This window comes from Sminthopsis crassicaudata, chromosome 1, assembly GCF_048593235.1.
Source record: "Sminthopsis crassicaudata isolate SCR6 chromosome 1, ASM4859323v1, whole genome shotgun sequence".
In the NCBI taxonomy this organism is placed as follows: domain Eukaryota; kingdom Metazoa; phylum Chordata; class Mammalia; order Dasyuromorphia; family Dasyuridae; genus Sminthopsis; species Sminthopsis crassicaudata.
Window position 1 is genome coordinate 396,615,390 of NC_133617.1, and position 72,089 is coordinate 396,687,478.

General features: G+C 37.5%; 1 protein-coding gene and 2 long non-coding RNA genes across 3 annotated transcripts; 2 read left to right on the plus strand and 1 right to left on the minus strand.

Moving 5' to 3' along the window:
• Positions 1-13,723: 13,723 nt before the first annotated feature.
• On the plus strand, positions 13,724-19,572 carry LOC141554512 (prostatic spermine-binding protein-like). The gene is made up of 4 exons (XM_074286484.1): positions 13,724-13,793; positions 14,315-14,372; positions 16,468-16,588; positions 18,828-19,572. The coding sequence occupies exons 2-4, from the start codon at positions 14,318-14,320 to the stop codon at positions 19,141-19,143; spliced, it is 492 nt and encodes a 163-aa protein (XP_074142585.1). The 5' UTR covers positions 13,724-13,793; positions 14,315-14,317; the 3' UTR covers positions 19,144-19,572.
• Positions 19,573-26,816: 7,244 nt separating this feature from the next.
• On the minus strand, positions 26,817-36,898 carry LOC141549868 (uncharacterized). The gene is made up of 3 exons (XR_012484455.1): positions 36,864-36,898; positions 30,674-30,902; positions 26,817-29,677 (listed from the first exon to the last, which is right to left on the minus strand). It is a non-coding gene; the product is annotated as an uncharacterized LOC141549868 (long non-coding RNA).
• Positions 36,899-46,212: 9,314 nt separating this feature from the next.
• On the plus strand, positions 46,213-52,059 carry LOC141554520 (uncharacterized). Its single transcript, XR_012485884.1, has 4 exons — positions 46,213-46,282; positions 46,804-46,861; positions 48,961-49,081; positions 51,319-52,059. It is a non-coding gene; the product is annotated as an uncharacterized LOC141554520 (long non-coding RNA).
• Positions 52,060-72,089: the final 20,030 nt, after the last annotated feature.

Below are 72,089 nucleotides of genomic sequence, written 5' to 3' on the forward strand. Positions count from 1 at the left end.
ACACCCAGCAAAAGAGCTCTGGGAGATGACTATGAACCACTACATAGAATTCCCAATCCCTCTAATTTTGTCTGCCTGCATTTTTTATTTCCTTCAAAGGCTAATTGTATACTATTTCAAAGTCTGATTCTTTTTGTACAGCAAAACAACTGTTTGGACATGTATACCTATATTGTATTTAATTTATACTTTAACATATTTAACATGTATTGGTCAGCCTGCCATCTGGGGGAGGGGAAGGAGGGGAAAAATTAGAACAAAAGGTTTGGCAATTGTCAAGGTTGTGGGGGGCAGCTAGGTGGCACAGTGGATAGATCACCAGCCTTGAATTCAGGAGTTCAAATCTGGTCTCAGACACTTAACACTTCCTAGCTGTGTGACCCTAGGCAAGTCACTTAACCCCAGCCTCAGGGGGGGGGGAAAAAACTGTCAAGGTTGTAAAATTACCCATGCATATATCTGGTAAATAAAAACTATTAAAAAAAATTTTAATTAATTAATTATTTAATTATTTAAAAAATCATTAAGGCTTTGGGAAGGAGAACAAAAGGCTTGCTCTTCTACTAGAAATATCTGAGTTGATCTCCTGGACCTTTACCTAACTACTTAAGACAAGACCAGGTCTATAAACTGGCTAATCTCTATTTGTTGATTGAGGAAGCCTGAGGTAAACTAAATCTCCTTGGTTATTCTAGTTTAATGGACTACTTACCTTTAAACCAATCTCCTTGTTGTGGGGGATTATATGTTTTCTTATAAAATTATTAACTAAGGTAGATTGAATTTATAACTTAGATTCAGTTTATCTGGGAATTTGGGGAAATGAAATAAGGTGCTCATACTAGCTCAAGTAAACAATTGTAAATCTTGTGAGACTGACCACCCTAAATCCATAAATTTAGGAAACTACACCTGCAAACAGTAAAACTGACCATATGGGTCTGACCAGAATTTGGCAAATTTGTGCCACTAAGTGGGAAAGTGAGAATTGATCGATAAGGGGAAGGAGATGTCATGGATTCTTGTGCTTATGACCATATAAGTCACTTAAGTCTCTGTGGAAATTAACCTCTCTCCACTGGTGGAACTCCAGTGGAAGATGTTCGCTTCTTGCAAGATTCTAAAATAAACACTTCTATTCTTCACTTGAGATATCTCTGAGTATTTGTAAATTGGATTTGCCATACCACCAGATAGCCTATAAAACTTCCTTTTTAGTCTGATAAAATTAAGAAAAATGTTTTTATCTATAGTAAGAGCCATTTTTGTATTTTCTATTAGAAAGGTGGCTTGATAGAAAACCCCAGAGATTCTAATAAAAAGTTATTAGAAATAATTCACAACTTTACCAAAGTTGCTGGATACAAAATAAATCCACATAAATCCTCAGCATTTTTATACATCACCAACAAAATGCAACAGCAAGAGATACAAAGAGAAATTCCATTCCAAACAAATGTTGAGAGTATAAAATATTTGGGAATCCATCTACCAAAGAAAAGTCGGAATTATATGAGCAAAATGACGAAACACTTGGCACAAAAATAAAGTCAGATTTAAATAATTGGAAAGACATTCAGTGCTCTTGGATAGGCCGAGAGAATATACTAAAGATGACAATACTCCCCAAACTAATCTATTTATTTAGTGCTATACCAATCAGACTCCCAAGAAACTATTTTAATGACCTAGAAAAAAATAACAACTAAATTCATATGGAAGAATAAAAGGTCGAGAATTGCAAGGGAACTAATGAAAAAAAAGTCAGATGAAGGTGGTCTAAGTGTACCTGATCTAAAGCTATATTATAAAGCAGCAGTCACCAAAACCATTTGGTATTGGCTAAGAAATAGACCGGTCGATCAGTGGAACAGATTAGGTACAAAGGACAAAAAAGGGTACATCTATAGTAATCTCGTGTTTGACAAACCCAAAGATACCAACATTTGGCATAAAAATTCATTATTTGAAAAAAAAACTGTTGGGAAAACTGGAAATTAGTATGGCAGAAATTAGATATGGATCCACACTTAACACCATATACCAAGATAAGATCAATATGGGTCCAAGATTTAGGCATAAAGAATGAGATCATAAATAGATTAGAGGAACAGAGGATAGTCTACCTCTCAGACCTGTGGAGGAGGAAGGAATTTGTGACCAGAAGAGAACTAGAGATCATTATTTCTGCATAAAAATTCACAATTTCTTTTTGTCCTTGAAAGAGCAAATTTAGGAGAACATAACCCCAATAATTAACATGGGCAGTCACTTCCATACCCTGGGACAGCTCAGGGCTCCTATGACAGCCCCCACATACTTGGACAGGCCCTGGCTATCCAGTATGGAGATGATATCTTGTATCTGCAGCCTTACCTGAGAGGCTTCTCTGGCTGCAGCCCCTCACCCCCCACCCAGGGCTTTGGAGTTTCTTTGTCTAAAGGCCCACATTGCCTGTCAGTCTGTTAATCACTCCCTGAACCATTGTGTACTTTCCTGGGCATGGCTGGCTTTTATGCCTTTATTGACAACCCCCTCAGTGATTCTATTTCAGGCCCTGACACAATTCCCCTGGAATGGGGCCCTGATCAGGCAGGGTTTTAAGACCCTGAAAGCTAAACTGACCTCTTGCCCCAGCCTTAGCCCTGCCTACAACTTTTTGCACTGTACATTGATGGAAGGTGGGGCCAGCTCCTAGAGGTCTCAACTCAGTCTCTGGAAGCCTATTGCAGACCCCTTGCTTCTTCTCAAAGAAACTGGGTGTCTTTGGGGTGAACCTCCTGAATTAGAGCAATGGCTGCCACAGCCCTTCTAATTGAGGAAGCCTCTAAGCTCACCCTTGGCCAACCAGTGGGGGTTCTAACCCTCCACCACATGCAGAGCATTTTTGCCTTCACAGAGTTTTTGATCTGAGGAAAGGACCGCAGAAGGGAGATTCACTTCAGGCTATGGAAACAGGCTTGAAAATTCAGCTGCCCTCGCTGTTGCCCATTTGCCCCTGATCATAGCACCTTTAATTTCCCAGTTCCCTGACTCTTATACTCCTTCATATAGCTCTCAGCCCTAGCAGAGGAAAGGGGATACACCCTTTCTTCTCCGGGATGGTTTCAAACCCCCTCAGGACAGCTTCTACCTCCAGAGGCAAGTCAGCAAGAGCTTCTTTTTGTCCTGCCCAGCTCTTTGCAGAGTGACAATGGCCCGGCCTTCACTTCTCAAATAACTCAAAAGGAAGCTGAGGCACTTAAGATTACTGATGATCTCCACCTTGCCTGGGGACTCAGTCTTCTAAGGAAGTGGAAAAATGAATCACACCCTCAGGCCAGTCCTTAATAAACTATGGAGAATTGGGTGAAGAATCTCCCATTAGGAAGGACCATGTAAGGTCATTTTGACTACATTAGTCAAACTCGAAGGTTCCTGTAGTGTGCTTTAAAGCCCCCAAATTGGGATGCCAAAAATGTACTATGCTTTCTAGAGCCCCCATGCTGGGGTGTCAAAATATAGCATCTGGACTAGCTCTCTGGAGGACCTCAGGACCAGCCCTAGTCCTTGGTCTTAGTGGAGGAGTGAAGAAGGCTCATGAGGCTGGTCAAAGATGGAGTCCATTTATTTCAAGTCCTCTCAGCCCCTAAATACCTTAGTTCACTTAGCATGTGCTAACTATAAGCACCCTGCTATTGATATGTAAATGCATCTTTACTGTGAGAATCCCAGATATCCAAATAGAACACAGGTAGTCACCCGCCCCCCTCCACTTCTCAGAACAGGTGAGACACCCAAAGGGAAGATGAGAGCTGAACCAGACATTGTCAGCAGGTTCCCTCTGGGCTGAAGGGTCTTATACTTCACCCAGAGTTCCCCCACTGTCTGTGGCCCTCTACAGGTTCCCTCAGCTAGATTCACATTTCTAGAACTAAAAGTGCTCCCTCAGCCATTTCTGAATATTCCTGTGAACCCATAGAGGACCAGAAACGGCTCTTCAGAAGGCCTTCAGGAAACACTGGAAACACATTGAATAGAGAAGAGTGACATTGTCTGTGTCCTCTCCCTCACTCTAGCTTTTTTTTGCTCCTGTTATTTCCCCCTTTTTCCAGGTATGACTTTAACAACACGCTGAGGATGAGAGCTTTGTTCCTAGTATTTTCTCTCCAGCTCCCCTGGTGTCACTGTGTGGCCCCTGCCCGTGGGGAGATAACTCCTTAGTCCTCAGACACCCTAGGGAACTCTATGAGCAGCGGGGGCATTCAGGATTGTTGGGTGTGCCCTCAGCATCCTCAAGGTAGCCCATATATGGAACCTGATACATTTTTGCAAAGACCCCATTCCCAAATGACACCATCCCCACCCTGGATGGCTCTTCATTTGCACTAGCCACCCCCCGGGAAAATAACTTTAACCTGACTATGCCATTTTCTTGTCTAAAAGGATTTCTTACCCACATACCTCAACACATATATCACAGGAACAGCAAATCAATGCATAAATGAGTGAATAAGTGAGGATTTAGACAACACATATAAGTGAGCTGGAAAAGAAAAGGGAAGGCACTGTGGTGTGAAGATGGCCAGAAAAATAACTTACTTATCATAGTCTGGCATCTCAAGGACAGAGCTGGAGCTATAGAATGTAAAGTCTTTGAATAAATGAAAATCAAAAATGAACAGAAATTTAGTGACCATTTAAACATGAAAATGAAAGATTCGGTTCAGACCTTAAAACTTCAGATAAACTATACAAAGATAGTTAGTTCATAGATTTTATAAAACGTATATCTGGAAAGGACCAAGTTATATAGCTTATCAAAAAATGTATGATTCCTGTGTCTCCCTTCATAACAAATGGGGAAATAGATATTAGATAACTAATTCTTGAAACATTTTGATTAAGATTATGTATAGCAAGTGCCACTTTAAAGCATGAAAATAGTGCAGTTAACAAGGTCTTAGAATATATGGAATAGCATGAAAATATTAAATAGCTTATCCATATTGTATGTAAATAATGAATTTATTTTCAGGAAACCAGAGCACATATTATGAAATGAAAATACTGAAAATCAAAGTCAGTACTTAGAGATTCTAATGAAAATCACAATTGAATGTTTAATTGTGAGCACTGAAATCCCTGTGTGACACACAATTCCCTGAGACCAAAAATTGACTCATTGCTTATGATCTCACCCTGATCCTGATAAAAAGTACTTACACTGACAAATCAACAATTCATTATGAAAAGGAGGTTTTGTACCCGCAAATCTATGAAAAGGTCAATCTGTGACTTTTTCACTCAGTCTTTATAGAGAAATTAAAGGTTGACAATGTCCTTCCCCCAAATGCCTAATAGGAAAATTAGAAAGAAAATCAAAAGACTTGAGCTAGAAGGGACCACAAGGCAAGGTAGTGGAAGCCCTTATATTTTTTTTTGAAGAAAGATTATAATTGATATTAGTTACTTTTTATACAATCATAATTTTCCTTGTTGTCTGTCTACCATAGAGCCATTACACATAATAAAGACTGAGCTTTCAAATAAAGCCTTTAGAAAAAGAGGAAGCTCTGGATCTCCCTTACTCATTAGTTATTAATAATCATTTTTCTCAATAGCCTCAGAATTCTCTTCTCACTGATTGCCCAGTTCAAAGCCATTAATTCCAATTTGTGAATGGGTTAATAAATGTCATTATCATTAAATCCTCCACTACCAAATGTAAGTTTTCTGAAAGCTAAGATTCTTGTGGTACAACTACTCTCCAAATTTCCAAGTTAGCACCACAATTGGCTTGATTGCCATGATCCAGCATTTGGGCAAGCGTGAGGCGAATGACCAGATCTTTAAGTGTCTGTTCACACTTCTCATCCCAATACTTCAAATCATTTCAAAGGCCAGATAGAAAGAACTTTCTTGCTTTTCTGCTTCCAATTCTCCAACCTTCTGCCTGTGAGTGTGATCACTATTAGCTTATTGATAATAGCATAGTTCTTAAAAATGTTTATTAGAAGCCACCAAATATTTTCATTCCCAAAGATTCTTTGGGCATGGTCAACTGATGAATACATCCAATTTTTCTGAATTCACTGCTTATTGTGGCACCATGCCACCCACATACTTTTTAAAATTTGCTAACCAAAAAAAAGGATCATTTAAATTCACACAGCAGAACACCCAAAAAAATCCATATGAAACTGAATTTTTATTTCAAACTATTTCTTTTAAAGTATACTTTTGTTTGTTCTTTCTTCAGAACGTCTCTCCTATAAAGTTTTTTTTAATGCTAAAGTTGATTTTTTTTTTAGTTTTAGCTAACCTCTCCCCAATTCTTCTCAGTTAAAAACCAAGAGAGAGATTAAAACAAGTAAATTTTGTTATAACAAATGAGTTTAGTTATAACATAACTTTATATAAAATTATCTATGACAACATATATTACAATTTATAAATTTTATATATATATATGTATATATACAATATATATATACAATTATACTAAATGAACTTAAAGATAAATCCACACAATGACCATACCCAAAAAAGTATATCCCCTCCTTCTTCCTGATTCCCTCCCTCTCTGTCAGAAGGTGGGGAGTTTTCTTTATTATAGATTCTTTAGAGACAAAATGTCTATTAAGCTATTAAGATTTTCAAAATTATTTTTCTTTAATGTTGCTATACTTGCAGAGATCATCTCCTGATTCTGCTTAATGCATGCTGCATCATTTCATACTACTGAGATTCTCTACAATCTCTATAATCATTTCTTATAGAACAATAATACTACATTATATTCATATACTATGATTTGGTGAGCCATTCCCCAATTGTCTAAGAGGCAACCTAAAGTACTCCATTAAATTTTAGATTTCTATGTTTATTTTTTCTTCTATGTTTGAATAATTTTCTTCTCAAATACCCCAATTAAGACAAATAGTAAACTTAGCCCCTTCTGCATTTTTACTCCAGTAGACTCCATTTACTCTCTGCTCTTTCCCCTCTTCAAAACCATAAAATAGAACCAATCTATCTCTAGGACCTCTGTTTTTCATCTTTAACTTCTTAAATACCCCTTGAAGATGTTAAGGTTATAAAGAAACAACTTGTTTCTACTTTTCAACTACATCATTATATTTCTAATTGTTTAAATCAATTAACCTTTCGAGGTTGCTCTGGACTCTGTGTTTTATATTTTCTGATCTGTTCTTTCATTAATATATGTTGAAAAGTCCACTCTATTCTATTAAGATACCATCTTTCCCTTCTAGAATTGTTCAGCTTGGCAAGGTAAATTATTCTTAAGAATAAACTTTAGCAGTGTCAGGTCTAAAACTATATTATAAAGCAGTAGTCATCAAAACCATTTGATACTGGCTAAGAAATAGAGAGGTGGATCAGTGAAATAGATTAGATAACATGGCACAATAATCAAGGCCTATAGTGATCTAGTACTTGGTAAACCTCCAAATTCCAGGTTTTGAGATAAGAACTCACTATTTAACAAAAAAAAAATTGCTGGGAAAACATCAAAATAATATTTTAGAGACATATAGCATAGACCTATGTTTCATACTCCATACCAAAATAAAGTCAAAAAGGGTACATAATTTGGGCATAAAAAGTGATACCATAAACAAATTAGAAGAACACGGGATAATTTACCTATCAGATTTTTGGAGAAGGAAGAATTTATGACCAAAGAAGAACTAGAGAATATTATGAAAGGCAAAATAGATTTGATTACATTAAATTAAAAAAGATTTTGCACAAACAAAACCAACAGAAACAATATTAAAAGGGAAATATAAAGCTGGGAAAAATTCTTTATAGCTAATGTTTCTGATAAAGACCTCATTTCTAAACTATATAAAGAACTGTGTTAAATTTATAAGAATACAAGTCATTTCCTAATTGATAAATGCTCAAAGGATATGAACAATTTATGTTTTGCTGAGGCAATTGACTTGCCCAGGGTCACACACAGGAAGTATTAAGTGTCTGAAGACAGATTTGAACTCAGGTCCTTCTGACTTAAGGGCTCTATTCACTGCCCCACCTAGCTGCCCCTTAAAGAAATCATTTCCAGAAGATGAAATTAAAGCCATCTATAGTTATATGAAGAAATGCTCTAAATTATTATTGATTAGAGAAATGCAAAGTAAGACAACTCTGAGATACCACTATACACCTCTCAGATTGGCTAAGATGACAGGAAAAGACAATGATAAATGTTGGAGGGGGTGTGGAAAAACTGGTACACTGATACATTGTTGGTGGAGTTGTGAAATGATCCAACCATTCAAGGCAGGCAACTGGAAACTACACCAACAGAGCTATAAAACTGTTAGCTTACAGAACATCCTTTGACCCAGCAATGCCATTACTGGATCTGTATCCTAAGGAAATCATAAAAGTGGAAAAAAGATCTTATGTGCAAAAATGTTTGTACTAGCTTTTTTTGGCAGCAAAAAACTGGAAAACGAGTAGATGCTCATCGATTGGGGAGTGGCTGAACAAGTTGAGGTATATGAAGATGATGGAATATTATCATTCTATTAAAAAAGGGTCTCATGGAGTCCTTGATTTCCTTTTTTGGTATATATGTAACTTTCAGGAAATCTATTTTTGGATAAAATTTGCCACTTTCTCTTCTAGAGAAATTCATTTCTCTGGAGGTTTTATTTCATTTATTATCTCTTGCTTCTTGCAGGTATTTACAACAGAAGGAGAAGGAAAAGTAAATGGAGAAGGGAAGGAATGAGAGACTTACCAAACAGCAGAGCAGAACCTTGAGGATGAGGTTTACCATGGTGGGAACACAAGTAATGAGGAGGAAGAAAAAACATCTAACAGAATGAGTCACAAAATGCCTTAAGTTCCTTTTAAGTAGTCAGCAATTTTCTAAGATGAACTTGTTGAAATGGATATTATCCATTCTCCTTGGTTGACAAAGGCAAGGGAAGAATTAAGAATTATGGAACTCCTCCTCACTCTTTGCTTTCCCACCTGGAGAAACCTCCTTCTTTTTTTTTTTTTTTTAAATTCACTTTTCCAAATTATCCCCTCCCTCCCTCCACTCCCTCCCCCCGATGGCAGGCAATCCCATACATTTTACATGTGTTACAATATAACCTAGATACAATATATGTGTGTAAATACCATTTTCTTGTTGCACATTAATTATTAGCTTCCGAAGGTATAAGTAACCTGGGTAGATTTGACAGTAGTGCTAACAATTTACATTCACTTCCCAGTGTTCCTTCTCTGGGTGCAGTTATTTCTGTCCATCATTGATCAACTGGAAGTGAGTTGGATCTTCTTTATGTTGAAGATTTCCACTTCCATCAGAATACATCTTCATACAGCATTGTTGTTGAAGTGTACAGTGATCTTCTGGTTCTGCTCATTTCACTCAGCACCAGTTCATGTAAGTCTCTCCAAACCTCTCTGTATTCCTCCTGCTGGTCATTTCTTACAGAGTAATAACATTCCATAACCTTCATATACCACAATTTACCCAACCATTCTCCAATTGATGGACATCCATTCAACTTCCAGTTTCTAGCTACAACAAAAAGAGCTGCCACAAACATTTTGGCACATACAGGTCCCTTTCCCCTCTTTAGTATTTCTTTGGGATATAATCCCAATAACAGCAATGCTGGGTCAAAGGGTATGCACAGTTTGACAACTTTTTGGGCATAGTTCCAAATTGCTCTCCAGAATGGCCGGATTCTTTCATAATTCCACCAACAAGGCATTAGTGTCCCAGTTTCCCCACATCCCCTCCAACATTCATCATTATTTGTTCCTGTCATCTTAGCCAATCTGACAGGTGTGTAGAGGTATCTCAGAGTGGTCTTAATTTGCATTTCTCTGATCAGTAGTGATTTGGAACACTCTTTCATATGAGTGGATATAGTTTCAATTTTATTATCTGAGAATTGTCTGTTCATATCCTTTGACCATTTATCAATTGGAGAATGGTTTGGTTTCCTATAAATCAGGGTAAGTTCTCTATATATTTTGGAAATGAGACCTTTGTCAGAACCTTTACTTTAAAAAATATTTTCCCAATTTGTTACTTCCCTTCTAATCTTGTTTGCATTAGTATTGTTTGTACAGAAACTTTTTAGTTTGATGTAATCAAAATCTTCTCTTTTGTGATCAATAATGATCTCTAGTTCTCCTCTGGTCATAAATTCCTTCCTCCTCCACAGGTCTGAGAGATAGACTATCCTCTGTTCCTCTAATCTATTTATGATCTCATTCTTTATGCCTAAATCATGGACCTATTCCATGAGTTCAAACTCATTCCATGAGTTCAAATCTGGTCTCAGACATTTAACACTTCCTGGCTATATGACCCTGGGCAAATCACTTCACCCCAATTGCCTCAGGGGAAAAAAAGAAGAAGAAAAAGAAAAAAGAAAAGAAAAGAAAAAGAAAACAAAACAAAACAAAATTATATGTTGAGGTTTTAAAATAGCTGAGAAGAAAGACAGAGAAAGGAAAAGAAAAAAGGGAAAGATATAATCAAATGAATACAGAATTCAAAAGAATAACAATGAAACATAAAAGTTTTCTTAAATGAGATTTGCAAAGAAAATTTTAAAAAGCAATAGAAAGAGAAATGCAAGAGATCTCTTCAAGAAAATGAGAAGTGTCAAGAGAATGTTTGATGCCAAAATGTGTACGATAAAAGACAAAAAATAATAGGGATTTAATAGCAGAAGACATTAAAGAGTAACGAGCATATACAGAATAGCTATACAAGGAAGATCTTAACATCACTGATAATCACAATGGTGGGATTACTGGTCAAAAGACAACATCCTGAAGAATGAAATCAAGTGGGCCTTATGAAGGACAGTTAACAGTAAGGCTAGAGGAGGTGACAGAATGCCAGCTGAGCTATTTAAAACCCTAGGGAATGATGATATTAAAGTCCTGGTGTCAGTATTCCAGCAAATCTGAAAAATTCTGCAGTAGCCACTGGATTCAAAAAGAGCAAAAAAGAGACAGAAAAACAAAATAAGAGAGACAGAGAAGAAGTGTGAGAGAGAGAAAGAAAAAGGATAGCATCAAGACTGAGATACAGATGTGGCTTATGACAGATGGAATGGAAAATGATCACAATGGCTGGTCAAATTCAACATCATGTCAGCTTTATGCAACTATCCCAACCAGAGGGAATTAAATAACTGTCAGAAGGGCAGGAAGTACTGATGGAAAGAAGGGGATGAAGGTTTGAGAGGGCTCAAGGACTCACTCACACAGGACAGGGTAATTTATTTTGTATATATGTATATGGACACATACATGAATAAATATCTATACCCCTATAACTATGCATACATACATATGTGTATAGGCACACACTTATGTATATGTGTAGATATATCCCCACATACATTTTCTACCCTCCCTGAGGAAAGGCAAAATGTCGTCATGGACAGAATATATATATATAAAATGGGTCTGATCCCATACTTTTGCATCAGAGTTAAATTAAGCTCATTCAATGGACTCATTTTCAGTTGAACTGACAGTGTCATCTTGCAGTTTCAGGGATAGGTACTGCACAGAGAGTGAAAAACAACAAACTAAAAAGAATTGGGCAGTTGATATAATGGAAGTCCTTGAACCCAGAATATCACTGTTGAAAGAGGAGAAAACAGAATCCAGAGCTGTTACATTCTTAGATTATAGACCAGAGTATTGAACTATTAAAGACAGAATAGAAATCATCAGTACTCTAAGAAATCTTAAATGAGAACACAAAACATTCAGAGGTGAAGATCTTATAGCACAGAATTCTAAAACTGAAAAATTCTTTAGCGATTAACCTTTCCTTGTATAGCTGGCCAGCGGTCTTCGGAGTGTAAATGACTTCCTTAAGGTCATAGGGTAAGTCAGTGTCCAAACTGCAGGCTGGAACCCTGATCCACATACTTCCCAACCAACCTTCTTTCACCTGCAGTCTAATTCAGAAGTCAGGTCAGAGTATGCAGGTTGGCAAATGAAAATAAAATGAAGGTGAAAACAGAGAAAAGTCCATAAAGACAAAAGGACTTTTCTTATTAGTTGGGAAAAGGAAGAGCAGGAAGAATAATTAAACAAGGAGAAGACTGTAGGTACTTCTGGTTTTTCCCAAGCCCTTCCCCAACACATATACACTAACCAAATAGACTTATGAAATTACACAATTCCTCTTCAATAATGTTTTCACAAGGATAGATGTGGCCCATCAGTAAATTTGTGTGACATCCCGTACATCACTTTTATGGAAGAATGGGAGTAGAGAAAAAGAAGTTCATTGTATGAGCAGTTTCCAAGACATTTTACCTTAAGCCTCTCCACAACCTGCCCCACCCCAGGAGACTGACAGAAATCTAACAAAAGGGTCAAAAACAGTTCTCTTGGGGAAGTACTCATGATTTGGATCTATTTGCTTTATTTCCTTGAACTAAAATTCAAGACTCTGAGCAACAGAGCGGCATTGTTTGCCAGCTAAAGGTCAGGAAAAGGAGAGAAAAGAAGAAATCTGGGGGTAATAAAAAGAGGGGTAACAGTTGGATGCCAGTGATATGACATTGCCTGAGCAGACCTGAAGGGTCTCACCACCTTCCTTTGCTCTCCAGGCCCAGAGACTCATAAGATTCATAGACTGTTAAAAGAGGAAGGGGCCCGAAATATCATCAACTCCAACCTGCTCATTATACAGAAGACAAATTAAGACCCTAAAATGAGAAATAATTTGGTCATGCAAGGTCAAACACATATGAACCCAGTATCCTGACTCGAAATCTAGGCTGAATTCATTACTTATACTATAAAACCTAGAAACTACTTCCCAATGTCTGGGAATAATCTATCAGGACCCAGAATAGGGATCTTAGCAGGGGAAGAAGGAATGAGCTTAATTCTTTATTGCCCCTATACCTTCTCTTCCATACAGTGAAGGTGTGGATGTAAGTATTATTACACAACCAGGAACATTTTTTAGTTGACTTCAGATAATCCCTATGTAAAAGTCATCCTTTGACTAAGGGGAAACTTTAGAGGTTTCAGGAAGCTGAGCTAGGATGTGAAAGGGCCAGATGTCACAGGGAGGAACTTATACAACATCTAAGAAAACAATAGGTGAGTATAAATGGGTGAGTAGAGACTAGCGAAGCACTTCCAGCCCAGGACAGGTAAGAAAGAGATGGGGAAGGCCATGAGCCCTAGAATCATCTCTGAGCCCAGAATCTGGGGGGCTGGTGAATGGGGACGGTACTTCTAGACCAGCTCTAAAGGTATCAGAGCTTTCAAAGATCAGAAGAGGGAGATAAGAAGCTGTGATCTAAAGGGGTTCAGAAGCATGAGATAGAATAGGAGCAAGGAATATGAGTCCCTTGAAATGCTAAGGGGTGCAATGGATAGTACTCTGGCATTAGAGTGAAAAATTACCTGGGTTCAAATTGCTCTAATCACTTACTATCTACTGAGCAGACCTGAAGGGTCTCACCACCTTCCCTTGCTCTCCAGGCCCAGAGACTCATAAGATTCATAGACTGTTAAAAGAGGAAGGGGCCCAAAATATCATCAACTCCAACCTTTACAGCTTCAGCTTCCTCATCTGTAAAATGAAGTTAGAGATTTATGGTCTCTAAGGTCTCTTTCTAAATCTATAAGTCTATGATCATCATGTTATCCTTACTCTCCACAATTATTTCTCTTCCTTTGTCTCCAGGCCAAACCTCTGGAGGACCAGAGTTGGAATCCTAGCTTTCTGCAGCTTGCTACCTGTGTGATAATAGGTGATTGACTTTCACTCTTTTGAGTAATTCAAGGTTTTTTAAGGGTCCTTTCAGCTCTAAATTCTATGACATGCCTCCCACCTCTTGGCAGACAGATGCAGGACCACAGCTGCAAAGGGAAGCATGCATTTATAGACATGGCCAATGTATGGATTTGTTTAGTTTGACTGTATTTGTCAAAAAATGGAGAACTTGGGATTCAATGGTATGGAGAGGGTCATGGCAGGGGAGGAGATAGTAGGCAGTGACTGAGAGGCAAAAAAATAAAAGCCTCAATAAAATATTTTTAAATACATAGAATAAAAAATACTGGATAATGAACAGGGATATTTTGTTACTAATTTTTTAAAATGTAATAGCCTTTCTAAGGATAAAAATGTGAAAAAGGTACATTTGTTTTCAAGATTTCTGTGATTCATATGAGGAAATGTTTTTACTTTTTCACAGTTATTAAATTCATGCATTTTTAAAATAGAAAATAAAGAAATAAAGCATAAGGTCCTATTTTTTTTTCTTTGCAGACCATGAGATTCTTATTGGTCCTTGTCCTCTTGGGAGGAATAGCCTGCAGTTTCCATGGTAAGTTGATCCCTCCCTCTTGGATTCTGGTCAAGGCGTCTTATTCTGTCTATCTTCCTGCCCCACTCCTCTACAATGCAACATGGGAATTGAGGAAAACTTGGGCCACTGAAGCCGAGGTTGGATAGCACCTATTGAAGTCTTCTAAGAATTGTTCTCTTTCCCCAGACTCCTGATTCCTTTAGGTTCTGCCTGTTACATAGCACTTACAAACCTTCTTTGATATTTCTAGGATTTAATGGAAGAGTGGGAGGGGGGAAGGTTATAGAGAATTTTCTCTGACCTTTAGGAAAATTTATCCTAAGGTAGCCAAAATGTATATCATGTGACATGGTAGGGATTTCTAGATTAAGCTGTAATGCCCTATCAAGCCTTTTTGCAAGGAATTTTTTTTCCTGAGGCAAATGGGGTTAAGTGACTTGCCCAGGGTTCACCCAGCTGGTTAGTGTTAAGTGTCTAAGGTAGGATTTGAACTCAGGTCCTCCTGACTTCAGAGATAGTGCTCTATCCACTGCAGCACCTAGCTGCCCAAGGAAATTTAAAAGTCTTCACTTAGTGGAAAGCAAAAAGTAGTCATAGATAGACAATCCATCAGGGCTTTGTTTCCCTATTTGCTAGAAGGGTATCACACAAGAATTATATCTCTTACACCTAAGCAGATATTTGTAGTGCAGGAGGACAATTATTTTGCTGATTCCAGGATAAAAACCACCTCCTCTGATCAGGGAAGGTGAGGGTCCTAGGAAGTAGTTTAATCTCAGATAATAGCTAAACTTCATCCAGCTTCTCTCTACCCCCACCAAAACTTATTATATATATAAAAAAAATCCCAGAAAGCAAAGAGTCATTTATTAAAACAAACCAAAAAATGCGTGTATAAGATAATGAGTCTTATAACTCAAACAAAATTCTGCATTCTGAAAGTGGGGTCTATCCAACACCACAGAGAAGGAGGGATATGGATATGGAATATGAAGTTGGATTCTTTTGGAAGCCCTCAGGTCTTTGAGTCTACTTGCACAGATACATTAGTGGTCTCATGGGTGATAGGGATGGGGTACTGAGTAAGCTCAGACTTGGTAAGCATCAGTTCAAGGATGGGAAGAAAAATTACCTTCTTTTGGATTCTGGGTGTCCTAGACCATGGAGAGAGCTGAAGTTGTTTTATTTTTGTTACATAATTTCTGTTTTGGAGGGGTTTGAGAGATACTGAGAGGCAGCAAAACATTTTTAGTCCTCTATTTTGTTGCTTGTATGACCTCAACTATTAATATTATTATTGCTTTTAATAATAATAATTATTATTATTATCATCATCTCAGCCCTTCTGGCTCTAAATTTTAGATCCTGTGATATGGTAAATGTGGAATATGAGCAACTTGAGTCCTTTAAAGTTTCGTCAGACACCTTACTTTACAGGAACTGCCTAGAGTTCCTGAGTTGTGAGTTGCCTTGGCTCCCTTAGAAATCTCTCACATCTTCCTTATGGAGGGAAATACCTACAATTCTTACTATGTCCTTAAGCCTTTGCTAAAATATTGAGTCTTTAGGAGAAAGGCTAGAGAGGCTCCAACATAATGATGTCTTTGTGTCATTCCTCTTGCCTAGAACTGGGTCCCTCCTCATCACAGTCTCAGAAGCTTTCTCTTCCTTCAGAACTCTACTCAGCTGCCTCCTCTTTCAAGACATTTTCTTTGATTTCCCTATTTGTTGGAGTTTCTTCCCACTTTAAATCACCTCCTCTTTACATCTCAGTGTAAATACCACATTCTGGCCTTACTCCCACCTCCAGGAGAATGTGACAGCAGAGACTATTTTATTGCTATTTCCCCATTCCCTAGAAAAGTGTTACTCACATAGTGGATATTTCACAAAATGAACTGAAAGAAATTTAATCCTCACTGGAAACCTGCAAAGTTGTCCCTATTTCCACGTCAGTATACTGGCTCTCAGAGAACCAGAGGGACTGGCCCTAAGCCCACCCAAATGAACTATAACAGTGATCACTTGGAGATCTTCAAGATCTCCATACTCCTAATGCTCCTCCACCTGTCACACCTGAGAGCAAAGCTTCTCTTTTTGCTGTCTCTTCTAGGTGTACTTTCTAACCAGCTTTCTGGCATTGGGAATGGCTTTTTTACCGCTGGTGAAGAGAAACCTGGAGACAGAATCGAGGCCATTCAATTCTTCCTGGGGGCTTTAGGCGAATTCAAGGGGTAAGTGGAACCCATGGAGTCCCCAGGCCTTTTCCACACAAACCTTGTCAGATTTTGTAAAGGCAATAAACACTAGACAGAAAGTCAGGAGATAATATTCTATGTGAACTTGGAAAAGTCATGACCTCTCTAAGCACTGGTTTCTTCATCAGCCTAATGATGGGATTGAATTAGAGGATTTCCAAGATTCCTTTGAACGCTGACATCCTCAGAGTTTGCTCCAATACTTTATTTAGGTTCTAAGGTCTCTCTCAGCTCCAACATACAATGTTCTAAATGTCTCTTCCTGTTCTGAGACTATGATTCCAAGCTCCTAATGGCACAAGTTTCTATGATGGGTTTTTTAGAAACAGAACTTCTGCCTTCTGAGGACTGATAATAAACATAGATGTACTGAAGTAGGACATGAACTGAAGAACAAAATCAGGGGTTGTACAAGACAACATGTGAGAAAGATTTTACCACTGGGATTTTCTGGATGAGCAAGCACAAGCATAGGGAAGGTCTGAAGGTCCATCACTTCTCCATTTTCCAGTCTGTCTACTCTCACCCCAGGAATCACAGGAACCTACACTTTAGAGTACCTCAAGCTTAAGGACAAGACCCCTGTAGTGTCTGAAACCACAGCTCCACTAAGGAGCTTTGGCCAAGGAGTCAGGCAGACTCCTCACTCATACACAGATAGCTACTGTTACTTGTATATTTTAAGAAATAGTCTCAGTTTCCCTTTTTCCTTTTCTTTTTCCTACTGCTTTTCCCCAAGCCATGAGGGAGAGAATGAATGATTGAATGATCACAGAGTCATAAAATGCCATCTCTGATAAGATCTTTGAGATTATGAAGCCTGGGTCTTTTACATTACAGATCATAGGATCTAGAGCTGGGGGGGACCTCAGAGGCAAACTAGTCCAGCTCTGCTCCTCATAGCAAGAAAGAATAATAGGAATTCCTTCCAGAAAATCATTTCTATAATTATCTATGTTTTATAAAGCATTTCTTTACAACCACGTTTTGAGATGAATAGTACAGCATTATACCATTTCACAGATGAGAGTAATAGAATCCAAGGAAGCTGTTACCAAATTCATTGCTTATTCAGATACACATAGATAATAAGCATCACACCCTGGGTCTTTTGACTGCAGGTCTACACATTTACTACCATCCTGAGGATAGAGTAAGGATACAGAAAGTGAGGGGCTCCATTTTTTGGATGTAGGGGGAAAGATGTATTTCCAGGTTGACTGACAGACCAAACTCAGGGCAAATATAAGAGATCCACTAGGAGAAACCTTGCACAGCCAAGGGAATAGGTCATGTTGTCTTTAGACTTGTAGATATTTTCTATATCCTTTGGGAAAAGTCATTTCATATCACTGACCTCAGTTTCCTCTTATATAAACTGAGGAGGCAGGGAATGATTAAACACTATGACGTCTAAGGTCCCTTCTGAGATCTGAATGACATGACAAAACCATCAAGACTTAGCATCCACCCTTTATAAAAGGCCATCACATAGAAGTCACTCAGTGAAGGCTTGTTGCTAATAGTGTTGTAGATCTACCCCATGTCAGAACTTGAAGATTCCTCAGGATATGCAATGTCAGATCTGGCAGAAATATCAGAATATAAGGTCAGGAACACCCCTTAAAACTTATAAGAGAGCATGTGACAACTATTACAGACCTTAAAGTTTTTAATATTCAACTACCTCACTTTGTAGAAAAGATATAAGTTCATTTAAAGAAAACTTGCTTTGATGCTTAACTGCAGGAAATTTAAATTCACAGTTATTGAGCCCTTTTAAGTTTGCAAAATATTTTCCTTACAGTAAATCTGTGAGGTAGGCAATGCAACTATTACTATCTATACTGTTACAAATGAGGAAACTGAGACCTGAAGTCACTTGCTCCAAATCACCCAGATAAGAAGGGTCAGAATTAGGTTTGAACAATGGCATCTTTGCTCCAAGTTTAGAATTCTTTCCACTACAGTGTCTTACAAATGTACCTACAGAGATTAAACATCATGAATGAATTTCTGGCTATTTGGTACACAATGAAGGCTATAAGATCTCCTTTTCTGGAAATTACCCATGACAGAAACTATAAAAATATCCAACTTCTTTCCCATAATTTACTATCTCCAGCTTGAGGAAGAGTTTTCCTATATAGAGACAAATGCTGGAGGAGGCAACTCTGGGGTTCAAAGAAGTTTTAACACTTATCCTTTCTTCTAGGATCCAGGTGAAAGTAAATGATCAATGGAGTGAAAAATATGGACTCTCAGGGGGCAATCCTGAGAAATTCACCCTCTGGAAAGGAGAAAACATAACAAAAGTATCAGGCTATCATAACCTCTGCATCCACTCAATCACAATGGAAACCAACTTAGGGAGAACTTTTACAATCGGGGAGCCCACTGGCCAGAAATTCACTGCCTCCCCCCCTGAGGAGGGGATGGTGCTTAGTGGTATCAGGGGTTTTTATGGGGCCATATGTATCCAAAAAATGTCATTTGATTGGAAACACGCTCCTAAAAAAACAACCATCTGAAATACCTCTACCTGAATGAGACCCTTGCTGAAAACACCCCAATAGTGCCTACTGAAAACAACTGACACATTCTTCCCAGAAAGAATCCTAGGACACCCCCTGGATCTCTTTTGAAGACACCTCAACTTCACAACCGTGTTACTTAGCTTCCTACAACTACTGTCCACCAAGCCATCTGTCCCTTCTAAGAAAAGATTTAAAGCTGTAGTTACCTGGAGTTGTTTTTGTAAGGTTATATATTCCATGACCTGGGTTACTCTTCCAGAGACCTTAAGCTGGTCAATCATCATAAAATCTGAAAGAAGAGATGGTACCCATGACCCAGATGATGTGACTAAAGGAAGAAAAGAAATTAAGGCGGTGGTGGGAGAGAACAACTTGAGGGGATTTAGAAATCTAATCAATCAATAAAGCCTCTGTAAAAGCTGTGTTCCTCGTGGTAGACTATGTTCTTTGTTGGGAAATGTATTTGAGGTTTATGAGTGTAGATGTGGTACCAACAGAGGATCCCATTCCTTTGTAGCAAATCCTCAAATCAGGGGAAATAGGGGTTGTCTGTTGTGGAAAGGAGAATTGACTAAGGTCAAGAAATCATAATGCTTTGCTCTCTGTGAGACTAATAGAGCATGAAGTGTCTGTGCTCAAATCCAGGGAACATTTGGGTACTTTCCTCAATTCCATTTTCCAAACTTTGGGGTATTAGGACACTGAGGATAGAGTAAGGAATCCTGGGTTCCAGAATTGATTGTGATTTACTAGAGCAATTAGGCCAAGGTTGACTGACTCTAATTGCTTTATACCTCCTCTGACTCAGTTTCCTCATCTATTAAATGAGGGAGATAATTGTGCACTGACTTATTTCATAGGATAAGGAGGAGAATGCTATCTAAACTATGAAACTCAATGCAAATGGGCGCAATGCCAGCAATTGATGACCTCTTCCCTGAAATACATTGGTATTAACCAAACCTTTATATGGGATACACTATGTGCTAACCACTATTGTTAAGAACTTCACAAATATCTCATTTGATCTTTACAACAACCCTGGAAAAGGGGTGCTATTATTATCCTCAAACAGAGATTAAATGACTTGCCCAAGATTGTACATCCACCATAAGTCTGAAGTTCAATTTGAACTCAGATCTCTTCCACTCAGGCACCAGTATTCTCTATCTACTGCACCATCAGCTGCTTCTTCCAATGGGCAATATTGGTCTAAGTAGAGGCTGTTGTGAGATGTACTTTAATGATCCCATACCTGACTCATTTCCCTGTTTTGTGATATCTATAGTAAGCATCAGACTGTCATACAATTAAATCATTAACCTGTTCTGGGGGTGAAGTACCACATCTCATTCTGATAGGTAACCCATGAAAAGCCTACTCTTTTCTTTATTTCTAACATTCCTCACTAGCATCTATTCCTATCAGAGATGAGCACATGTTCAACAGATATTAAGAAATAAAATCTGTAGCAGAAGTTCTGAACTTTTGTATGATGAAGCCCTTTGGCAGTTTAGTGAAGCCTATGGCCCTTTCTCAGAATAAAATATCAAACATGAGATTTCAAAGGAAAATGGTTACATGGAAATAGTTATCAAATATTTATAAAATTTTAAAAATGAGTTTGTTTTTTAAAAACAAACTCACAGACCTCTAAGTTAATAACTGGATGTAGAACATAACTCCTTAAACTTTTCCATTTGAAACCTTTTTTCCCCTGAGAAATTTTTATGTGACCTGGGGTATGCAGGCATATTAACAAACATCATCATTCTGTAAATTCCATTACAAGATCCCCATATGGGATAGTGACCCACAGTTCAAGGAGCTATGATCCAGAGGATGCCTCAAATGATCAAAAATATAAATTAACTCTGATCTCTGTGCTTCAAGTTGCATCATTTTGTTCTTTCTTTTTCCTTCATGAGCCCCCAGCCACAGAATTCAAGAATTTATAAGAATAATGCAGTTTTCTGCACTCCACCTTCCCTTGTACTTTACTGATACTTGGCAAACACTGACATTGCTTCCTCTTAAGTGTTCCCTTAGACTTGGCTTATATGCTACTTGTACTCCAGATAAAGAAAGGATCATTTCAAGTATCTTGCTATAGAGAATGTAGTTCAGGGAAATCCAGTGGTTATTTGACTGGGAAGATTTCCAGCCTGACATTAAGAGATGGCCTAAGGACATGAAAAGCTATTGTGATTTTATTAATTATTTGTGAAATAACATCAGCTTCTTAAAACGCAAGAGTTGAAACTGAATTTTAGTTTTGTCCCTGGTGCAAGGAAATCATTGAGCCTTTTAGACCTTTTGTTGTAGCGAGAGGATTCCATGGATACTTGAGAAGTACCTCAACTCCTCTATCCTGGCTCTAGGGAAATGAAGGAGGGGAAGAGTGGGTGTGGTTGAAAGGAGCTTTTAACCACAAGTAAAATGTAAAGGTCGAAATGGGTATAGTCAGTTTTGCAGTTCTTTGTGGGAATTTAAGAGAGTCTTTGGTGCCTTTGGGTGGAGCAGTAGTTAAGGCATATGGCTTTCAATCAGGAGGACCTGAATTCAAACCTGTTCTCTGACATTTGCTAGCTGTGTGACCCTGGCCAAGTCACTTAACCCAGTTGGTCTCAGTTTCCTCATCTGTAAAATGAGCCAGAGAAGGAAATAGCAAAGTGTGTATTTTTGAAAAAAATTATAATTCTTTTATATTATTTACATTTTCATTTCCTTAGTGTGATAAATAAAAAATAATATTAATCCTTTATGATTGGATTCAAGGATGATATATATGCTATATATATAGCACCTAATACAAAGAAATCAGAGATAAATCGTATAATTAACAATCCAGCTATAATGAAACAAACACTAGAATTTGCAAGAAATCCAGCAATGATGCAGGAAATGATAAAAAATCATGACAGAATCTTGAGTAATTTTGAAAGGATACCACATAGATATAGTGTTTTGAGGCTTATGCATACTGATATTCAAGACCCAATGTTGAATGCAGCTCAGGAACAGCTTAAAGAAGATTGTTTATATTACACTTAAATGATTAATTTTGGTGATTTTTTCTTTAACAATCCAAACCATGTTATTCTAACCTATTCAAATGACCTTATCTTTGTCACAGTTAAAGATGTGAAGAAGTGTTGGTGACATGGCAATTTAGACACCAAGGAATTGCCTGTAGACCCTTTATGTTCCATTATGTGAAGTACCATGTATGCCCGTCATTGGGTAGATCTGAATCAGAGTGACCAGGATCATGGGGAAAAGTCAAATCAGAAGAATTCAGTCCAGGAATAACCTTTAACATCTTTGTTTCTGTATACTCTGAGAAGCTGATGCAGGGGGATCTTTCAGAAGTACAAATCCAAAACATGTTTGGTGTGATTTCACATATATAGCTTATTGCAAATTGCTTACCTTTCCTGGGAAGAAGGGGAAGGAGAAAGAGAAAAGGAGGAAGAGAACTTGAAATTTGTAAAAACTAAAGCTAAAAATTAAAATGTTAAAATTTGCATTTACATTCAACTTGGAAAAAAATTAAAAATCATTTTTAAAATAAGAAAAAAAAATCCAAAACCATCCTGGGAATGTCTAGGCAATTTTAAAATTCACCTTAATCTAGGCTGATTCCATAACCAAGATCTAAATTTTTTTTTATACTTTGGGTAGAACTCTTTCTTACTTCTTCTTCAGCTTTAGACCAACTTATCTGTGCCAAAGAAAATTCTTCCTTCTTTTTCTAAGGCTTAGCAAAATGCAAGGTAGGGGGAATTGATAGTAATTTATATCAATTGGTATTTTTACTACATTCATAAAAATGGTTAAAAAAACATTTTGAGTTAATTTTTTATTTAATGATACTACAGCATTACTATACCAACCTTATTTATGTGACATACAACTTTGGGAGATTTAAACTAAACAAAGAGGCAACTAAGTGGCTAAGTAAATAGAGTAATAAACTCTAGAATAAAAGTAAATCAGAGAGTCCTGATCAACTGTGAGCCATAACTGATGTACTCACTCATTCATGCCAGACACTTTAAAAAATTGAGACTTCCTTCTGATCTATGGCCATAGAGTTACACCTAAAGATTATCAGATTAGGAGTGTAGTTATTCACAATGAATTTTCCATTCCTACAAACCCATGAAGGAAGAAGGTATATTTGACAGAGTAGTTCCCTATGAAGCTTATTCATTTGATTCTAAGAGCTGCTAGAATAATTCAAATATTGGGCATTCAAGAGAAAATTAGTAAGCTTTCTGATCTTTATGGTCATCCATTTCCACTGTATAAAAAAATTGAGATTTGGACGCAGATAAATCAAATAAGATTCTTTTCACAAAGAATAGTGAGTACACTTTCCAGATAAACATATGGTTTCAAAATATTTGTTCTGTAATAGCTATGACCAAAGTCACCAACTAGGTGATCAGATTAAGTACCAATTGCCTTTAAACTAGATCATCTTCATACCAGAAAGCATCATTAAGCTGCAGAGCCTTTGGCTACAAATAAAAACTAAAGGGCTGCAAATGTGCAAAAATGTTTGTGGCAGCCATTTTTGTTATGACAAGGAACTAGAAACTGAGTGGATGCCCATCAGTTGAGGAATGGCTGAATAAGTTTTATATATATATATATATATATATATATATATATATATATATATATATATATATATATATATATATATATATATATTTACATATATATATCTTTACATATATATATCTTTATATATATATATCTTTATATATATATATATCTTTATATATATATATCTTTACATATATATATCTTTACATATATATATCTTTATATATATATATATCTTTATATATATATATATATATCTTTATATATATATATATATATATATATATAAAACTGTAATGGAATATTACTATTCTATAAGAAACAATCATCAAGATTGTTGAGGTTAGGAAGGACCCCCAAACGATTGGAGTCATAGACCAGTGTTGTGAGGTGCCTCAAAAAATCTGTAGGCTTGAAACCCATATCCAAGACAAGGGGCAAAGTTCATTGTAATTGTAATGCCAATTGAAACAGGCTAAGTAAGTTCCAAAATAATTTAGCAAAGGACCCAAGAGAAAAGAGATAAAGTTATAGCAAAAAGTTGATCAGTTACTTATTTCCTAATTTTATTGCTTACAAGGAAATTTGAGGGGTGATCTATTCACTTTTGTCTCAGGGACCCACAGATTATCTATCTGATAGTCATAATTGTTTCTAGGACAATTCTAAGACCAGAAGACTTTGAAATTATTGACAGACATATTGTTAGAACAACAGCATTCTTAGGTCAGAGAGCCTCAGGATCTCTAATATATCTTCCCTAAAATTTGAGGGGAAAATTATTATTATATTCCTAGGCCAGGGGACTTTTATAATCATTGACAAACAGATTGCCAGAACAATAGCACTCCAAGGTTTGGGGGTAGGACTTCAAGACCACAGATTGAAAACCAGAAGACTTTAGAATCATTGACAATTTATTAGAAGTACCCCAAGGTCAGGGAGACCTCCACACTACTGTCTTCCCTAGAAGCTATTATGCTTCATTTTCCCTCTCAAGCAGTCTGCACCTCAAATTCCTTTGGGACATAGGGACAGAGATCTCTTCTTCTGGAGCTGCTTCAGGCTAATAAGGGGTGTGGAGCTGTCCTTCTCTAGTGGGGTCCAGACTGATTTGAAGATGGCAGCAGCAGCATTCAGAAGGGTGCTAAGTGTCAGAATCAGTTAGCTCATGATATTCAGGGTGAACAAATAGTTGGAAGTACATAGCTTAGAGTCTGGAGGAAACAAATCTTGTAAGTAAGTTAAAAAAATGTAGGGGCCAAATAGGAACAAAAAAGAATAAATAAAAGTGAAGTTAGTATGGAGATTACTAGGGACAGTAATCAGGAGACCCACCTAGAGGAAGACTTGGGAGCGGGGAGGGTAAAGGAGGCCATCAGGAATGTCTCACATCCAGACATAATATTTAAAAGGCATTAAGCATTGAGGATTAAGCATTAAGAGAATGACATGCGGAGTAGAGATAATAATCTTAATTGTTAATAATTACTATTAATATAGTGTAATAAAATATTAATAAATATTATTAGTAATAAATTAATTAAATCTTCCCTTACAAGGGAAGGCTTTTACCCAATTGGTAAAGATGACAACAAAAACCAAGAGTAGTCTGAAGCCCCAGAAAGGGGCACATGTGTAAAATCCATCTGCCAGTCCTTCACTGGGTATGTACCTCTTCTCTGGATGGGCCTCAGGAGCAGGGGGTGTTTTAAAGCCCTTTCAGGATTTACTTGAGCAGAACTGGGCAGGCCTGACAAACCTATTTTCATTGTTTCTCCTTGTTTGTAACCAGTGAAAAATAGGTTTCACAAGGGATTGGAGAGCATTTTTTCCAAGTGAGTAGCTTGGTGTAGGTGATAGAGAAATTTCAGTTGGCTGGTTCAGGGATTAGAAGTTGGCCTGAAGTGTTTGAAAGCACCCAAAAGGAGAAAGGAGGTACTCCTTTCCTTTAGCAAAGAGCCTGTTTCTAGGAGCTACATGGGAATGTAGGAGTTGGGGAATTAAAGGTGCCACGGGCAGGGGCAAAAGGGCAGCAGTACGGGCAGTTGAGTCTGCAAACCTGTTTCCCTTAGTCTGAAGTGAATCCCACTTCTAATATCCTTTACAAAACATAACAGAAACCTCTCTAAGTCCATAGTCAGTTTGCCATAAATGTTTTGCTGTCAAAATTCTCTTTTCTTCCCCTGAGCATGCAAAACATGTTGGAGTCAGTATAGACATCCACTCACATTCCTTTCCCCAATTCTAAATCCCTGGTGAGGGCAAAAACACTCTGCACCTATAGGGAGATTAGAACCTCCAATGGTTGGTGTAGGGTAAGCTTAGAGGCTTTCTCAATTAGCTAGGAGGCAAAGAAGCATCCAGTTTCTTTGAGAAGTAAGCAAGGTGTCTGGATGGGCTTCCAGAGACTGAGCCGAGACTCCTAGAACCTGGCCCGCCTTCCATCAATATATAGTGGGAAAGGCTTTAGGGCTAAGGCAGAGGCAAGAGGTCAGTTCAGCTTTCAGGATCTTAACAGCCTTGGCTTGATCAGGGCCCCCATTCGAGGGGAATTGTGTCAGGGCCTGGACTAGAATCATAGGGAGGCTTGGCAATAACCCAAGTTAGGTATAAAAGTCAGCCATGCCCAGGAAAGTACACAGCTGTTTCTTAGAGAAAGGTTCAGACGACAATAAGGGTGCTGGGCTCATGGCTTCTACTGACCATTTGCTCTGATTATAGAAATTTTCTGTAAGAGGAAAAAGCAGAGACATGATTATAATAGCATCAAAACAGGTCCTTCAGGCTTTAGCCTGAGAGCATACACATGACAGGATAAAACATCCTTATTTCTGTTTAATAACCAATCATTTAGTAACAATTCCACCTTCCAGTCAGATTCAGGAATAATCAGATGAGAAACAAAGAAACAGAACTGGGAAACGAGTCAGAAGAATCCCACCTCAAGCAGAAGCTAAGATTGTCCTCCCAACTCTTACCCAGGTAGACATCCACCTGTGACAGCTCAGAAAGGCATTCCTCTGAATAACTCAAGGCATGGTGGGTTACTGACTTAATGATCCAGCAATCAAATTCAAAACCCAAAAGAATATCAGTTACATTCCCAAGAGGTTTTATCTCTAATAGCAGATTCTACTAATCACAGCTTAGGGCTAGATGCATTACTTTAAAAGTTTACCAGGTCTTAGACACATAGGAGATTTTGTTTAACATGTTTTATATGTTTAAATTTATCCTCGTGCAAAGGATCGATCATTAAACAACCTTATAGATTCATAGTAAGCATATTCCTCAGGGCTGATGACCTTGCTTTCCCTGATGATTTCAAGAAAACTGTCAAGCTTACACATTTAGAGAATTTGACAGAGACCCCAGGATAGGAGCTGAGTTTGCTGTTGTCTGCCCCAATTATTTTTAATGTTTGCTTGGGCTGTGCTTCTTGATACCTCCCCTACTCCATGAAGGGGGAAAAGGTGTTGCACACCTCATACTTGGAGGTGAACTGATAACGCTTTCACCTCATCCCTCTTGTTCCACTCACACACACACACACACACAGTAATTACCAATTTTAGGTTTAACATAATGGCTATAACTCCAAATAACTTAGTTAACAATTTTAGAATTTTCCTAAAAGCCAAATAGTCTTAGCTGTAATTTCTATTCCCTTAAATAAGTCCATGGGCGATTATTAGTACTGTTGCTCCTATAAAGCTAAGGGGGAATTGCATGAGGGCAGCAATAATTACTAAACCTATCTGGCTTATAGAAGAGGAAGCGATGAGAGATTTAAGGTCTGTTTGTTGCAGGCAAATAGAACTTGTCATAATTATACCTCATAGTGAGAGGATTATAAATGGGTAATATAAGTTTCCCCTTTGTTTTAGGGAGAAAACAAGACAATTCTTAAAACTGAGATAGAACATATTTTAAAATTCATTTAACTTTAGTTAATGAGATTCCCTAAATTCTGATTAAATGTTCTAGACAAATTGAATTGCCATTTGGTTATTTTCCAATTCATGTAAATCATTTCTTTTTTTGTGAGCCAGGAAAAGAGTTAAGGTGCCAGTTTTTATTGATAAGGTCCTCAAAAGTCTGACTCAATAACTCAAAAGCAGGTTGTTTATTGCCAGAGTCTTTAAAGTAGTAGCAAACTGCTTTTCTGTTTTCCTTAAGTTCCCAAACTCTTAAATCTTCTGTTAACACTATCAGTACAAATAGGTTATAATTTACATATCCCTTTAGTGGGTTTTAATTAGAGTTCTTTTAAAACTGCTTTTATTATCATATCTCAAATTACAAATTTCACTGAATTGTTCTTCCTTCTATGCATTATCCTCCTAGTCCTGAAGAGGCCTTAATTTAGTTGAATTGCTTCCAAATTACTTTACATACACATAGAAATTATTTATTTCAACACTGACATTATATGCATCTAAAAACCCATGAAGTTGTCAAATATGAAGCAATTCTATCCAATAAAGCAGCTAACATTCATATAGCATGTTTTATGCTAAGAACTTTTGCTATCATGTGATCTTCACAACAATAATCATTATTATTTTTCTTTACAAATCAGAAAACTGGGCAGAGATAAAATAATCTGCCATGAAGTACACAGCTGACACATATCCCAACTGAAACAGAGAATGGTGGGCTTGCCAAATGCAGAGCCTGATGCCTTTCTCACCTCACACAGCCAGGCTGGCTGCTGCCAGGGGAACCTGGATTCTTCCCAGGCAGTTGCTGGACAGAACCTGCTGAAGGCTGGAGTGACTGATGCCAGGATCTCCCTTTGATGATAGTTTCAGGTGCCAGGGCTCAGGGAATGCTGGCCATCGAGCCTGACCCCAACTCCATCCCTGGTCCCCAGGCAGGGTTAGGGAGGTATTTGGGCAAGGTTATGCAGGGTCCTCCACAGCTATTGCTGCTTCCCTTATTTCTACAGGTCAGGCAGAATTTGAGTTTCCCTAGAGTTCTTTAGCATTCTCTTTTCTTTTTTTCTGGGTCATTAATCATTTTATTAATTATGCCTAACAAATAATTATTAAAAGGATGGTCATGTAGCCATCTCTTGTAAAGGGCTGAAACTTTTTTTTTTAATTTTATAATTATAACATTTTTGACAGTACATATACATAGATAATTTTTTACGATATTATCCCTTGCACTCACTTCTATTCTGAATTTTCCCCTCCTTCCCTCCACCCCCTTTCCTAGATGGCAGGCAGTCCCATACATGTTAAAGGTGTTATAGTATATGTGTGCAGAACCGAATTTTTTGTTTCACAGGAAGAATTGGATTCAGAAGGTAAAAATAACCTGGGAAGAAAAAACAAAAATGCAAACAGTTTATACTCATTTCCCAGTGTTCCTTCTCTGGTTGTAGCTGATTCTGTCTATCATTGATCAATTGGATCTGAATTAGATCTGAGTTAGATCTTCTCTTTATCGAAGATATCCACTTCCATCAGAGTACATCTTCATACAGCATTGTTGTTGAAGTGTACAGTGATCTTCTGGTTCTGCTCATTTCACTCAGCATCAGTTGATGTAAGTCTCTCCAAGCCTCTCTGTATTCCTCCTGCTGGTCATTTCTTATAGAACAATAATATTCCATAACCTTCATATACCATAATTTACCCAACCATTCTCCAACTGATGGACATCCATTCATTTTCCAGTTTCTAGCCACTACAAAAAGAGCTGCCACAAACATTTTGGCACATACAGGTCCCTTTCCCTTCTTTAGTATTTCTTTGGGATATAAGCCCAATAGTAGCACTGCTGGATCAAAGGGTATGCACAGTTTAATAAGTTTTTGAGTATAGTTCCAAATTGCTCTCCAGAATGGCCGGATTCTTTCACAACTCCACGAACAAGCATTCTCTTTTCTTAATCTGATCTGAAATGAGAGAAATTGGCAAACAGAGGAACTCGGACTATATTGATTTTGTTAGCAATCCCCACAATTAAGATACAGCAGGACTCTGGGGAGTAGAGTAAAAAGGGTCTCTTATTACCTTCTGGGGTGCTTTCCCAAAGGAGCAGAAGAGAATTCTGGACAAGATAGGAGTCAAGGAAGGATTAGCAAAAAGTTACTATTTATCTACTTTGTTGTTTTCCTTTTCTTTTCTATCAGAATGGGGTAAATTTCTGGAATTATCCCCAATGTTTCAGGAATTTTTCTTGCAATCTTAAAATGACTAATTACCAAACTCCTTAATCATACTCTCAAAACCTTGAGACTCTGCTAAGAAGTTATTTTAATTTTAATTAACAAACTTCATTTCTGTAACCCCCAGCTTAGCCAGAGCTGAGGTCCAAAGGAAAGTTAGATTTTTTTTTCCCCTTTTTTAAGGTGGAAGTCATAATCTTCCCAGCATTACAACTACAACAGAGAAGTTTTTCTTGCTGGCTGCAGTTTAAATCTTTCCAGGTAATAGAATCTATCTTGCAGGACAAACATGACACAGTCATTCAGCACAGACATGAAAGAGAACTGTCCCATCTTTGCCAAAAGCCATAAAATTTCTTTAACAAAAGCTATTCTATAGCATTTTGTCTTCTCTGGTGTTACAGAAAAGGTGAAAAGGTGGCAAAGGAAATTTTTTTTTTTTGAGGCTGGGGTTAAGTGACTTGCCCAGCTAGGAAGTGTTAAGTGTCTGAGACCAGATTTGAACTCGGGTCCTCCTGAATTCAGGGCTGGTGCTCTAGCCACTGCGTCACCTAGCTGCCCTGGCAAAGGAACTTTTCCAAAAACTGCAAGAATTTCCAAGTCTGGGCATCCCCAGTCAAGAAAAACTTGCTGAGCATGGAGCGCATAATGACCCAGACAAGCCTTCTCCCAGTGCTGTCCCAACTATAACAGTGAGAAAGAAAAAAATGGGGGAGGGCTTACCTTGACAATGAAGGAACCAAGCCAGGGGAGGCTAGACTCTCTCCACATAGGTCACCCAAATGTTGAGGTTGGGAAGGGTCCCAAAAAGGTTGGGGTCACAGACAGGTGATGCAAGGTGTCTCAACAGAATTTGCAGGCTTGAACCCATATCCAAGTCAAGGGGCAAAGTTTATTGTAATTGTAATGCCAACTGAAACAGGCTAAGTTCCAGAAGAATTTAGCAAAGAACCTAAGAGAAAAGAGATTTATAAGACAAAGTTGATCAGAGCTTCATGTTACTTATTTGCTAATTTTATGGCTTACAAGTAGCTTTGAATGGTAGTCTATTCACATTTGTCTCAGGGATCTGTTTGACCCACAGATTATCTATCTGATAGTAATGTTTCTAGGACTATTCTAAGGCCAGAAACTTTTGAAATCATTGACAGATTGTTACAACAGTAGAATTCTTAGGTCAAAGGTTCTCAGAATCACTAATATATCTTCCCTAAAATCTAAGGTAAGAAATAGTATTATATTCCTAAGCCAGAGGACTTTTACAGTCATTGACAGATTGCCAGAACAATAGCACTCCAAGGATGGAGGTGGGGGAATCTTGGAATCACAAATTCCAAAACCAAAGACTTTAGAATTACTGAAAGATTGTTACAAAAGAAGCACTCCAAAGTCAGGGGTACCTCCGTACTACTATCTCCTCTAGGAGCTAAGATTTCAGATAATTTCAGAGAGGCCTGGAGAAACTCACTTGAACTGATGCTAAGTGAAGTGAGTAGAACTAAGAGAACATTGTACACAGCAACAAATTATATGATGATCATTTCTGTGTGTACAACTCTACAACAATGAGGTGATTTGGGCCAATTTCAATAGATTTTGTAATGGAGACAGAGCCATGTGCACCCAGAGAGAAGACGTTGGAGACTGAGAGGGTGGATCACAACATAGTATTTTCACCATTTTTGTTGTTGTTTGCTTGCTTTTTTCTTTTTCTCATTTTTTTTCCTTTTTAATCTGATTTTTCTTGTGCAGCATGATAAATGTGGAAATATGTATAGTAGAATTGCACATGTTTAACCTATATTAGATTACTTGGTGTTTAGGGGATGAAGTAGGGAGAAGTGAAGGAGAAAAATTTGGAATGCAAGGTTTTGCAAGGATGAATGTTGAAAACTGTCATTGCATATATTTTGAAAATAAAAAGCTATTATTAAAAAAAATTAAATCCTTCACAAAATGAAAAAAAACTGAAAGGCTAGAAATTCATATGTGTGAATACTTGATCTCTGTGCCTTGTGAATTAAATGCTTCTAAGTATTTCATTGGGGAGACTATCATGACATCTCAAATAGTTCTTGATCTACAGTTTTGTTTTTTTTATTTTCTGCCCTGAAGAAAAATATAAAGAACTCCTCCGGAACTCCTTAATGTGAATAAACTACTCTAAATAATTTTCTATTAATTGTTAACTACAAAATTGAAACCCTAGAATTAACACAGATTTATCAAATAATAAAACTAATAGCACAAATTAGGAATTATGATAGTGAGTGTAATGGGAAACTGAGAACTTCTCAGAATAGTCACTTGATAATTCCAGACCAAATTTCAAAGGTCTATTAATCATTAAGGCTCTGGATCATTGTATACTTCAACAACAATACTATATGATGATCAATTCTGATGGAGATGGGCCTCTTCAACAATGAGATGAACCAAATCGGTTCCAATAGAGCAGTAATGAACTGAACCAGCTACACCCAACGAAAGAACTCTGGGAGATGACTATGAACCACTACATAGGATTCCCAATCCCTCTAATTTTGTCTGCCTGCATTTTTTATTTCCTTCAAAGGCTAATTGTATACTATTTCAAAGTCTGATTCTTTTTGTACAGCAAAACAACTGTTTGGACATGTATACATATATTGTATTTAATTTATACTTTAACATATTTAACATGTATTGGTCAGCCTGCCATCTGGGGGAGGGGAAGGAGGGGAAAAATTAGAACAAAAGGTTTGGCAATTGTCAAGGTTGTGGGGGGCAGCTAGGTGGCACAGTGGATAGATCACCAGCCTTGAATTCAGGAGTTCAAATCTGGTCTCAGACACTTAACACTTCCTAGCTGTGTGACCCTAGGCAAGTCACTTAACCCCAGCCTCGGGGGGGGGCGGGGGGGGAAACTGTCAAGGTTGTAAAATTACCCATGCATATATCTGGTAAATAAAAACTATTAAAATTTTTTTAATTAATTAATTTTTTAAAAAATCATTAAGGCTTTGGGAAGAAGAACAAAAGGCTTGCTCTTCTAGTAGAAATATCTGAGTTGATCTCCTGGACCTTTACCTAACTACTTAAGAGAAGACAAGGTCTATAAACTGGCTAATCTCTATTTGTTGATTGAGGAAGCCTGAGGTAAACTAAATCTCCTTGGTTATTCTAGTTTAATGGACTACTTACCTTTAAACCAATCTCCTTGTTGTGGGGAATTATATGTTTTCTTATAAAATTATTAACTAAGGTAGATTGAATTTATAACTTAGATTCAGTTTATCTGGGAATTTGGGGAAATGAAATAAGGTGCTCATACTAGCTCAAGTAAACAGTTGTAAATCTTGTGAGACTGACCACCCTAAATCCATAAATTTAGGAAACTACACCTGCAAACAGTAAAACTGACCATATGGGTCTGACCAGAATTTGGCAAATTTGTGCCACTAAGTGGGAAAGTGAGAATTGATCGATAAGGGGAAGGAGATGTCATGGATTCTTGTGCTTATGACCATATAAGTCACTTAAGTCTCTGTGGAAATTAACCTCTCTCCACTGGTGGAACTCCAGTGGAAGATGTTCGCTTCTTGCAAGATTCTAAAATAAACACTTCTATTCTTCACTTGAGATATCTCTGAGTATTTGTAAATTGGATTTGCCATACCACCAGATAGCCTATAAAACTTCCTTTTTAGTCTGATAAAATTAAGAAAAATGATTTTATCTATAGTAAGAGCCATTTTTGTATTTTCTATTAGAAAGGTGGCTTGATAGAAAACCCCAGAGATTCTAATAAAAAGTTATTAGAAATAATTCACAACTTTACCAAAGTTGCTGGATACAAAATAAATCCACATAACTCCTCAGCATTTTTATACATCACCAACAAAATGCAACAGCAAGAGATACAAAGAGAAATTCCATTCCAAACAAATGTTGAGAGTATAAAGTATTTGGGAATCCATCTACCAAAGAAAAGTCGGAATTATATGAGCAAAATTACGAAACACTTGGCACAAAAATAAAGTCAGATTTAAATAATTGGAAAGACATTCAGTGCTCTTGGATAGGCCGAGCGAATATAATAAAGATGACAATACTCCCCAAACTAATCTATTTATTTAGTGCTATACCAATCAGACTCCCAAGAAACTATTTTAATGACCTAGAAAAAAATAACAACTAAATTCATATGGAAGAATAAAAGGTCGAGAATTTCAAGGGAACTAATGAAAAAAAAGTCAGATGAAGGTGGTCTAAGTGTACCTGATCTAAAGCTATATTATATAGGAGCAGTCACCAAAACCATTTGGTATTGGCTAAGAAATAGACCGGTCGATCAGTGGAACAGATTAGGTACAAAGGACAAAAAAGGGTACATCTATAGCAATCTAGTGTTTGACAAACCCAAAGATACCAACATTTGGGATAAAAATTCATTATTTGAAAAAAAACTATTGGGAAAACTGGAAATTAGTATGGCAGAAATTAGATATGGATCCACACTTAACACCATATACCAAGATAAGATCAAAATGGGTCCATGATTTGGGCATAAAGAGTGAGATCATAAATAGATTAGAGGAACAGAGGATAGTCTACCTCTCAGACCTGTGGAGGAGGAAGGAATTTATGACCAGAAGAGAACTAGAGATCATTATTTCTGCATAAAAATTCACAATTTCTTTTTGTCCTTGAAAGAGCAAATTTAGGAGAACATAACCCCAATAATTAACATGGGCAGTCACTTCCATACCCTGGGACAGCTCAGGGCTCCTATGACAGCCCCCACATACTTGGACAGGCCCTGGCTATCCAGTATGGAGATGATATCTTGTATCTGCAGCCTTACCTGAGAGGCTTCTCTGGCTGCAGCCCCCCACCCCCCACCCAAGGCTTTGGAGTTTCTTTGTCTAAAGGCCCACATTGCCTGTCAGTCTGTTAATCACTCCCTGAACCATTGTGAACTTTCCTGGGCATGGCTGGCTTTTATGCCTTTATTGACAACCCCCTCAGTGATTCTATTTCAGGCCCTGACACAATTCCCCTGGAATGGGGCCCTGATCAGGCAGGGTTTTAAGACCCTGAAAGCTAAACTGACCTCTTGCCCCAGCCTTAGCCCTGCCTACAGCTTTTTGCACTGTACATTGATGGAAGGTGGGGCCAGCTCCTAGAGGTCTCAACTCAGTCTCTGGAAGCCTATTGCAGACCCCTTGCTTCTTCTCAAAGAAACTGGGTGTCTTTGGGGTGAACCTCCTGAATTAGAGCAATGGCTGCCACAGCCCTTCTAATTGAGGAAGCCTCTAAGCTCACCCTTGGCCAACCAGTGGGGGTTCTAACCCTCCACCACATGCAGAGCATTTTTGCCTTCACAGAGTTTTTGATCTGAGGAAAGGACCGCAGAAGGGAGATTCACTTCAGGCTATGGAAACCGGCTTGAAAATTCAGCTGCCCTCGCTGTTGCCCATTTGCCCCTGATCATAGCACCTTTAATTTCCCAGTTCCCTGACTCTTATACTCCTTCATATAGCTCTCAGCCCTAGCAGAGGAAAGGGGATACACCCTTTCTTCTCCGGGATGGTTTCAAACCCCCTCAGGCCAGCTTCTACCTCCAGAGGCAAGTCAGCAAGAGCTTCTTTTTGTCCTGCCCAGCTCTTTGCAGAGTGACAATGGCCCGGCCTTCACTTCTCAAATAACTCAAAAGGAAGCTGAGGCACTTAAGATTACTGATGATCTCCACCTTGCCTGGGGACTCAGTCTTCTAAGGAAGTGGAAAAGTGAATCACACCCTCAGGCCAGTCCTTAATAAACTATGGAGAATTGGGTGAAGAATCTCCCATTAGGAAGGACCATGTAAGGTCATTTTGACTACATTAGTCAAACTCGAAGGTTCCTGTAGTGTGCTTTAAAGCCCCCAAATTGGGATGCCAAAAATGTACTATGCTTTCTAGAGCCCTCATGCTGGGGTGTCAAAATATAGCATCTGGACTAGCTCTCTGGAGGACCTCGGGACCAGCCCTAGTCCTTGGTCTTAGTGGAGGAGTGAAGAAGGCTCATGAGGCTGGTCAAAGATGGAGTCCATTTATTTCAAGTCCTCTCAGCCCCTAAATACCTTAGTTCACTTAGCATGTGCTAACTATAAGCACCCTGCTATTGATATGTAAATGCATCTTTACTGTGAGAATCCCAGATATCCAAATAGAACACAGGTAGTCACCCGCCCCCCTCCACTTCTCAGAACAGGTGAGACACCCAAAGGGAAGATGAGAGCTGAACCAGACATTGTCAGCAGGTTCCCTCTGGGCTGAAGGGTCTTATACTTCACCCAGAGTTCCCCCACTGTCTGTGGCCCTCTACAGGTTCCCTCAGCTAGATTCACATTTCTAGAACTAAAAGTGCTCCCTCAGCCATTTCTGAATATTCCTGTGAACCCATAGAGGACCAGAAACGGCTCTTCAGAAGGCCTTCAGGAAACACTGGAAACACATTGAATAGAGAAGAGTGACATTGTCTGTGTCCTCTCCCTCACTCTAGCTTTTTTTTGCTCCTGTTATTTCCCCCTTTTTCCAGGTATGACTTTAACAACACGCTGAGGATGAGAGCTTTGTTCCTAGTATTTTCTCTCCAGCTCCCCTGGTGTCACTGTGTGGCCCCTGCCCGTGGGGAGATAACTCCTTAGTCCTCAGACACCCTAGGGAACTCTATGAGCAGCGGGGGCATTCAGGATTGTTGGGTGTGCCCTCAGCATCCTCAAGGTAGCCCATATATGGAACCTGATACATTTTTGCAAAGACCCCATTCCCAAATGACACCATCCCCACCCTGGATGGCTCTTCATTTGCACTAGCCACCCCCCGGGAAAATAACTTTAACCTGACTATGCCATTTTCTTGTCTAAAAGGATTTCTTACCCACATACCTCAACACATATATCACAGGAACAGCAAATCAATGCATAAATGAGTGAATAAGTGAGGATTTAGACAACACATATAAGTGAGCTGGAAAAGAAAAGGGAAGGCAGTGTGGTGTGAAGATGGCCAGAAAAATAACTTACTTATCATAGTCTGGCATCTCAAGGACAGAGCTGGAGCTATAGAATGTAAAGTCTTTGAATAAATGAAAATCAAAAATGAACAGAAATTTAGTGACCATTTAAACATGAAAATGAAAGATTCGGTTCAGACTTAAAACTTCAGATAAACTATACAAAGTTAGTTCATATATTTTATAAAACGTATATCTGGAAAGGACCAAGTTATATAGCTTATCAAAAAATGTATGATTCCTGTGTCTCCCTTCATACCAATTGGGGAAATAGATATTAGATAACTAATTCTTGAAACATTTTGATTAAGATTATGTATAGCAAGTGCCACTTTAAAGCATGAAAATAGTGCAGTTAACAAGGTCTTAGAATATATGGAATAGCATGAAAATATTAAATAGCTTATCCATATTGTATGTAAATAATGAATTTGTTTTCAGGAAACCAGAGCACATATTATGAAATGAAAATACTGAAAATCAAAGTCAGTACTTAGAGATTCTAATGAAAATCACAATTGAATGTTTAATTGTGAGCACTGAAATCCCTGTGTGACACACAATTCCCTGAGACCAAAAATTGACTCATTGCTTATGATCTCACCCTGATCCTGATAAAAAGTACTTACACTGACAAATCAACAATTCATTATGAAAAGGAGGTTTTGTACCCGCAAATCTATGAAAAGGTCAATCTGTGACTTTTTCACTCAGTCTTTATAGAGAAATTAAAGGTTGACAATGTCCTTCCCCCAAATGCCTAATAGGAAAATTAGAAAGAAAATCAAAAGACTTGAGCTAGAAGGGACCACAAGGCAAGGTAGTGGAAGCCCTTATATTTTTTTTTGAAGAAAGATTATAATTGATATTAGTTACTTTTTATACAATCATAATTCTCCTTGTTGTCTGTCTACCATAGAGCCATTACACATAATGAAGACTGAGCTTTCAAATAAAGCCTTTAGAAAAAGAGGAAGCTCTGGATCTCCCTTACTCATTAGTTATTAATAATCATTTTTCTCAATAGCCTCAGAATTCTCTTCTCACTGATTGCCCAGTTCAAAGCCATTAATTGCAATTTGTGAATGGGTTAATAAATGTCATTATCATTAAATCCTCCACTACCAAATGTAAGTTTTCTGAAAGCTAAGATTCTTGTGGTACAACTACTCTCCAAATTTCCAAGTTAGCACCACAATTGGCTTGATTGCCATGATCCAGCATTTGGGCAAGCGTGAGGCGAATGACCAGATCTTTAAGTGTCTGTTCACTCTTCTCATCCCAATACTTCAAATCATTTCAAAGGCCAGATAGAAAGAACTTTCTTGCTTTTCTGCTTCCAATTCTCCAACCTTCTGCCTGTGAGTGTGATCACTATTAGCTTATTGATAATAGCATAGTTCTTAAAAATGTTTATTAGAAGCCACCAAATATTTTCATTCCCAAAGATTCTTTGGACATGGTCAACTGATGAATACATCCAATTTTTCTGAATTCACTGCTTATTGTGGCACCATGCCACCCACATACTTTTTAAAATTTGCTAACAAAAAAAAGGATCATTTAAATTCACACAGCAGAACACCCAAAAAAATCCATATGAAACTGAATTTTTATTTCAAACTATTTCTTTTAAAGTATACTTTTGTTTGTTCTTTCTTCAGAACTTCTCTCCTATAAAGTTTTTTTTAATGCTAAAGTTGATTTTTTTTTTAGTTTTAGCTAACCTCTCCCCAATTCTTCTCAGTTAAAAACCAAGAGAGAGATTAAAACAAGTAAATTTTGTTATAACAAATGAGTTTAGTTATAACATAACTTTATATAAAATTATCTATGACAACATATATTACAATTTATAAATTTTATATATATATATATATGTATATGTACAATATATATATACAATTATACTAAATGAACTTAAAGATAAATCCACACAATGACCATACCCAAAAAAGTATATCCCCTCCTTCTTCCTGATTCCCTCCCTCTCTGTCAGAAGGTGGGGAGTTTTCTTTATTATAGATTCTTTAGAGACAAAATGTCTATTAAGCTATTAAGATTTTCAAAGTTATTTTTCTTTAATGTTGCTATACTTGCAGAGATCATCTCCTGATTCTGCTTAATGCATGCTGCATCATTTCATACTACTGAGATTCTCTACAATCTCTATAATCATTTCTTATAGAACAATAATACTACATTATATTCATATACTATGATTTGGTGAGCCATTCCCCAATTGTCTAAGAGGCAACCTAAAGTACTCCATTAAATTTTAGATTTCTATGTTTATTTTTTCTTCTATGTTTGTATAATTTTCTTCTCAAATACCCCAATTAAGACAAATAGTAAACTTAGTCCCTTCTGCATTTTTACTCCAGTAGACTCCATTTACTCTCTGCTCTTTCCCCTCTTCAAAACCATAAAATAGAACCAATCTATCTCTAGGACCTCTGTTTTTCATCTTTAACTTCTTAAATACCCCTTGAAGATGTTAAGGTTATAAAGAAACAACTTGTTTCTACTTTTCAACTACATCATTATATTTCTAATTGTTTAAATCAATTAACCTTTCGAGGTTGCTCTGGACTCTGTGTTTTATATTTTCTGATCTGTTCTTTCATTAATATATGTTGAAAAGTCCACTCTATTCTATTAAGATACCATCTTTCCCTTCTAGAATTGTTCAGCTTGGCAAGGTAAATTATTCTTAAGAATAAACTTTAGCAGTGTCAGGTCTAAAACTATATTATAAAGCAGTAGTCATCAAAACCATTTGATACTGGCTAAGAAATAGAGAGGTGGATCAGTGAAATAGATTAGATAACATGGCACAATAATCAAGGCCTATAGTGATCTAGTACTTGGTAAACCTCCAAATTCCAGCTTTTGAGATAAGAACTCACTATTTAACAAAAAAAAATTGCTGGGAAAACATCAAAATAATATTTTAGAGACATATAGCATAGACCTATGTTTCATACTCCATACCAAAATAAAGTCAAAAAGGGTACATAATTTGGGCATAAAAAGTGATACCATAAACAAATTAGAAGAACACGGGATAATTTACCTATCAGATTTTTGGAGAAGGAAGAATTTATGACCAAAGAAGAACTAGAGAATATTATGAAAGGCAAAATAGATTTGATTACATTAAATTAAAAAAGATTTTGCACAAACAAAACCAACAGAAACAATATTAAAAGGGAAATATAAAGCTGGGAAAAATTCTTTATAGCTAATGTTTCTGATAAAGACCTCATTTCTAAACTATATAAAGAACTGTGTTAAATTTATAAGAATACAAGTCATTTCCTAATTGATAAATGCTCAAAGGATATGAACAATTTATTTTTTGCTGAGGCAATTGGGGTTAAGTGACTTGCCCAGGGTCACACACAGGAAGTATTAAGTGTCTGAAGACAGATTTGAACTCAGGTCCTTCTGACTTAAGGGCTGGTGCTCTATTCACTGCCCCACCTAGCTGCCCCTTAAAGAAATCATTTCCAGAAGATGAAATTAAAGCCATCTATAGTTATATGAAGAAATGCTCTAAATTATTATTGATTAGAGAAATGCAAATTAAGACAACTCTGAGATACCACTATACACCTCTCAGATTGGCTAAGATGACAGAAAAAGACAATGATAAATGTTGGAGGGGATGTGGAAAAATTGATACACTGATACATTGTTGGTGGAGTTGTGAAATGATCCAACCATTCAAGGCAAGCAATTGGAAACTACACCAACAGAGCTATAAAACTGTTAGCTTACAGAACATCCTTTGACCCAGCAATGCCATTACTGGATCTGTATCCTAAGGAAATCATAAAAGTGGAAAAAAGATCTTATGTGCAAAAATGTTTGTACTAGCTTTTTTTGGCAGCAAAAAACTGGAAAACGAGTAGATGCTCATCGATTGGGGAGTGGCTGAACAAGTTGAGGTATATGAAGATGATGGAATATTATCATTCTATTAAAAAAGGGTCTCATGGAGTCCTTGATTTCCTTTTTTGGTATATTGTAACTTTCAGGAAATCTATTTTTGGATAAAATTTGCCACTTTCTCTTCTAGAGAAATTCATTTCTCTGGAGCTTTTATTTCATTTATTATCTCTTGCTTCTTGCAGGTATTTACAACAGAAGGAGAAGGAAAAGTAAATGGAGAAGGGAAGGAATGAGAGACTTACCAAACAGCAGAGCAGAACCTTGAGGATGAGGTTTACCATGGTGGGAACACAAGTAATGAGGAGGAAGAAAAAACATCTAACAGAATGAGTCACAAAATGCCTTAAGTTCCTTTTAAGTAGTCAGCAATTTTCTAAGATGAACTTGTTGAAATGGATATTATCCATTCTCCTTGGTTGACAAAGGCAAGGGAAGAATTAAGAATTATGGAACTCCTCCTCACTCTTTGCTTTCCCACCTGGAGAAACCTCCTTCTTTTTTTTTTTTTTTTTTTATTCATTTTTCCAAATTATCCCCTCCCTCCCTCCACTCCCTCCCCCCAATGGCAGGTAATCCCATACATTTTACATGTGTTACAATATAACCTAGATACAATATATGTGTGTAAATACCATTTTCTTGTTGCACATTAATTATTAGCTTCCGAAGGTATAAGTAACCTGGGTAGATAGACAGTAGTGCTAATAATTTACATTCACTTCCCAGTGTTCCTTCTCTGGGTGTAGTTATTTCTCTCCATCATTGATCAACTGGAAGTGAGTTGAATCTTCTTTATGTTGAAGATTTCCACTTCCATCAGAATACATCTTCATACAGTATTGTTGTTGAAGTGTACAGTGATCTTCTGGTTCTGCTCATTTCACTCAGCACCAGTTCATGTAAGTCTCTCCAAGCCTCTCTGAATTCCTCCTGCTGGTCATTTCTTACAGAACAATAATATTCCATAACCTTCATATACCACAATTTACCCAACCATTCTCCAATTGATGGACATCCATTCAACTTCCAGTTTCTAGCTACAACAAAAAGAGCGTCCACAAACATTTTGGCACATACAGGTCCCTTTCCCCCTTTAGTATTTCTTTGGGATATAAGCCCAATAACAGCAATGCTGGGTCAAAGGGTATGCACAGTTTGACAACTTTTTGGGCATAGTTCCAAATTGCTCTCCAGAATGGCCGGATTCTTTCATAATTCCACCAACAATGCATCAATGTCCCAGTTTCCCCACATCCCCTCCAACATTCATCATTATTTGTTCCTGTCATCTTAGCCAATCTGACAGGTGTGTAGTGGTATCTCAGAATTGTCTGAATTTGCATTTCTCTGATCAGTAGTGATTTGGAACACTCTTTCATATGAGTGGATATAGGTTCAATTTTATTATCTTAGAATTGTCTGTTCATATCCTTTGACCATTTATCAATTGGAGAATGGTTTGATTTCTTATAAATTACGATCAGTTCTCTATATATTTTGGAAATAAGACCTTTGTCAGAACCTTTAACTTTAAAAATATTTTCCCAATTTGTTACTTCCCTTCTAATCTTGTTTGCATTATTATTGTTTGTACAGAAACTTTTTAGTTTGATGTAATCAAAATCTTCTCTTTTGTGATCAATAATGATCTCTAGTTCTCCTCTGGTCATAAACTCCTTCCTCCTCCACAGGTCTGAGAGGTAGACTATCCTCTGTTCCTCTAATCTATTTATGATCTCATTCTTTATGCCTAAATCAAGGACCCATTCCATGAGTTCAAACTCATTCCATGAGTTCAGATCTGGTCTCAGACATTTAACACTTCCTGGCTATATAACCCTGGGCAAATCACTTCACCCCAATTGCCTCAGGGGAAGAAAAGAAGAAGAAAAAGAAAAAAGAAAAGAAAAGAAAAGAAAAGAAAAAGAAAACAAAACAAAACAAAATTATGTGTTGAGGTTTTAAAATAGCTGAGATGAAAGACAGAGAAAGGAAAAGAAAAAAGGGAAAGATAATCAAATGAATACAGAATTCAAAAGAATAACAATGAAACATAAAAGTTTTCTTAAATGAGCTTTGCAAAGAAAATTTTAAAAAGCAATAGAAAGAGAAATGCAAGAGATCTCTTCAAGAAAATGAGAAGTGTCATGAGAATGTTTGATGCCAAAATGTGTACGATAAAAGACAAAAAATAATAGGGATTTAATAGCAGAAGACATTAAAAAGTAACGAGCATATACAGAATAGCTATACAAGGAAGATCTTAACATCACTGATAATCACAATGGTGGGATTACTGGTCAAAAGACAACATCCTGAAGAATGAAATCAAGTGGGCCTTATGAAGGACAGTTAACAGTAAGGCTAGAGGAGGTGACAGAATGCCAGCTGAGCTATTTAAAACCCTAGGGAATGATGATATTAAAGTCCTGGTGTCAATATTCCAGCAAATCTGAAAAATTCTGCAGTAGCCACTGGATTCAAAAAGAGCAAAGAAGAGACAGAAAAACAAAATAAGAGAGACAGAGAAGAAGTGTGAGAGAGAGAAAGAAAAAGGATAGCAACAAGACTGAGATACAGATGTGGCTTATGACAGATGGAATGGAAAATAATCACAATGGCTGGTCAAATTCAACATCATGTCAGCTTTATGCAACTATCCCAACCAGAGGGAATTAAATAACTGTCAGAAGGGCAGGAAGTACTGATGGAAAGAAGGGGATGAAGGTTTGAGAGGGCTCAAGGATTCACTCACACAGGACAGGGTAATTTATTTTGTATATATGTATATGTACACATACATGAATAAATATCTATACCCCTATAACTATGCATACATACATATGTGTGTAGGCACACACTTATGTATATGTGTAGATATATCCCCACATACATTTTCTACTCTCCCTGAGGAAAGGCAAAATGTCGTCATGGACAGAATATATATATATATATATATATATATATATATATATATATATATATATATATATATATATATATATAAATGGGTCTGATCCCATACTTTTGCATCAGAGTTAAATTAAGCTCATTCAATGGACTCATTTTCAGTTGAACTGACAGTGTCATCTTGCAGTTTCAGGGATAGGTACTGCACAGAGAGTGAAAAACAACAAACTAAAAAGAATTGGGCAGTTGATATAATGGAAGTCCTTGAACCCAGAATATCACTGTTGAAAGAGTAGAGAACAGAATCCAGAGCTGTTACATTCTTAGATTATAGACCAGAGTATTGAACTATTAAAGACAGAATAGAAATCATCAGTACTCTAAGAAATCTTAAATGAGAACACAAAACATTCAGAGGTGAAGATCTTATAGCACAGAATTCTAAAACTGAAAAATTCTTTAGCGATTAACCTTTCCTTGTATAGCTGGCCAGCGGTCTTCGGAGTGTAAATGACTTCCTTAAGGTCATAGGGTAAGTCAGTGTCCAAACTGCAGGCTGGAACCCTGATCCACATACTTCCCAACCAACCTTCTTTCACCTGCAGTCTAATTCAGAAGTCAGGTCAGAGTATGCAGGTTGGCAAATGAAAATAAAATGAAGGTGAAAACAGAGAAAAGTCCATAAAGACAAAAGGACTTTTCTTAATAGTTGGGAAAAGGAAGAGCAGGAAGAATAATTAAACAAGGAGAAGACTGTAGGTACTTCTGGTTTTTCCCAAGCCCTTCCCCAACACATATACACTAACCAAATAGACTTGTGAAATTACACAATTCCTCTTCAATAATGTTTTCACAAGGATAGATGTGGCCCATCAGTAAATTTGTGTGACATCCCGTACATCACTTTTATGGAAGAATGGGAGTAGAGAAAAAGAAGTTCATTGTATGAGCAGTTTCCAAGACATTTTACCTTAAGCCTCTCCACAACCTGCCCCACCCCAGGAGACTGACAGAAATCTAACAAAAGGGTCAAAAACAGTTCTCTTGGGGAAGTACTCATGATTTGGATCTATTTGCTTTATTTCCTTGAACTAAAATTCAAGACTCTGAGCAACAGAGCGGCATTGTTTGCCAGCTAAAGGTCAGGAAAAGGAGAGAAAAGAAGAAATCTGGGGGTAATAAAAAGAGGGGAAACAGTTGATGCCAGTGATATGACATTGCCTGAGCAGACCTGAAGGGTCTCACCACCTTCCCTTGCTCTCCAGGCCCAGAGACTCATAAGATTCATACTGTTAAAAGAGGAAGGGGCCCGAAATATCATCAACTCCAACCTACTCATTATACAGAAGACAAATTAAGACCCTAAAATGAGAAATAATTTGGTCATGCAAGGTCAAACACATATGAACCCAGTATCCTGACTCGAAATCTAGGCTGAATTCATTACTTATACTATAAAACCTAGAAACTACTTCCCAATGTCTGGGAATAATCTATCAGGACCCAGAATAGGGATCTTAGCAGGGGAAGAAGGAATGAGCTTAATTCTTTATTGCCCCTATACCTTCTCTTCCATACAGTGAAGGTGTGGATGTAAGTATTATTACACAACCAGGAACATTTTTTAGTTGACTTCAGATAATCCCTATGTAAAAGTCATCCTTTGACTAAGGGGAAACTTTAGAGGTTTCAGGAAGCTGAGCTAGGATGTGAAACGGCCAGATGTCACAGGGAGGAACTTATACAACATCTAAGAAAACAATAGGTGAGTATAAATGGGTGAGTAGAGACTAGCAAAGCACTTCCAGCCCAGGACAGGTAAGAAAGAGATGGGGAAGGGCATGAGCCCTGGAATCATCTCTGAGCCCAGAATCTGGGGGGCTGGTGAATGGGGACGGTACTTCTAGACCAGCTCTAAAGGTATCAGAGCTTTCAAAGATCAGAAGAGGGAGATAAGAAGCTGTGATCTAAAGGGGTTCAGAAGCATGAGATAGAATAGGAGCAAGGAATATGAGTCCCTTGAAATGCTAAGGGGTGCAATGGATAGTACTCTGGCATTAGAGTGAAAAATTACCTGGGTTCAAATTGCTCTAATCACTTACTATCTACTGAGCAGACCTGAAGGGTCTCACCACCTTCCCTTGCTCTCCAGGCCCAGAGACTCATAAGATTCATAGACTCTTAAAAGAGGAAGGGGCCCAAAATATCATCAACTCCAACCTTTACAGCTTCAGCTTCCTCATCTGTAAAATGAAGTTAGAGATTTATGGTCTCTAAGGTCTCTTTCTAAATCTATAAGTCTATGATCATCATGTTATCCTTACTCTCCACAATTATTTCTCCTCCTTTGTCTCCAGGCCAAACCTCTGGAGGACCAGAGTTGGAATCCTAGCTTTCTGCAGCTTGCTACCTGTGTGATAATAGGTGATTGACTTTCACTCTTTTGATTAATTCAAGGTTTTTTAAGGGTCCTTTCAGCTCTAAATTCTATGACATGCCTCCCACCTCTTGGCAGACAGATGCAGGACCACAGCTGCAAAGGGAAGCATGCATTTATAGACATGGCCAATGTATGGATTTGTTTAGTTTGACTGTATTTGTCAAAAAATGGAGAACTTGGGATTCAATGGTATGGAGAGGGTCATGGCAGGGGAGGAGATAGTAGGCAGTGACTGAGAGGCAAAAAAATAAAAGCCTCAATAAAATATTTTTAAATACATAGAATAAAAAATACTGGATAATGAACAGGGATATTTTGTTACTAATTTTTTAAAATGTAATAGTCTTTCTAAGGATAAAAATGTGAAAAAGGTACATTTGTTTTCAAGATTTCTGTGATTCATATGAGAAAATGTTTTTACTTTTTCACAGTTATTAAATTCATGCATTTTTAAAATAGAAAATAAAGAAATAAAGCATAAGGTCCTATTTTTTTTTCTTTGCAGACCATGAGATTCTTATTGGTCCTTGTCCTCTTGGGAGAAATAGCCTGCAGTTTCCATGGTAAGTTGATCCCTCCCTCTTGGATTCTGGGTCAAGGCGTCTTATTCTGTCTATCTTCCTGCCCCACTCCTCTACAATGCAACATGGGAATTGAGGAAAACTTGGGCCACTGAAGCCGAGGTTGGATAGCACCTATTGAAGTCTTCTAAGAATTGTTCTCTTTCCCCAGACTCCTGATTCCTTTAGGTTCTGCCTGTTACATAGCACTTACAAACCTTCTTTGATATTTCTAGGATTTAATGGAAGAGTGGGAGAGGGGAAGGTTATAGAGAATTTTCTCTGACCTTTAGGAAAATTTATCCTAAGGTAGCCAAAATGTATATCATGTGACATGGTAGGGATTTCTAGATTAAGCTGTAATGCCCTATCAAGCCTTTTTGCAAGGAATTTTTTTTCCTGAGGCAAATGGGGTTAAGTGACTTGCCCAGGGTTCACCCAGCTGGTTAGTGTTAAGTGTCTAAGGTAGGATTTGAACTCAAGTCCTCCTGACTTCAGAGATAGTGCTCTATCCACTGCAGCACCTAGCTGCCCAAGGAAATTTAAAAGTCTTCACTTAGTGGAAAGCAAAAAGTAGTCATAGATAGACAATCCATCAGGGCTTTGTTTCCCTATTTGCTAGAAGGGTATCACACAAGAATTATATCTCTTACACCTAAGCAGATATTTGTAGTGCAGGAGGACAATTATTTTGCTGATTCCAGGATAAAAACCACCTCCTCTGATCAGGGAAGGTGAGGGTCCTAGGAAGTAGTTTAATCTCAGATAATAGCTAAACTTCATCCAGCTTCTCTCTACCCCCACCAAAACTTATTATATATATAAAAAAAATCCCAGAAAGCAAAGAGTCATTTATTAAAACAAACCAAAAAATGCGTGTATAAGATAATAAGTCTTATAACTCAAACAAAATTCTGCATTCTGAAAGTGGGGTCTATCCAACACCACAGAGAAGGAGGGATATGGATATGGAATATGAAGTTGGATTCTTTTGGAAGCCCTCAGGTCTTTGAGTCTACTTGCACAGATACATTAGTGGTCTCATGGGTGATAGGGATGGGGTACTGAGTAAGCTCAGACTTGGTAAGCATCAGTTCAAGGATGGGAAGAAAAATTATCTTCTTTTGGATTCTGGGTGTCCTAGACCATGGAGAGAGCTGAAGTTGTTTTATTTTTGTTACATAATTTCTGTTTTGGAGGGGTTTGAGAGATACTGAGAGGCAGCAAAACATTTTTAGTCCTCTATCTTGCTGCTTGTATGACCTCAACTATTACTATTATTATTGCTTTTAATAATAATTATTATTATTATTATCATTATCATCTCAGCCCTTCTGGCTCTAAATTTTAGATCCTGTGATATGGTAAATGTGGAATATGAGCAACTTGAGTCCTTTAAAGTTTCATCAGACACCTTACTTTACAGGAACTGCCTAGAGTTCCTGAGTTGTGAGTTGCCTTGGCTCCCTTAGAAATCTCTCACATCTTCCTTATGGAGGGAAATACCTACAATTCTTACTATGTCCTTAAGCCTTTGCTAAAATATTGAGTCTTTAGGAGAAAGGCTAGAGAGGCTCCAACATAATGATGTCTTTGTGTCATTCCTCTTGCCTAGAACTGGGTCCCTCCTCATCACAGTCTCAGAAGCTTTCTCTTCCTTCAGAACTCTACTCAGCTGCCTCCTCTTTCAAGACATTTTCTTTGATTTCCCTATTTGTTGGAGTTTCTTCCCACTTTAAATCACCTCCTCTTTACATCTCAGTGTAAATACCACATTCTGGCCTTACTCCCACCTCCAGGAGAATGTGGCAGCAGAGACTATTTTATTGCTATTTCCCCATTCCCTAGAAAAGTGTTACTCACATAGTGGATATTTCACAAAATGAACTGAAAGAAATTTAATCCTCACCGGAAACCTGCAAAGTTGTCCCTATTTCCACGTCAGTATACTGGCTCTCAGAGAACCAGAGGGACTGGCCCTAAGCCCACCCAAATGAACTATAACAGTGATCACTTGGAGATCTTCAAGATCTCCATACTCCTAATGCTCCTCCACCTGTCACACCTGAGAGCAAAGCTTCTCTTTTTGCTGTCTCTTCTAGGTGTACTTTCTAACCAGCTTTCTGGCATTGGGAATGGCTTTTTTACCGCTGGTGAAGAGAAACCTGGAGACAGAATCGAGGCCATTCGAATCTTCCTTGGGGCTTTTGGCGTATTCAAGGGGTAAGTGGAACCCATGGAGTCCCCAGGCCTTTTCCACACAAACCTTGTCAGATTTTGTAAAGGCAATAAACACTAGACAGAAAGTCAGGAGATAATATTCTATGTGAACTTGGAAAAGTCATGACCTCTCTAAGCACTGGTTTCTTCATCAGCCTAATGATGGGATTGAATTAGATGATTTCCAAGATTCCTTTGAACTCTGACATCCTCAGAGTTTGCTCCAATACTTTATTTAGGTTCTAAGGTCTCTCTCAGCTCCAACATACAATGTTCTAAATGTCTCTTCCTGTTCTGAGACTATGATTCCAAGCTCCTAATGGCACAAGTTTCTATGATGGGTTTTTTAGAAACAGAACTTCTGCCTTCTGAGGACTGATAATAAACATAGATGTACTGAAGTAGGACATGAACTGAAGAACAAAATCAGGGGTTGTACAAGACAACATGTGAGAAAGATTTTACCACTGGGATTTTCTGGATGAGCAAGCACAAGCATAGGGAAGGTCTGAAGGTCCATCACTTCTCCATTTTCCAGTCTGTCTACTCTCACCCCAGGAATCACAGGAACCTACACTTTAGAGTACCTCAAGCTTAAGGACAAGACCCCTGTAGTGTCTGAAGCCACAGCTCCACTAAGGAGCTTTGGCCAAGGAGTTAGGCAGACTCCTCACTCATACACAGATAGCTACTGTTACTTGTATATTTTAAGAAATAGTCTGTTTCCCTTTTTCCTTTTCTTTTTCCTACTGCTTTTCCCCAAGCCATGAGGGAGAGAATGAATGATTGAATGATCACAGAGTCATAAAATGCCATCTCTGATAAGATCTTTGAGATTATGAAGCCTGGGTCTTTTACATTACAGATCATAGGATCTAGAGCTGGGTGGGACCTCAGAGGCAAACTAGTCCAGCTCTGCTCCTCATAGCAAGAAAGAATAATAGGAATTCCTTCCAGAAAATCATTTCTATAATTATCTATGTTTTATAAAGCATTTCTTTACAACCACGTTTTGAGATGAATAGTACAGCATTATACCATTTCACAGATGAGAGTAATAGAATCCAAGGAAGCTGTTACCAAATTCATTGCTTATTCAGATACACATAGATAATAAGCATCACACCCTGGGTCTTTTGACTGCAGGTCTACACATTTACTACCATCCTGAGGATAGAGTAAGGATACAGAAAGTGAGGGGCTCCATTTTTTGGATGTAGGGGGAAAGATGTATTTCCAGGATGATTGACAGACCAAACTCAGGGCAAATATAAGAGATCCACTAGGAGAAACCTTGCACAGCCAAGGGAATAGGTCATGTTGTCTTTAGACTTGTAGATATTTTCTATATCCTTTGGGAAAAGTCATTTCATATCACTGACCTCAGTTTCCTCTTATATAAACTGAGGAGGCAGGGAATGATTAAACACTATGACGTCTAAGGTCCCTTCTGAGATCTGAATGACATGACAAAACCATCAAGACTTAGCATCCACCCTTTATAAAAGGCCATCACATAGAAGTCACTCAGTGAAGGCTTGTTGCTAATAGTGTTGTAGATCTACCCCATGTCAGAACTTGAAGATTCCTCAGGATATGCAATGTCAGATCTGGGAGAAATATCAGAATATAAGGTCAGGAACACCCCTTAAAACTTATAAGAGAGCATGTGACAACTATTACAGACCTTAAAGTTCTTAATATTCAACTACCTCACTTTGTAGAAAAGATATAAGTTCATTTAAAGAAAACTTGCTTTGATGCTTAACTGCAGGAAATTTAAATTCACAGTTATTGAGCCCTTTTAAGTTTGCACAATATTTTCCTTACAGTAAATCTGTGAGGTAGGCAATGCAACTATTACTATCTATACTGTTACAAATGAGGAAACTGAGACCTGAAGTCACTTGCTCCAAATCACCCAGATAAGAAGGGTCAGAATTAGGTTTGAACAATGGCATCTTTGCTCCAAGTTTAGAATTCTTTCCACTACAGTGTCTTACAAATGTACCTACAGAGATTAAACATCATGAATGAATTTCTGGCTATTTGGTACACAATGGGGGCTATAAGATCTCCTTTTCTGGAAATTACCCATGACAGAAACTATAAAAATATCCAACTTCTTTCCCATAATTTACTATCTCCAGCTTGAGGAAGAGTTTTCCTATATAGAGACAAATGCTGGAGGAGGCAACTCTGGGGTTCAAAGAAGTTTTAACACTTATCCTTTCTTCTAGGATCCAGGTGAAAGTAAATGATCAATGGAGTGAAAAATATGGACTCTCAGGGGGCAATCCTGAGAAATTCACCCTCTGGAAAGGAGAAAGCATAATAAAAGTATCAGGCTATCATAACCTCTGCATCCACTCAATCACAATGGAAACCAACTTAAAGAGAACTTTTACAATCGGGGAGCCCACTGGCCAGAAATTCACTGCCTCCCCCCCTGAGGAGGGGATGGTGCTTAGTGGTATCAAGGGTTTTTATGGGGCCATATGTATCCAAAAAATGTCATTTGATTGGAAACACGCTCCTAAAAAAAACAACCATCTGAAATAACTCTACCTGAATGAGACCCTTGCTGAAAACACCCCAATAGTGCCTACTGAAAACAACTGACACATTCTTCCCAGAAAGAATCCTAGGACACCCCCTGGATCTCTTTTGAAGACACCTCAACTTCACAACCGTGTTACTTAGCTTCCTACAACTACTGTCCACCAAGCCATCTGTCCCTTCTAAGAAAAGATTTAAAGCTGTGGTTACCTTGAGTTGTTTTTGTAAGGTTATATATTCCATGACCTGGGTTACTCTTCCAGAGACCTTAAGCTGGTCAATCATCATAAAATCTGAAAGAAGAGATGGTACCCATGACCCAGATGATGTGACTAAAGGAAGAAAAGAAATTAAGGCAGTGGTGGGAGAACAACTTGAGGGGATTTAGAAATCTAATCAATCAATAAAGCCTCTGTAAAAGCTGTGTTCCTCGTGGTAGACTATGTTCTTTGTTGGGAAATGTATTTGAGGTTTATGAGTGTAGATGGGGTACCAACAGAGGATCCCATTCCTTTGTAGCAAATCCTCAAATCAGGGGAAATAGGGGTTGTCTGTTGTGGAAAGGAGAATTGACTAAGGTCAAGAAATCATAATGCTTTGCTCTCTGTGAGACTAATAGAGCATGAAGTGTCTGTGCTCAAATCCAGGGAATATTTGGGTACTTTCCTCAATTCCATTTTCCAAACTTTGGGGTATTAGGACACTGAGGATAGAGTAAGGAATCCTGGGTTCCAGAATTGATTGTGATTTACTAGAGCTATTAGGCCAAGGTTGACTCACTCTAATTGCTTTATACCTCCTCTGACTCAGTTTCCTCATCTATTAAATGAGGGAGATAATTGTGCACTGACTTATTTCATAGGATAAGGAGGAGAATGCTATCTAAACTATGAAACTCAATGCAAATGGGAGCAATGCCAGCAATTGATGACCTCTTCCCTGAAATACATTGGTATTAACCAAACCTTTATATGGGATACACTATGTGCTAACCACTATTGTTAAGAACTTCACAAATATCTCATTTGATCTTTACAACAACCCTGGAAAAGGGGTGCTATTATTATCCTCAAACAGAGATTAAATGACTTGCCCAAGATTGTACATCCACCATAAGTCTGAAGTTCAATTTGAACTCAGATCTCTTCCACTCAGGCACCAGTATTCTCTATCTACTGCACCATCAGCTGCTTCTTCCAATGGGCAATATTGGTCTAAGTAGAGGCTGTTGTGAGATGTACTTTAATGATCCCATACCTGACTCATTTCCCTGTTTTGTGATATCTATAGTAAGCATCAGACTGTCATACAATTAAATCATTAACCTGTTCTGGGGGTGAAGTACCACATCTCATTCTGATAGGTAACCCATGAAAAGCCTACTCTTTTCTTTATTTCTAACATTCCTCACTAGCATCTATTCCTATCAGAGATGAGCACATGCTCAACAGATATTAAGAAATAAAATCTGTAGCAGAAGTTCTGAACTTTTGTATGATGAAGCCCTTTGGCAGTTTAGTGAAGCCTATGGCCCTTTCTCAGAATAAAATATCAAACATGAGATTTCAAAGGAAAATGGTTACATGGAAATAGTTATCAAAATTTAAAAATGAGTTTAAGTTTTTTAAAAACAAACTCACAGACCTCTAAGTTAATAACCTGGATGTAGAACATAACTCCTTAAACTTTTCCATTTGAAACCTTTTTTCCCCTGAGAAATTTTTATGTGACCTGGGGTATGCAGGTATATTAACAAACATCATCATTCTGTAAATTCCATTACAAGATCCCCATATGGGATAGTGATCCACAGTTCAAGGAGCTATGATCCAGAGGATGCCTCAAATGATCAAAAATATAAATTAACTTTGTCTTTGTGCTTCAAGTTGCATCATTTTGTTCTTTCTTTTTCCTTCATGAGCCCCCAGCCACAGAATTCAAGAATTTATAAGAATAATGCAGTTTTCTGCACTCCACCTTCCCTTGTACTTTACTGATACTTGGCAAACACTGACATTGCTTCCTCTTAAGTGTTCCCTTAGACTTGGCTTATATGCTACTTGTACTCCAGATAAAGAAAGGATCATTTCAAGTATCTTGCTATAGAGATTGTAGTTCAGGGAAATCCAGTGGTTATTTGACTGGGAAGATTTCCAGCCTGACATTAAGAGATGGCCTAAGGACATGAAAAGCTATTGTGATTTTATTAATTATTTGTGAAATAACATCAGCTTCTTAAAACGCAAGAGTTGAAACTGAATTTTAGTTTTGTCCCTGGTGCAAGGAAATCATTGAGCCTTTTAGACCTTTTGTTGTAGCGAGAGGATTCCATGGATGCTTGAAAAGTACCTCAACTCCTCTATCCTGGCTCTAGGGAAATGAAGGAGGGGAAGAGTGGGTGTGGTTGAAAGGAGGTTTTAACCACAAGTAAAATGTAAAGGTCGAAATGGGTATAGTCAGTTTTGCAGTTCTTTGTGGGAATTTAAGAGAGTCTTTGGTGCCTTTGGGTGGAGCAGTAGTTAAGGCATATGGCTTTCATTCAGGAGGACCTGAATTCAAACCTGTTCTCTGACATTTGCTAGCTGTGTGACCCTGGCCAAGTCACTTAACCCAGTTGGTCTCAGTTTCCTCATCTGTAAAATGAGCCAGAGAAGGAAATAGCAAAGTGTGTATTTTTGAAAAAAATTATAATTCTTTTATATTATTTACATTTTCATTTCCTTAGTGTGATAAATAAAAAATAATATTAATCCTTTATGATTGGATTCAAGGATGATATATATGCTATATATATATATATATATATATATATATATATATATAGCACCTAATACAAAGAAATCAGAGATAAATCGTATAATTAACAATCCAGCTATAATGAAACAAACACTAGAATTTGCAAGAAATCCAGCAATGATGCAGGAAATGATAAAAAATCATGATAGAATCTTGAGTAATTTTGAAAGGATACTACATAGATATAGTGCTTTGAGGCTTATGCATACTGATATTCAGGAACCAATGTTGAATGCAGCTCAGGAACAGTTTAAAGAAGATTGTTTATATTACACTTAAATGATTAATTTTGGTGATTTTTTCTTTAACAATCCAAACCATGTTATTCTAACCTATTCAAATGACCTTATCTTTGTCACAGTTAAAGATGTGAAGAAGTGTTGGTGACATGGCAATTTAGACACCAAGGAATTGCCTGTAGACCCTTTATGTTCCATTATGTGAAGTACCATGTATGCCCGTCATTGTGTAGATCTGAATCAGAGTGACCAGGATCATGAGGAAAAGTCAAATCAGAAGAATTCAGTCCAGGAATAACCTTTAACATCTTTGTTTCTGTATACTCTGAGAAGCTGATGCAGGGGGATCTTTCAGAAGTACAAATCCAAAACATGTTTGGTGTGATTTCACATATATAGCTTATGGCAAATTGCTTACCTTTCCTGGGAAGAAGGGGAAGGAGAAAGAGAAAGGGAGGAAGAGAACTTGAAATTTGTAAAAACTAAAACTAAAAGTTAAAATGTTAAAATTTGCATTTACATTCAACTTGGAAAAAAATTAAAAATCATTTTTAAAATAAGAAAAAAAAATCCAAAACCATCCTGGGAATGTCTAGGCAATTTTAAAATTCACCTTAATCTAGGCTGATTCCATAACCAAGATCTAAATTTTTTTTTATACTTTGGGTAGAGCTCTTTCTTACTTCTTCTTCAGCTTTAGACCAACTTATCTGTGCCAAAGATAATTCTTCCTTCTTTTTCTAAGGCTTAGCAAAATGCAAGGTAGGGGGAATTAATAGTAATTTATATCAATTGGTATTTTTACTACATTCATAAAAATGGTTAAAAAAACATTTTGAGTTAATTTTTTATTTAATGATACTACAGCATTACTATACCAACCTTATTTATGTGACATACAACTTTGGGAGATTTAAACTAAACAAAGAGGCAACTAAGTGGCTAAGTAAATAGAGTAATAAACTCTAGAATAAAAGTAAATCAGAAAGTCCTGATCAACTGTGAGCCATAACTGATGTACTCACTCATTCATGCCAGACACTTTAAAAAATTGAGACTTCCTTCTGTTCTATGGCCATAGAGTTACACCTAAAGATTATCAGATTAGGAGTGTAGTTATTCACAATGAATTTTCCATTCCTACAAACCCATGAAGGAAGAAGGTATATTTGACAGAGTAGTTCCCTATGAAGCTTATTCATTTGATTCTAAGAGCTGCTAGAATAATTCAAATATTGGGCATTCAAGAGAAAATTAGTAAGCTTTCTGATCTTTATGGTCATCCATTTCCACTGTATAAAAAAATTGAGATTTGGATGCAGATAAATCAAATAAGATTCTTTTCACAAAGAATAGTGAGTACACTTTCCAGATAAACATATGGTTTCAAAATATTTGTTCTGTAATAGCTATGACCAAAGTCACCAACTAGGTGATCAGATTAAGTACCAATTGCCTTTAAACTAGATCATCTTCATACCAGAAAGCATCATTAAGCTGCAGAGCCTTTGGCTACAAATAAAAACTAAAGGGCTGCAAATGTGCAAAAATGTTTGTGGCAGCCATTTTTGTTATGAGAAGGAACTAGAAACTGAGTGGATGCCCATCAAACAATTGGGGTCATAGACCAGTGTTGTGAGGTGCCTCAAAAAATCTGTAGGCTTGAACCCATATCCAAGACAAGGGGCAAAGTTCATTGTAATTGTAATGCCAATTGAAACAGGCTAAGTAAGTTCCAAAATAATTTAGCAAAGGACCCAAGAGAAAAGAGATAAAGTTATAGGAAAAAGTTGATCAGTTACTTATTTCCTAATTTTATTGCTTACAAGGAAATTTGAGGGGTGATCTATTCACTTTTGTCTCAGGGACCCACAGATTATCTATCTGATAGTCATAATTGTTTCTAGGACAATTCTAAGACCAGAAGACTTTGAAATTATTGACAGACATATTGTTAGAACAACAGCATTCTTAGGTCAGAGAGCCTCAGGATCTCTAATATATCTTCCCTAAAATTTGAGGGGAAAATTATTATTATATTCCTAGGCCAGGGGACTTTTATAATCATTGACAAACAGATTGCCAGAACAATAGCACTCCAAGGTTTGGGGGTAGGACTTCAAGACCACAGATTGAAAACCAGAAGACTTTAGAATCATTGACAATTTATTAGAAGTACCCCAAGGTCAGGGAGACCTCCACACTACTGTCTTCCCTAGAAGCTATTATGCTTCATTTTCCCTCTCAAGCAGTCTGCACCTCAAATTCCTTTGGGACATAGGGACAGAGATCTCTTCTTCTGGAGCTGCTTCAGGCTAATAAGGGGTGTGGAGCTGTCCTTCTCTAGTGGGGTCCAGACTGATTTGAAGATGGCAGCAGCAGCATTCAGAAGGGTGCTAAGTGTCAGAATCAGTTAGCTCATGATATTCAGGGTGAACAAATAGTTGGAAGTACATAGCTTAGAACCTGGAGGAAACAAATCTTGTTAAGTAGGTTAAAAAATGTAGGGGCCAAAGAGGAACAAAAAAAGAATAAATAAAAGTGAAGTTAGTATGGAGATTACTAGGGACAGTAATCAGGAGACCCACCTAGAGGAAGACTTGGGAGCGGGGAGGGTAAAGGAGGCCATCAGGAATGTCTCACATCCAGACATAATATTTAAAAGGCATTAAGCATTGAGGATTAAGCATTAAGAGAATGACATGCGGAGTAGAGATAATAATTAATCTTAATTGTTAATAATTACTATTAATATAGTGTAATAAAATATTAATAAATATTATTAGTAATAAATTAATTAAATCTTCCCTTACAAGGGAAGGCTTTTACCCAATTGGTAAAGATGACAACAAAAACCAAGAGTAGTCTGAAGCTCCAGAAAGGGGCACATGTGTAAAATCCATCTGCCAGTCCTTCACTGGGTATGTACCTCTTCTCTGGATGGGCCTCAGGAGCAGGGGGTGTTTTAAAGCCCTTTCAGGATTTACTTGAGCAGAACTGGGCAGGCCTGACAAACCTATTTTCATTGTTTCTCCTTGTTTGTAACCAGTGAAAAATAGGTTTCACAAGGGATGGGAGAGCTTTCCCAAGTGCAGAGCTTGGTGTAGGTGATAGAGAAATTTCAGTTGGCTGGTTCAGGGATTAGAAGTTGGCCTGAAGTGTTTGAAAGCACCCAAAAGGAGAAAGGAGGTACTCCTTTCCTTTAGCAAAGACCTTTTTCTAGGAGCTACATGAGAATGTAGGAGTTGGGGAATTAAAGGTGCCACGGGCAGGGGCAAAAGGGCAGCAGTACGGGCAGTTGAGTCTGCAAACCTGTTTCCCTTAGTCTGAAGTGAATCCCACTTCTAATATCCTTTACAAAACATAACAGAAACCTCTCTAAGTCCATAGTCAGTTTCCCATAAATGTTTTGCTGTCAAAATTCTCTTTTCTTCCCCTGAGCATGCAAAACATGTTGGAGTCAGTATAGACATCCATTCACATTCCTTTCCCCAATTCTAAATCCCTGGTGAGGGCAAAAACACTCTGCACCTATAGGGAGATTAGAACCTCCAATGGTTGGTGTAGGGTAAGCTTAGAGGCTTTCTCAATTAGCTAGGAGGCAAAGAAGCATCCAGTTTCTTTGAGAAGTAAGCAAGGTGTCTGGATGGGCTTCCAGAGACTGAGCCGAGACTCCTAGAACCTGGCCCGCCTTCCATCAATATATAGTGGGAAAGGCTTTAGGGCTAAGGCAGAGGCCAGAGGTCAGTTCAGCTTTCAGGATCTTAACAGCCTTGGCTTGATCAGGGCCCCCATTCGAGGGGAATTGTGTCAGGGCCTGGACTAGAATCATAGGGAGGCTTGGCAATAACCCAAGTTAGGTATAAAAGTCAGCCATGCCCAGGAAAGTACACAGCTGTTTCTTAGAGAAAGGCTCAGACGACAATAAGGGTGCTGGGCTCATGGCTTCTACTGACCATTTGCTCTGATTATAGAAATTTTCTGTAAGAGGAAAAAGCAGAGACATGATTATAATAGCATCAAAACAGGTCCTTCAGGCTTTAGCCTGAGAGCACACACATGACAGGATAAAACATCCTTATTTCTGTTTAATAACCAATCATTTAGTAACAATTCCACCTTCCAGTCAGATTCAGGAATAATCAGATGAGAAACAAAGAAACAGAACTGGGAAACGAGTCAGAAGAATCCCACCTCAAGCAGAAGCTAAGATTGTCCTCCCAACTCTTACCCAGATAGACATCCACCTGTGACAGCTCAGAAAGGCATTCCTCTGAATAACTCAAGGCATGGTGGGTTACTGACTTAATGATCCAGCAATCAAATTCAAAACCCAAAAGAATATCAGTTACATTCCCAAGAGGTTTTATCTCTAATAGCAGATTCTACTAATCACAGCTTAGGGCTAGATGCATTACTTTAAAAGTTTACCAGGTCTTAGACCCATAGGAGATTTTGTTTAACATGTTTTATATGTTTAACTTTATCCTCGTGCAAAGGATCGATCATTAAACAACCTTATAGATTCATAGTAAGCATATTCCTCAGGGCTGATGACCTTGCTTTCCCTGATGATTTCAAGAAAACTGTCAAGCTTACACATTTAGAGAATTTGACAGAGACCCCAGGATAGGAGCTGAGTTTGCTGTTGTCTGCCCCAATTATTTTTTTTTTAATTTTTTATTTTATTTTATAATTATAACATTTTTTGACAGTACATATGCATGGGTAATTTTTTACAACATTATCCCTTGCACTTACTTCTATTCAGATTTTTTCCCTTCCTCCTCCAACCCCCTCCCCCAGATGGCAAGCAGTCTTATATATGTTAAATATATTACAGTATAATTTAGATACAATATATGTGTGTAGAACCGAATTTTTTGTTGCACAAGAAGAATTGGATTCAGAAGGTAAAAATAACAGTTTACACTCATTTCCCAGTGTTCCTTTTCTGGATGTAGCTGGTTCTGTCCATCATTAATCAATTGGAATTGGATTAGCTCTTCTCTATGTTGAAGAAATCCACTTCCATCAGCATACATCCTCGTACAGTATCATTGTTGAAGTGTATAATGATCTTCTGGTTCTGCTCGTTTCACTCAGCATCAGTTGATGTAAGTCTCTCCAAGCCTCTCTGTATTTCTCCTGTTGGTCATTTCTTATAGAACAATAATATTCCATAACATTCATATACCATAGTTTACCCAACCATTCTCCAATTGATGGACATCCATTCATCTTCCAGCTTCTAGCCACTATGAAAAGGGCTGCCACAAACATTTTGGCACATACAGGACCCTTTCCCTTCTCTAGTAGTTCCTTGGGGTATAAGCCCAGTAGTAGTATGGCTGGGTCAAAGGGTATGCACATTTTGATAACTTTTTGGGCATAATTCCAGATTGCTCTCCAGAATGGTTGGATTCTTTCACAATTCCACCAACAATGCATCAGTGTCCCAGTTTTCCCACAGCCCCTCCAACATTCATCGTTATTTGTTCCTGTCATCTTAGCCAATCTGACAGGTGTGTAATGATACCTCAGAGTTGTCTTAATTTGCATTTCTCTGATCAATAGTGATTTGGAACACTCTTTCATATGAGTGGAAATAGTTTTAATTTCATCATCTGAAAATTGTCTGTTCATATCCTTTGACCATTTATCAATTGGAGAATGGCTTGATTTCTTATAAATTAAAGTCAATTCTCTGTATATTTTGGAGATGAGGCCTTTATCAGAACCTTTAACTGTAAAAATGTTTTCCCAATTTGTTACTTCCCTTCTAATCTTGTTTGCATTAGTTTTGTTTGTGCAGAAACTTTTTAATTTGGTGTAATCAAAATGTTCTATTTTGTGATCAATAATGGTCTCTAGTTCTCCCTTGGACACAAACTCCTTCCTCCTCCACAAGTCTGAGAGGTAAACCATCCCATGTTCCTCCAATTTATTTATGATTTCGTTCTTTATGCCTAAATCTTGGACCCATTTTGATCTAATCTTAGTATGTGGTGTTAAATGTGGGTCCATGCCTAGTTTCTGCCATACTAATTTCCAGTTTTCCCAGCAGTTTTTGTCAAATAATGAATTCTTATCCCAAAATTTGGGATCTTTGGGTTTGTCAAAGATTAGATTGCTATTTTTATTCACTATCTTGTCCTGTGAACCTAACCTATGCCACTGATCAACTAGTCTATTTCTTAGCCAATACCAAATGGTTTTGGTGACTGCTGCTTTATAATATAGCTTTAAATCAGGTACACTTAGACCACCTTCCTCTGACTTTTTTTTCATTAGTTCCCTTGCAATTCTCGACCTTTTATTCTTCCATATGAATTTTGTTGTTATTTTTTCTAGGTCATTAAAATAGTTTCTTGGGAGTCTGATTGGTATAGCACTAAATAAATAGATTAGTTTGGGGAGTATTGTCATCTTTATTATATTCGCTCGGCCTATCCAAGAACATTGAATGTCTTTCCAGTTATTTAAATCTGACTTTATTTTTGTGGCAAGTGTTTTGTAATTTTGCTCATATAATTCCTGACTCTCCTTTGGTAGATATATTCCCAAATATTTGATACTATCGACTGTTATTTTGAATGGAATTTCTCTTTGTATCTCTTGCTGTTGGATTGTGTTGGTAATGTATAAAAATCCTGAGGATTTATGTGGATTTATTTTGTATCCTGCGACTTTGCTAAAATTCTGAATTATTTCTAATAGCTTTTTAGCAGAGTCTTTGGGGTTCTCTAAGTATACCATCATGTCATCTGCAAAAAGTGACAATTTGATTTCTTCATTTCCTACTCTAATTCCTTGGATCTCTTTCTCGGCTCTTATTGCCAAGGCTAGAGTTTCTAGTACTATATTGAATAGTAATGGTGATAGTGGGCAACCTTGTTTCACTCCTGATCTTACAGGGAAAGGTTCTAGTTTATCACCATTACATATGATGTTTACTGAAGGTTTTAAATATATGCTCCTTATTATTTTAAGGAATAGTCCATTTATTCCTATACTCTCAAGCGTTTTTAATAGGAATGGATGTTGGATTTTATCAAATGCCTTTTCTGCATCTATTGAGATGATCATATGGTTTTTATTAATTTGATTATTAATATTGTCAATTATACTAATAGTTTTCCTAATATTAAACTAGCCCTGCATTCCTGGTATAAATCCCACTTGGTCATAGTGTATTATCCTGGGGATGATTTTCTGAAGTCTATTTGCTAATATCTTATTTAAGATTTTAGCATCAATATTCATTAAGGAAATTGGTCTATAGTTTTCTTTCTCAGTTTTCGATCTACCTGGTTTAGGTATCAGTACCATGTCTGTATCATAGAAGGAATTTGGTAGGACTCCTTCAATCCCTATTTTTTCAAATAGTTTACATAGCATTGGAGTTAGTTGTTCTTTAAATGTTTGGTAGAATTCACCTGTAAATCCATCTGGTCCTGGGGACTTTTTCTTAGGAAGTTGGTTAATAGCTTGGTCTATTTCTTTTTCTGAGATGGGACTATTTAGACTACTTACTTCTTCCTCTGTTAATCTGGGCAAGCTATATTTTTGAAGGTATTCTTCCATTTCATTTAAGTTATCGAATTTATCGGCATAAAGTTGAGCAAAGTAGCTCCTAAGTATTGTTCTAATTTCCTCTTCATTAGTGGTGAGTTCACCCTTTTCATTTTCAAGACTATCAATTTGCTTTTTCTCTTTCCTTTTTTTAATCAGGTTTACTAAGGGTTTGTCTATTTTGTTGGTTTTTTCATAAAACCAACTCTTAGTTTTATTAATTAATTCAATAGTTTTTTTACTTTCAATTTTATTAATCTCACCTTTTATTTTTTGAATGTCAAGTTTTGTGTTTGTCTGGGGGTTTTTAATTTGTTCCTTTTCTAGCAATTTTAGTTGTAAACCCAATTCGTTGGCCCTCTCTTTCTCTATTTTATGCAAGTAGGCCTGTAGAGATATAAAACTTCCCCTAATTACTGCTTTGGCTGTATCCCACACATTTTGGTATGATGTCTCATTATTGTCATTTTCTTGGGTGAAGTTATTAATTATGTCTATGATTTGCTGTTTTACCCAATCATTCTTTAGTATAAGATTATTTAGTTTCCAATTATTTTTTGGTCTATTTTCCCCTGGCTTTTTATTAAATGTTATTTTGATTGCATTATGGTCTGAAAAGGATGCATTTACTATTTCTGCCATACTGCATTTGATTTTGAGGTTTTTATGCCCTAGTATATGATCAATTTTTGTATAGGTTCCATGAACTGCTGAGAAGAAAGTATATTCCTTTCTGTCTCCATTTAGCTTTCGCCAAAGATCTATCATATCAAACTTTTCTAGTATTCTATTTACCTCTTTGACTTCTTTCTTATTTATTTTGTGGTTTGATTTATCTAATTCTGAGAGTGCAAGGTTGAGATCTCCCGCTATTATAGTTTTGCTATCTATTTCCTCTTGCAGCTCTCTTAATTTCTCTTTTAAGAATTTAGATGCTGCACCACTTGGTGCATACATGTTTAATATTGATACTGCTTCACTATTGATGCTTCCCTTTAGCAGGATATAATGCCCTTCCTTATCTCTTTTAATTAGATCAATTTTTGTTTTTGCTTGATCTGAGATGAGGATGGCTACTCCTGCTTTTTTGGTTTTGCCTGAAGCATAATAGATTCTGCTCCACCCTTTTACTTTTAGTTTGAATGTCTCATCCTGTTTCAGGTGTGTTTCCTGTAAACAACATATAGTAGGATTCTGACTTTTAATCCAGTCTGCTAACTGCTTCCTCTTTATGAGGCAGTTTGCCCCATTCACATTTATGGTTAGAAGGACTAATTCTATATTGCTTGCCATCCTATTAACCCCTGCTTATGCTTATCCCCTTTCCTTCCCTTTTACCCTCCTATCCAGTATTAAACTGGTAAACACCACTTGCTTTTCACAGCCCTCCCTTTTTAGGATCCCTCCCCCACCTTAAAAATCCTCCCCTTATTTTACCCCTTTTCCTCGAAATTACTGTATTCCCTTCCCCTTAGCTTACTCCTTCCCTTTCACTTTTCAATGAAGTGGAAGAAGTTTCACCATAAATCGAATATGTCTATTGATACAAGCTATGTTCATCTCCCTCCTTTCTTTCTCTCAGATATAATAGGTTACCTTTGCCTCTTCATGAGATGTAGTACCACCACTTTATACTTTTTTATGATATAATCTCCTTTCCACCTCTAGTTTCTAAGACAAATTGTACATATGTTCTTTACATATTTTTTTGACAGAAGTATAGTTCTCAAGATTTCTTTTTACCTTTTTTAGAAGTCTCTTGAGTTCTGTATTTGAAGATCAAACCTTTTATGTAGGTCTGGTTTTTTCATCAAAAATAGATGGAATTCATTTATTTCGTTAAATGTCCATCTTCTTCCCTGGAAAACGATGCTCATTCTTGCTGGGTAAGTTATTCTTGGCTGCATACCAAGTTCCTTAGCCTTTCGGAATATCATGTTCCAGGCCCTGCGTTCTTTTAATGTGGACGCTGCTAGATCCTGTGTTATCCTTATTGTGGATCCTCCATATCTGAATTGTTTTTTTCTAGCAGCTTCCAATATCTTTTCCTTTGTCTGATGGTTCTTGAACTTGGCCACTATATTTCTTGGCGTTTTGATTTTAGGGTCCCTTTCAGTAGGTGATCGATGAATTTTCTCAATGTCTATTTTACCCTCTGTTTCCAAAACGTCTGGGCAGTTCTCTTTGATAATTTCCTCGAAAATGGTGTCCAAGCTCTTTTTTTCCTCCCATTTTTCAGGGAGTCCGATTATTCTCAAATTGTCTCTCCTGGATCTGTTTTCCAGGTCTGTTGTCTTTCTGGTAAGGTACTTGACAGTCTTTTCAATTGTTTCATTTCTCTGGTTTTGCTTGACTCCCTCTTGGTTTCTCCTTGAGTCATTCATTTCTACTTGTTCCAGTCTAATTTTCAATGATGTATTTTCTTCACTCACTTTTTTTATATCTCTTTGTAATTGTCCAATTGAGTTTTTATCTTCTATGGAATTTTTTTCCATTTTATCCATTTTATTTTTTAGAGAGCTGATTTCTTTTTCCAGCTCTCTAATCCTGTTTTCCTTGGAGTTGTTTACCTTTTCCAGCTCACTAATCTTGTTTCTCAATGATTTGATTTCTTTATCCATTCTGTCTTTGAATGCATGGGATGACTTCTCCAGGCTCTCTTGCCAAGCTTCCCTTTCCTTTTCCCATTTCTCTTCCAGCTCTCTTGTGAGAGCCTTTTTGATTTCCTCTAGGAGATTCTTTTGTATTGAGGAGCAGCTTATATCCCTCCCAGGGGATACATCTGGGGACATTCTGTTCCTAGTCTCCTCAGCATTTGAAGTCTGCTCCCTCTCCACACAGAAGCTGTCAATGGTTAGAGCCCTTTTGAATTTTTTGTTCATTTTGTCAGAGTAGGAATCAAAGAAAACAAACTGACAAGAGAAACAATTGGTCTGTTTTGCGGGGGATAGGGCTGGATGTTATTAATGGGCTTCCTCTACAGACTGGGGGTAGGGCAGCAGAGAGCCACTAACAGAACAGCAATGACTGTACTGAGTCTGCGCTCTGAGGCTCTGGGAACGCACCGAGTCAGTCCAGGTGGGGGTTGGGGGTGGCCGGGCTCTGAGAGACGCTGGCTTTCTGGGGTTTTAATCTTCACCTCTGGTGTTTACACCCTCTCCACCGCTCCTGGCTTGCTGCCAAGACGGAGCATCCACACTGGGGCAAAAGCCCTTTCACAGAAACGGCAGAGATCACACCCCTCCCCCTCCGGTCTGAGCTGTGTGAGCTGCCTGTCTTGCTCTGGCTGCCTGCCCTCAGTCTGCGCCCAGTCTGATTGACCCTCCCCGAGCAAACACAGACCTTTTCTGGCGACTTTCAAGGATGTCTTCTCTTGGTGATAATTTGTGGATTTCTTTCTGGGTCAAGCATTAAGTCAGAGGCTTGTCATGAAGTAAGTTCTGAGAGAAAACGAGGAGCTCAAGCAGCTGTCTGCCTCCACGCCGCCATCTTGGCCGGAAGTCTCTGCCCCAATTATTTTTAATGTTTGCTTGGGCTGTGCTTCTTGATACCTCCCCTACTCCATGAAGGGGGAAAAGGTGTTGCACACCTCATACTTGGAGTTGAACTGATAACGCTTTCACCTCATCCCTCTTGTTCCACACACACACACACACACACACACACACACACACACACAGTAATTACCAATTTTAGGTTTAACATAATGACTATAACTCCAAATAACTTAGTTAACAATTTTAGAATTTTCCTAAAAGCCAAATAGTCTTAGCTGTAATTTCTATTCCCTTAAATAAGTCCATGGGCGATTATTAGTACAGTTGCTCCTATAAAGCTAAGGGGGAATTGCATGAGGGCAGCAATAATTACTAAACCTATCTGGCTTACAGAAGAGGAAGCGATGAGAGATTTAAGGTCTGTTTGTTGCAGGCAAATAGAACTTGTCATAATTATACCTCATAGTGAGAGGATTATAAATGGGTAATATAAGTTTCCCTTTTGTTTTAGGGAGAAAACAAGACAATTCTTAAAACTGAGATAGAACATATTTTAAAATTCATTTAACTTTAGTTAATGAGATTCCCTAAATTCTGATTAAATGTTCTAGACAAATTGAATTGCCATTTGGTTATTTTCCAATTCATGTAAATCATTTCTTTTTTTGTGAGCCAGGAAAAGAGTTAAGGTGCCAGTTTTTATTGATAAGGTCCTCAAAAGTCTGACTCAATAACTCAAAAGCAGGTTGTTTATTGCCAGAGTCTTTAAAGTAGTAGCAAACTGCTTTTCTGTTTTCCTTAAGTTCCCAAACTCTTAAATCTTCTGTTATCAGTACAAATAGGTTATAATTTACATATCCCTTTAGTGGGTTTTAATTAGAGTTCTTTTAAAACTGCTTTTATTATCATATCTCAAATTACAAATTTCACTGAATTGTTCTTCCTTCTATGCATTATCCTCCTAGTCCTGAAGAGGCCTTAATTTAGTTGAATTGCTTCCAAATTACTTTACATACACATAGAAATTATTTATTTCAACACTGACATTATATGCATCTAAAAACCCATGAAGTTGTCAAATATGAAGCAATTCTATCCAATAAAGCAGCTAACATTCATATAGCATGTTTTATGCTAAGAACTTTTGCTATCATGTGATCTTCACAACAATAATCATTATTATTTCTCTTTACAAATCAGAAAACTGGGCAGAGATAAAATAATCTGCCATGAAGTACACAGCTAACACATATCCCAACTGAAACAGAGAATGGTGGGCTTGCCAAATGCAGAGCCTGATGGTTTTCTCACCTCACACAGCCAGGCTGGCTGCTGCCAGGGGAACCTGGATTCTTCCCAGGCAGTTGCTGGACAGAACCTGCTGAAGGCTGGAGTGACTGATGCCAGGATCTCCCTTTGATGATAGTTTCAGGTGCCAGGGCTCAGGGAATGCTGGCCATCGAGCCTGACCCCAACTCCATCCCTGGTCCCCAGGCAGGGTTAGGGAGGTATTTGGGCAAGGTTATGCAGGGTCCTCCACAGCTATTGCTGCTTCCCTTATTTCTACAGGTCAGGCAGAATTTGAGTTTCCCTAGAGTTCTTTAGCATTCTCTTTTCTTTTTTTCTGGGTCATTAATCATTTTATTAATTATGCCTAACAAATAATTATTAAAAGGATGGTCATGTAGCCATCTCTTGTAAAGGGCTGAAACTTTTTTTTTATTTTATAATTATAACATTTTTGACAGTACATATACATCGATAATTTTTTACGATATTATCCCTTGCACTCACTTCTATTCTGAATTTTCCCCTCCTTCCCTCCACCCCCTTTCCTAGATGGCAGGCAGTCCCATACATGTTAAAGGTGTTATAGTATATGTGTGCAGAACCGAATTTTTTGTTTCACAGGAAGAATTGGATTCAGAAGGTAAAAATAACCTGGGAAGAAAAAACAAAAATGCAAACAGTTTATACTCATTTCCCAGTGTTCCTTCTCTGGTTCTAGCTGATTCTATCATTGACCAATTGGATCTGAATTAGATCTGAGTTAGATCTTCTCTTTATCGAAGATATCCACTTCCATCAGAGTACATCCTCATACATTACTGTTGTTGAAGTGTATAATGATCTTCTGGTTCTGCTCATTTCACTCAGCATCAGTTGATGTAAGTCTCTCCAACCCTCTCTGTATTCCTCCTGCTAGTCATTTCTTACAGAGTAATAATATTCCATAACCTTCATATACCATAATTTACCCAACCATTCTCCAACTGATGGACATCCATTCATCTTCCAGTTTCTAGCCACTACAAAAAGAGCTGCCACAAACATTTTGGCACACACAGGTCCCTTTCCCTTCTTTAGTATTTCTTTGGGATATAAGCCCAATAGTAGCACTGCTGGATCAAAGGGTATGCACAGTTTAATAAGTTTTTGAGTATAGTTCCAAATTGCTCTCCAGAATGGCCGGATTCTTTCACAACTCCACGAACAAGCATTCTCTTTTCTTAATCTGATCTGAAATGAGAGAAATTGGCAAACAGAGGAACTCGGACTATATTGATTTTGTTAGCAATCCCCACAATTAAGATACAGCAGGACTCTGGGGAGTAGAGTAAAAAAGGTCTCTTATTACCTTCTGGGGTGCTTTCCCAAAGGAGCAGAAGAGAATTCTGGACAAGATAGGAGTCAAGGAAGGATTAGCAAAAAGTTGCTATTTATCTAGTTTGTTGTTTTCCTTTTCTTTTCTATCAGAATGGGGTAAATTTCTGGAATTATCCCCAATGTTTCAGGAATTTTTCTTGCAATCTTAAAATGACTAATTACCAAACTTCTTAATCATACTCTCAAAACCTTGAGACTCTGCTAAGAAGTTATTTTAATTTTAATTAACAAACTTCATTTCTGTAACCCCCAGCTTAGCCAGAGCTGAGGTCCAAAGGAAAGTTAGATTTTTTTTTCCCCTTTTTTAAGGTGGAAGTCATAATCTTCCCAGCATTACAACTACAACAGAGAAGTTTTTCTTGCTGGCTGCAGTTTAAATCTTTCCAGGTAATAGAATCTATCTTGCAGGACAAACATGACACAGTCATTCAGCACAGACATGAAAGAGAACTGTCCCATCTTTGCCAAAAGCCATAAAATTTCTTTAACAAAAGCTATTCTATAGCATTTTGTCTTCTCTGGTGTTACAGAAAAGGTGAAAAGGTGGCAAAGGAAATTTTTTTTTTTGAGGCTGGGGTTAAGTGACTTGCCCAGGGTCACACAGCTAGGAAGTGTTAAGTGTCTGAAACCAGATTTGAACTCGGGTCCTCCTGAATTCAGGGCTGGTGCTCTAGCCCCTGCGTCACCTAGCTGCCCTGGCAAAGGAACTTTTCCAAAAACTGCAAGAATTTCCAAGTCTGGGCATCCCCAGTCAAGAAAAACTTGCTGAGCATGGAGCGCATAATGACCCAGACAAGCCTTCTCCCAGTGCTGTCCCAACTATAACAGTGAGAAAGAAAAAAATGGGGGAGGGCTTGCCTTGACAATGAAGGAACCAAGCCAGGGGAGGCTAGACTCTCTCCACATAGGTCACCCAAATGTTGAGGTTGGGAAGGGTCCCAAAAAGGTTGGGGTCACAGACAGGTGATGCAAGGTGTCTCAACAGAATTTGCAGGCTTGAACCCATATCCAAGTCAAGGGGCAAAGTTTATTGTAATTGTAATGCCAACTGAAACAGGCTAAGTTCCAGAAGAATTTAGCAAAGAACCTAAGAGAAAAGAGATTTATAAGACAAAGTTGATCAGAGCTTCATGTTACTTATTTGCTAATTTTATGGCTTACAAGTAGCTTTGAATGGTAGTCTATTCACTATTGTCTCAGGGATCTGTTTATCACTGACCCACAGATTATCTATCTGATAGTAATGTTTCTAGGACTATTCTAAGGCCAGAAACTTTTGAAATCATTGACAGATTGTTACAACAGTAGAATTCTTAGGTCAAAGGTTCTCAGAATCACTAATATATCTTCCCTAAAATCTAAGGTAAGAAATAGTATTATATTCCTAAGCCAGAGGACTTTTACAGTCATTGACAGATTGCCAGAACAATAGCACTCCAAGGATGGAGGTGGGGGAATCTTGGAATCACAAATTCCAAAACCAGAAGACTTTAGAATTACTGAAAGATTGTTACAAAAGAAGCACTCCAAAGTCAGGGGTACCTCCGTACTTCTATCTCCTCTAGGAGCTAAGATTTCAGATAATTTCAGAGAGGCCTGGAGAAACTCACTTGAACTGATGCTAAGTGAAGTGAGTAGAACTAAGAGAACATTGTACACAGCAACAAATTATATGATGATCATTTCTGTGTATACAACTCTACAACAATGAGGTGATTTGGGCCAATTTCAATAGATTTTGTAATGGAGACAGAGCCATGTGCACCCAGAGAGAAGACGTTGGAGACTGAGGGTGGATCACAACATAGTATTTTCACCATTTTTGTTGTTGTTTGCTTGCTTTTTTCTTTTTCTCAGTTTTTTTCCTTTTTAATCTGATTTTTCTTGTGCAGCATGATAAATGTGGAAATATGTATAGTAGAATGGCACATGTTTAACCATATTAGATTACTGGGTGTTTAGGGGATGAAGTAGGGAGAAGTGAAGGAGAAAAATTTGGAATGCAAGGTTTTGCAAGGATGAATGTTGAAAACTGTTATTGCATATATTTTGAAAATAAAAAGCTATTATTAAAAAAAATTAAATCCTTCACAAAATGAAAAAAAACTGAAAGGCTAGAAATTCATATGTGTGAATACTTGATCTCTGTGCCTTGTGAATTAAATGCTTCTAAGTATTTCATTGGGGAGACTATCATGACATCTCAAATAGTTCTTGATCTACAGTTTTGTTTTTTTTATTTTCTGCCCTGAAGAAAAATATAAAGAACTCCTCAGGAACTCCTTAATGTGAATAAACTACTCTAAATAATTTTCTATTAATTGTTAACTACAAAATTGAAACCCTAGAATTAACACAGATTTATCAAATAATAAAACTAATAGCACAAATTAGGAATTATGATAGTGAGTGTAATGGGAAACTGAGAACTTCTCAGAATAGTCTCTTGATAATTCCAGACCAAATTTCAAAGGTCTATTAATCATTAAGGCTCTGGATCATTGTATACTTCAACAACAATACTATATGATGATCAATTCCAATAGAGCAGTAATGAACTGAACCAGCTACACCCAGCAAAAGAGCTCTGGGAGATGACTATGAACCACTACATAGGATTGCCAATCCCTCTAATTTTGTCTGCCTGCATTTTTTATTTCCTTCAAAGGCTAATTGTACACTATTTCAAAGTCTGATTCTTTTTGTACAGCAAAACAACTGTTTGGACATATATACATATATTGTATTTAATTTATACTTTAACATATTTAACATGTATTGGTCAGCCTGCCATCTGGAAGAGGGGAAGGAGGGGAAAAATTAGAACAAAAGGTTTGGCAATTGTCAAGGTTGTGGGGGGCAGCTAGGTGGCACAGTGGATAGAGCACCAGCCTTGAATTCAGGAGTTCAAATCTGGTCTCAGACACTTAACACTTCCTAGCTGTGTGACCCTAGGCAAGTCACTTAACCCCAGCCTGGGGGGGGGGGGGAACTGTCAAGGTTGTAAAATTACCCATGCATATATCTGGTAAATAAAAACTATTAAAAAAATTTTTTAATTAATTAATTATTTATTTTTTTAAAAAATCATTAAGGCTTTGGGAAGGACAACAAAAGGCTTGCTCTTCTAGTAGAAATATCTGAGTTGATCTCCTGGACCTTTACCTAACTACTTAAGAGAAGACCAGGTCTATAAACTGGCTAATCTCTATTTGTTGATTGAGGAAGCCTGAGGTAAACTAAATCTCCTTGGTTATTCTAGTTTAATGGACTACTTACCTTTAAACCAATCTCCTTGTTGTGGGGGATTATATGTTTTCTTATAAAATTATTAACTAAGGTAGATTGAATTTATAACTTAGATTCAGTTTATCTGGGAATTTGGGGAAATGAAATAAGGTGCTCATACTAGCTCAAGTAAACAGTTGTAAATCTTGTGAGACTGACCACCATAAATCCATAAATTTAGGAAACTACACCTGCAAACAGTAAAACTGACCATATGGGTCTGACCAGAATTTGGCAAATTTATGCCACTAAGTGGGAAAGTGAGAATTGATCGATAAGGGGAAGGAGATGTCATGGATTCTTGTGCTTATGACCATATAAGTCACTTAAGTCTCTGTGGAAATTAACCTCTCTCCACTGGTGGAACTCCAGTGGAAGATGTTCGCTTCT

Coding starts and splice junctions, on each gene's coding strand:
- LOC141554512 (XM_074286484.1), top strand. CDS start 14,318: ATGAGATTCTTATTGGTCCTTGTCCTCTTGGGAGGAATAGCCTGCAGT. Junction 14,373..16,467: donor AATAGCCTGCAGTTTCCATG/GTAAGTTGATCC, acceptor TGTCTCTTCTAG/GTGTACTTTCTAACCAGCTT. Junction 16,589..18,827: donor GCTTTAGGCGAATTCAAGGG/GTAAGTGGAACC, acceptor CCTTTCTTCTAG/GATCCAGGTGAAAGTAAATG.